This window comes from Xyrauchen texanus, chromosome 20 (assembly GCF_025860055.1).
Source record: "Xyrauchen texanus isolate HMW12.3.18 chromosome 20, RBS_HiC_50CHRs, whole genome shotgun sequence".
Classification (NCBI taxonomy): Eukaryota; Metazoa; Chordata; class Actinopteri; order Cypriniformes; family Catostomidae; genus Xyrauchen; species Xyrauchen texanus.
This window is the reverse complement of record NC_068295.1, coordinates 23,603,292-23,675,380: the sequence shown is the minus strand read 5'-3', so window position 1 is coordinate 23,675,380 and position 72,089 is coordinate 23,603,292. Positions and strand designations below refer to the sequence as shown.

The window sequence follows — 72,089 nt, the reverse complement described above, 5'->3', positions numbered from 1 at the left end:
ATGATGGTATTGTAATATCAATATAAATATGACTGGACAACTCATACTGAAGAATCAGGGGAGCCTTTCTTTAGAATGGCTTATATAAAATACTTTAAAACACGTTTTATGTTAGTTACATTTTCAGCACTTGTGTGAAGAATTTTAGACACTTATTGCTTCATCTGGTTAAAAACTGTCAGTAACCGACAATAAACTGTCAGTTATAGCGATGCCATAATGACAGTGGTTCCCAAATACTGTCTCCCCTTAGCCCTCTTCATTGCTGTTAAACTCTTTCAACAGCTTATATTTGTCAAGTTTATTAACACTCTGCATTTCAAACAAACTTAGGTACGTAGAGATTTTCAAGAGCAGCCGAAATGAAATGGGCATGTACTACGAAGTACCCAGGAGAATGATGGCACAGAGGCCTAGTCCATATGACAGACGTATTATGGGACGCGGGGGCTTCTTCGGGCCTGGAAGGGGAGATGCTGTCTTGGACCAGATGCGCAGTGGAGGCGGTTACGGTGGTGGTATGGTATTTTATTAGTGTTCTCACTTGGGTTTGTTCAAAAGATTGACAAGTGGGTTCAGGACAATGTTATAACCATGTTGTGTAAATAATGGATATATATTTTCTGGAACAGAATAGTATGTGGTAGGGCTGTCGATCTAAAACGCTAATTCAGTGTGATTAATAATATAAAAAACAAAGCGCTAAAAAATGTACACAATTACTCATGCCCCAGACCATAATAAGGAATTTTCCTACCATCAGAGCAATTCAAGCTTGAATTACCATGTTTTTACAAGTAGGTATAGCTGCTTGCCGAAGATCTCCAAATGGGGGCAGAATGTCCAAAAGAGGACAGAGTTACTCCAAAAGGGGGTAGTGCCGGACTAGTGACATATTAAAAGAATAAAGTCTGTAATCACTTGTTTCCTCCATGTGTTTATTACTTTGTCAAAATGTGTTGTTTTTTAGGCATGATTTTAATAGACTATAACAACTCTCACAAGGCTTCAGACTTTCACGAGCAAAGAGTGGGGAACTCTTGAGGTATAACACTACGATAAATGTCTTTCGTCTGCCACGTAGTACCAAGTTCTTGCCCACAAGTCGCCATCCGATGCATCCTCGATATTCGGCCTGATCAAAACCACATCCGGGTAATTTTATGCATTCTCAGAACTTGCGTTCTTGAGTATTGACATTGAACTTCGGCAGTGGATAATGACGTTGAACGAGTCCACGAAAATAAAAGAACATAAAATTGAGAAACATTCCCAGTCAGCAGGGGACAGTAAGCACAACTCCAGCTTTACAGGCAATGTGGAGCTGTAGAGGCAACAAACCACACTTGTGTTCAAGAATGCTGGAAGAAGGTTCCGAATACAGAGGTCTTGCAAGGCTCTCGATGTATTTTTTCTAGTGTCCTAAAAAAACTTATGATGCAATGCAACCAAAATGAGATTATCAAAAGGCATCCGACTGATGTGTACATAGATGCGTCCTTAGAAATGCCCTTATAATAAGTCTACCTCAGATAGATTGAGACACTCAGTTGCAAAATGGATTGATGTAGACTGTAGGCAATGATAAGCTTATTCAATTAAATGGAATAGACAATATACAGTATTTCCTTTTTTAAAAGACACTCAAAGATCTCTTTTGTATTGCCTAATCAATATTTTACTCGTTTGCCTCAATAATGTAATGTATTTTAATTTTCTGAATTTTATATACTGTATAACACATTTATAATTATTTAATCGTTATTTTGAAAAATGTTTATTTGGGGGCCTTTCTCTGCAAATATTGTATTCAATTAATTAATCGGCATTTGATGTAATTAATTTGGTTTAAAATTGTAATAACTTGAAAGCCTTAATATTTGACTTATTTATCAGCTATTTGTAGCTAAGACCCCATTCAAAAGTATATTGATAAATTTTTCCTTCAAAAGGATATGGTGGGTTTGACAGTTACAATGGCTTCAAGGACCGCTTTGGTAATGGAATGTTTGAGGAGCGCATGCGGGGTGATAGAAGAAGAGGAACGGGGGGTCAAGGTTACAGCGGCGATTCAAATTCTGGCTTTCACAGCGGCCATTTTGTTCACATGAGAGGCCTTCCCTTTCGTGCTACAGACGCAGATGTTGCAAATGTAAGAGATACATTTTTTGGTGAATCTTTTTTTTTTTTTTTTTATGTTTATGTTTAATTTAAAGATATTTTTACCCTTTTTCAGTTCTTTGCTCCTTTAATTCCTGTGAGAGTGCACATTGATGTAGGGCCCAATGGAAAGTCTACAGGAGAGGCAGACGTTGAGTTTGGATCTCATGAAGATGCTATGTCTGCCATGTCAAAAGACAAGAATCATATGCGTATGTTGTCCTTTTTATTATCAGTACTATTAACCTACATCATCATGTCTACTGTAAATCAAAATGCACTATTGTCATTCTGATTCTTTTTTTAAGTTATTTTTCCCTGCATTGTCATTCTCCTTGCAGAGCATCGTTACATAGAGCTTTTCTTGAATTCAGCTTCAAGTGAGCCATTTGAAATGGGTCAGTATTACTGCATGGATATTCTGTTATTATACATTACATTTTCATTTAATTTAATTGCATGAATTTAAAAAGGTGTGAAGCCAAAGTTCAAATTTGTCTCCTGTTTTGGGGGGATAAAACACTGCAGGTCGCACAGGAGGTTTCTATGGCAACTCTGGAGGCATGGGTTCTCGAGGAAGTGGATTAAGAAGAATGCTCTGAGGATGATTACAATTAATGCATAAACTTTTGAACCCAATGTTGGAGCTTCCAACTTGGAAGGTCGTTTTGTACAAATGATTTCACATGTTCATATAAAATATGCCCAAAATATTTTCTAAGCTCAAAGACATTTTTGAGTAAATCTGTATCTATCTATTCATATATATCTATCTATCTATATATATATAGATAGATAGATATATATATTTAAACTGCTGCATAGCTTGACCAGCTACTGAACATTTTGCTCGTCAAATTTTATATTAAATATATCTGTTTAAGATGTTAGTAAAAAGATATGTGCTTTGTATGTGTTTTGACTCAAAATTGAGTATGAATAGCTCGATCAATAAATTGTGTGTGAAATTGAACTTAAAGAGACACTTTTCTTTTCTTTCCAAAAGCAATAACATCAATAAAATCATTTTGAATCTTCTCCAGTTTTTGCTGCTCCATAAAATTTCTAAATCGAAACCTGGGAAATGTACACATCTATGGAATAAACCCCTTTATTTATATACAGTATTTTACTTTTGACCAAAGAATGTTGGAAGGTTTCTTTGTTCATTGAAGGTAACTGTAATGTAACTAAAGTGTGATCTCTTGTCTGTCGATGGAACACGTTTCCATTTATTCTTCATTATCATGTGTTATATTTTCTAAATATCTCCAGATGCATTTCACAGACAACGTAGCTTTTTTGTCATAAATTGCTTGAAAGAACAAACGTATCACCTTTTTGGGGATGTACTAAATGTTAATATTCCAAAACATCCATCACACAATAAGTGGAATTATAATCAACTTTAGTGGTTTAAGGCATATGTACAGTTTCATACATACATAATCTTCACATTTGAAACTTCTAGTTGCTTTCACAAGTTAAAAGCGGGATTTTGAATAGTTCAAACTATTCAAGAAAAATGTCAGCATATTCAAGGTAAGTCAGTGAAGTACTCCAAAGTGAGTAGCATTCCAGTTCTGTACCAAGGTAATCCTACAAGTGTGTAATAACACCTAGATATTCTGTGCTATTTGATGTAAATCCAATTCAATCATACTTGAGCAGCACTGACAACAATTGTATTTCTTCTACTTATATACAGATTTTTCTACTTGTATTGAACCAGGGAAACAATTTTTTGAAATCCCTGTTTGTCAGTTTGTCTTGTTAAACAGGCACAAATGAATGTCTTTCAACTGAATTTGAAATGTCTTTTTAGGAAATAATAAATGTAGTAACCATGTTTGCTTTTGAAGAATGAATCCTATTCACCCTTTTATATATCAAAAGTATAATTCCAACTTGTGTAGGAAATTGTGTGCTAAAATAATCTAAACTGAAATAAGGCTACTTGCAGCCCAGAGTGAAGCATTCAGAGTCAATTTATAACCAATTTGTAAACTACAATTCATTTTTCTTTGGACACACTCGGTGTCAAACACTGAATTGGCCAACTGCACAAACATTGTAAAGCTGCCGTTAAATCTGCTCTGAGGCAATAGGCTTATTCGTGTGTGAAATGTAAACTTCAAACACAAAAAACAGGTGCACCCGATTTGGTCACTTTGTTATAGCTTGACACAATGTAGGACAGTGCAGTGTCGAAATTAAAGCTGATATTGGCTATTGTGATGGTGCACTGCTATTTCTGTCTTATGTGGCATTGGAGGAGCAGCGCTGCAGAAGCAGAGCGTGGCAGGTGTCGCAGACCCTCACAGGTTTGGGTGAAGCAGGGAGCGGCAGCTCGTTATCTGAGCAAGTGTTGCAGAAGATCTCCCCACAGTTCCTACAGTGATGCTGTTCAAACAAAGACAAGCAAGAGATCCTTTCAATTAAAGGGCCAGTTCTCTCTTTTTTTTGGTTTTGATTGGATTTTAAGTGAGTCAGTGGAATCTTTGCAACTCATCTAAACAGTTCTGGAGAATTATCATTTAGTTATTTTCTTAGGAGATAAGCAAATAATCCAGAGGTTTTATAGCAAGGTCTCTTTTATGGATACAGACCATCTCATGCCAAATGAGTCTTTAATTCAAGCATCATCTAATTCTCATCTGTTTTCCAGTGCAAAATCCAGTACTAGAACCATATTTTTGTCACTCAAAAATAGCTTTATTCAGAAATATGGGAGAATGGAGGGCAAGCTGTGATAAAGACAACATTGTATATTACAGAATGGCATTTTTGATTCTGACCTTTCTTCTTGAAATTGAAAATTCCTTCTCGCAAAGCTTGCAATGTGTAGCATCTTTGTCCTTTAGCCAAACCTGTCCACCCTAAAATATACTGTTTATTAATAATATATCCAATGTAAAAATGAACATGATAAAAGAGTCAACACACACATGGATTGATTTAACTTCGATAATTCCCTTATAAAAAAGCACTGAGGCGGTACCATGGTAAAGTGACAGAAACTAATGGTAATACCATGGTACATGTGAAAAAGACCAACCATGGAATTACCATTGTACAGAGTCCCTTAGAAGACAGGGCAAGCTTTCAGAATGAAATAATGTCAAATAATGTGGAATTGTTTTTCTCTCTGAATGTTTCCACGGACCCCCTATCACCCCCTTGCGGACCCCAGTTTGAAACCCATGGGGCTACATACTATCAATGGGGCTACATACTATCTATGGGGCTACATACTATCGTACCACGTAAAAAACCAACAACAACAAAAACATGGTAATACCTCTGTACTTTATGTTGGTGTTATCGTGAACAATTTTAAATGCAAACCTGAAGTGCCTTATTAGCTTCTTTTATATCTTCTATTTTCAACTTTGACCTGAAAAAGAAATGTTTTTATCAGTACAATAATAACATGAAGTATGGGGGGTACATTTAAACATTTCATACATACTCGCTGAGTTTGTAGCCCAGCTCTTCCAGTGCCTGCTCCTGCTCCTCACAAACTCCCTTCAGCTGCGTGTTCTCATCCTGCAACCTGTGAAACTCCTGAGAGGACATAAACACACGTAAGAGCCAATTGTAGGACTGTATTTTTCTTTTATTATAAGGGCTCATGCTAGCATTCTGACAAACAAAATTACATTTCATATTAAATGAACATTTTAGAATTATTTACTCACCCTCATGTTGTTATGGATTTGTTAACATGACCCTGCAAATTCTGTCTTCCGTGAAACATAAAATGTGAAATGTTAACAAATATCATGGCCACTCTTTTTCATATAATAATAAGTCAAGGATCAAGCTCCAAAATGAAAAAAAAAAGATGGTAATTTAACATAAAAAATTTTACAGACTCATTATTATCATAAAATTTATAGAAGTCATTATTCACTGAAATTCCTGCCCTCTGCTGTAGTCATGTTGGGAGTTTGACATCAACTGTTCTCATTCACTCATAATTAAAAAAAGAGCAGCCAGGATATTCTTCAAAAATACACCTTTTGTGTTCCACAGAAGAAAGAAAAGGGTTTGGAATGACTTATAAATGATGACATTTTTAGGTGAACCTTTCCTTTAAATGATATCAGTACCTAAGTCCCCAGACTTGCTGTGGACATTGTCATGTTTTCATCTTACTTTTTTAAGTCCGTTGATTTGTTGGGCCTCAGTGGTGAGCTGGGCAATGGTCTCTCGTTCTCTTTCTAATTCATTCTGTAAGGTCTGCCGCCATTCCCTCTCTATTTTTAAGTCTGTTTCCAGCTGCATCCTAAACAGATAAAAGTGTCACATAAATGTCCTTCCTTTTTTCACACCAGCATCTACATAAAATACATTTGTTGTGGTACAAATAAAAGAATGAAGTATAATTTACACCAGTGGCTCTCAACTTGATTTAAAAATATTTCAAATGAGTTAATAAACTATAATACAATAATCTAATTTGCAATTATAAATCTAAATATGCTAAAGAAACACTATTATGCTAACAATCAAGATGTACAACATGTAAACTGACATCATATTTCTTTTTTAATTAAAACATTTGGAGTCAAAAAGATTGAAAACCACTGGTAAACACTTCCCTAATTAGCATCATGCTCTATCCAAAATTAACCATATAAACATACATTCCATGTTGCAAAACCTACATTTGCTTCTCCCTCTGGGCTATCTGCTTTTGGAGACTGTCCGCTTTGTTAGTGAAGTCCTGCTTGAATTTGCGCACTCCGTCTTCGGCACTGGAACGTTCCCTCTCTGCGTCCTGCAATCTGGTGTAATTCAAACCAACTGGGTAAAACTACGGCTCTGAATGTGATGGAATGGGCGATAATGTATTGGAACATATGGGATACAAAATAAAGAGATGGCCATAATTCAACAGGCACAATAGAGTGGGAACAAATACAGAGCCAGATGACAGAAAAGATTTGCGCTGCAGAAAAAGCCAGAAAATTATAATGATTTGGATTTAAGCACCGGAACGTAGTCAGGGTAAACCATATTTACTTGACCACAAATGATAACGAGGCTGTGGGGATATAGCATGCGTTCAAAAGGTTGTATACTTTGGCATCAATCATTCCTCTGACGCAACATTGTATTATTTGGCAAACAATTGGGAAAATGATTTGATGCAACAGTACAACCTATTAAACAAACTGTGTCTACTCACAGACTTATTATCCTTTTCGCTAAAATGTTTACGCATACCAAGCTCTATATTGGGGTCAAGGTCACTTCGTTTTTTTTATTTGTTTCTGACAAATGACTCACTAAATAAACAGTTAAGAGTAGTTCAAAACATCAAATTTATTGAAGATTGTGATAAAAGACATAATATTAATGATTTTCTATTATTGTTAAATGTTACAGGTAAATTTTTATACTACAATACTACAAGAAAGAGATTTGTTGGGATCACTAAATATAGTATGTTTTAAAACAGTTACCATCATCAAATAAAACTCAAAAGAGCACTAATTAAGAGCGATTAAATTGTCACTCAAGATACCGCATTTCGCCACACAACTTGTGTTAAGCGACGAATAGCTAATTTATCTTTACATCAGAAGGAAATATCCTTGACAAGTTTGTACTGGTGCTCGGTATCTGTGCTAGCGCATTTGACAAATGACATAGCAAGAGTTCTTGTCTGGCTGAGTAAGTCTTTGTCGCTATTTGTTGATTGAGAAAAGCATGGAATTCGAGGAAGGGAGAATATGTGAAAAAAAGAAATGAAAAGGGGAACAAAAAGGGAAAGAGGATGTAAATATCAGTGAATTTCAATTTCAACCAAAAGCTTTAAGAATTTGTTAAGCAGTGCAGTCATAAAAACATCAGAAATACGATGGCAATAAATCAATGGAGAAGAAAGGGAAGGATGACTCATGTGGATATGACAGCTCTGAGAGCACCACATCACAACAAGAAATAACACAAATGGTAAAGGATGAGTGGTTAGATGAGAGCAAACCATACATTACATTCTTTCACTGCATCCTAACCAAATAATACATACTGTATATAATAAACTCAGCAAAAAAATAAATGTCCCTTTTTCAGGACACTGTATTTTAAAGATAATTTTGTAAAAATCCATATCAATTTACATATCATTATTGTAAAGGGTTTAAACAAAGATTTCCATGATTGTTCACTGAAGACATAAACAATCAATGAACAAGCACCTGTGGAACAGTCGTCAAGACACTAACAGCTTACAGATGATAGGCAATTAAGGTCACAGTTATAAAAACGTTTAGACACTAAAGAGACCTTTCTACTGACTCTGACGTGAATGTCATCTATGCTCATCTACGTGAATGTGCCTTAGGCATGCTGTATGGAGGCATGAGGACAGCAGATGTGGCCAGAGCAATATATTGTAAGGTCCATACTGTGAGACGCCTAAGACAGTTCTACAGGGAGACAGAAAGGACAGCTGATCAACCTCGCAGTGGCAGACCACGTGTAACAACACCTGCACAGGATCTGTACATCCGAATATCACACTTGCAGGACAGGTACAGGATGGCAACAACAACTGCCCGAGTTACACCAGGAGTGCACAATCCCTCCATCAGTGCTCTGACTGTGAGAGAGGCAGGATTGAGTGCTTGCAGACCTGTTGTAAGGCAGGTCCGTACCAGACATCACCGGCAACAATGTTGCTTATGGGCACAAACCCACCTTCGCTGGACTAGACAGGACTGGCAAAAAGTGCACTTCACTGACGAGTCGCGGTTTTGTCTCACCAGGGGTGATGGTCAGACTCGCATTTATCGACGAAGAAATGAGCGTTACACTGAGGCCTGTACTCTGGAGCGGGATCAATTTGGAGGTGGAGGGTTCATCATGGTCTGGGACAGTGTGTCACAGCATCATCGGACTGAGCTTGTTGTCATTGCTGGCAATCTCAATGCTGTGCGTTACAGGAAAGACATCCTCCCTCATGTGGTACCCTTCCTGCAGGCTCATCCTGACATGACCCTCTAGCATGACAATGCCACCAGCCATACTGCTCGCTCTGTGCGTGATTTCCTGCAAGACAGCAATGTCAGTGTTCTGCTATGGCCAGCAAAGAGCCAGGATCTCAATCCCATTGAGCATGCCTGGGACCTGTTGTATCGGAGGGTGAGGGCTAGTGCCATTCCCTCCAGAAATGTCCAGCAACGTGCAAGTGCCTTGGTGAAAAAGTGGGGTAACATCTCACAGCAAGAACAGGCAAATCTGGTGCAGTCCATGAGGAGGAGATGCACTGCAGTACTTAATGCAGCTGGTGGCCACACCAGATACTGACTGTTACTTTTGATTTTGACCCCCCCTTGTTCAGGGACACAACATTTATTTTAGTCACATGTCTGTGAAACTTGTTCAGTTTATGTTTTAGTTGTTGAATCTTTTTATGTTCATACAAATATTTACACGTTAAGTTTGCTGAAAATAAAAGCAGTTGAAAGTGAGAGGACATTTCTTTTTTGCTAAGTTTATTACAGTGGCAAGCAATTTGTCTGTTCATAATGAACGCAACACTGCGGCACAATGCAGCAACAGCCAATCAGACCATATTTGATGTTTAATGTACTGTTATGAGAAGATGGATTTGGACCAATTAAAGTTCACTGTGGGCGTGACTGCCCAGCAAAACACTTCAAAATTGCAAACTGTCCTGTTGCGGTTGGTTAGGACAAAAACATGAAATATAGCTTGTCACTCGTTGCTTTATTGTGATACATCTGGTTAGGACACGGTGTTAAAATGTATTCATGCAAAGTTCTTTTGCATGCTATCAAGTAGCTAGGCACTTCCTGACTCTCAGAAAACTGCTTCCATTCATAAAACAAAACCACTGGAAATTCTGATACATCAATGAACACTAAGTTGAATTTGTCTGCAAAAACAAACATCACATCCTAAGGTGCAATATACGGTATTTTGGAATAATCTACATTTTGCAATTAACCGTCTAAATTTAACAAACAAAACTTTCCTTTAACTTTGTATTGATCACAAATATTTCTGATATAAGGATATTAAAACACTTAAAAATACTATGCTACTGAATATAAGCTTGATATGCACTTCGGGAGTAGGAGTCGACTGAAGCTCAATGTATACATTGTTTTTTATGTCTATGCTAGCATATGTGTACAGGGCAAGTGACAAGATTTTGTGATATGCTGGGTATGCGAGCACTGTACGTGTGCAACTCGATTTAGCTAAACCATGTGCACTCTGTACACATAGTCTGCGTACGTGCCTAGTGCACACTACATGACTCAAGCTCGTGTCCTTTAATGTTTTGAGTTACAGACTGGCCTGCGATCGTGAGTCTCAGATCTCACAACCAATTGTCTTGTAGGGTGCGCACACCTGCGACATAAGCTATGACAAATTTCAAACCAGCTTGATATCTAGACTTCTTGTCGTAAGGTGTGCAAACTGTCCTGATGAGCGAGACACAGACAATGAGCCACAGCCAAATTAATATAGAGAGAGTGCAAGAGGAGAGCAAGGTTTAGTTGATATACATAGTCTGCAATCAGTCAAGTAGTGTGCACACCATAATGACAGAAAACAAAAGACGAAGGGCGCCGACTGTAAGTCATGTAGTGTGCGCTTGGCTTTAGTGGGTCCATAAGGTGGCAACACTCAGTGGATGTGCACGTCAAGAGCGTGTGTGAGGAGGTCAGGAGAAACCTGCAGCTGTTTAACTCGAGTCTAACAGACCTTTATTGGTTTAAACTACTGATGGGAAATAGACCATCATCTCATTGCAGTCGTAGTGTGCACGTGTCGACCGCCATGGTATGCGCGGATGGTCTAATGGAGTTTACTTACAGCGTTTGACTTTACGCATATGCTAGTGTACATGCAAAAAACTTTGGGCTTAAACATTTTACTTAATATGGTAAAAATAAAAATGATTAGTAATTGCTTCTCACCTTTGCTCTAGCTGTTTCATAGTTGCCGTTATTTGATTCGTCTTCTCCTCCAATCGTAAAATCATGTCATTTTTGTGTTTCATGCTGTCATCTGAAGACTGTTGATAATTACAGATTGTTTAATTAAAACATATTTTAATTTCACAATATGTAAATAGAATAAAAATATTTCTACCTGCATTTTTTGGTACATTTCCACATTAATGGCTTTAACCTCATCTAACTGGTGCCGAAGTCCAATCAAAGTGTCTTGTTTTTCATGGATGTCCTTTTCTAACAGTTTCATGGCCATCTCCATCTCCTGCTTCATGCTCACCTGTACAACCAGCTCATTCTCCACATCCTAGAACACACAGAGAGTTTCAAGAAATGGTTAAATACTAAAAACAGGTTTGACCTCTTAATTGTGCCAAGCATCTGAAAAGCAGGTACTTTTATGTGGGTGAGCACACACCTGCCTAAGCTGACACTCATCTTTAAGTTGCTGTCTTGCCTCGTTGTACATTTCATCAAGGCCCTGCCTTGACTGCTTGTACGTGTCCAGTTCACAGTTCAAATCTCCCTCTGCAAGCTGTTCAGAATGGAAAACATAATGCGTTAATATGTACTAGTGGTTTGACATTTTTATCACTACTGATCACAATTGTTACTAACTAAACAATCCTAGACAAAGCCTTATGAAATCTATTAGACAAGGGTGCATCTAGTAACTATATAATTAGACAATAGTAAATAAACTATACATAGTTACTGAGTGCAACATTGCTTTAAAGGAATAGTTCACCAAAAAATGTAAATTCTCATCATTTATTCACCCTCATGCCATCCTGGATGTGCGACTGTCAGTTGATGCACATATCAAATTCAAGGCTCTGATGCGGGCATACAAAACAGTCACTGGGTCTGCTCCAGCATACCTAAAATAATTTCTGCAGAGCTACACTCCTGCCAGAAGTCTGCGGTCGGCTAAGGAACGTCGCCTTGTTGTACCAACACAAAGAGGCACCAAAACACTTTCCCGGACTTTCAGTTTCCTCATACCATTGGTGGAATGCCCTTCCCAGCTCCATCCGTAAAGCTGACTCACTCTCTGCCTTCAAAAAACGACTTAAAACACATCTTTTCCATGAGCATTTAACCAGTCAAAAAAAAAAAAAAAAAAAAAAAGATTATTTTTGCACTTTAATCTATTTTGAATACTATTCTGTTGCTAGTGAAACTTTGTTGTATGGCACTTTTCGTACCACTGTCTCCTTAAGATTATTCACTTATGTTTTCCTCTATTGTAAGTCGCTTTGGATAAAAGCGTCTGCCAAATGAATAAATGTAAATGTGTATGACTTTCTTTCTTCAGCAAAACACAAATGAAGATTTTAAGTAGAATATCTCAGGTCTGTAGGTCCATGCAATGCAAGTGAAGAGATGCCAGAATTTAGAAGCTCCAAATATCACAGAAGTCAGCATACAAGTAATCCATAAGACTCCAGTCTTTTAATCCATGTCTTCAGAAGTGATATATTTTAGGTGTGGGTGAGAAACGGATCAATATTTAAGTAAATTTTTGCTATAAATTCTTCTCCCTGCTCAGTCAGTCTCCACTTTAACTTTCACATTCTTCTTGTGTTTTTGGTGATTCACCTTCTTCATGCATACGTCCCCTACTGGGCAGGAAGGAGAATTTTGACTTAAATGTTGATTTAACCCACACCTATCATATCACTTCTGAAGATATGGATTTAATCACTGGAGTCTTATGGATTGCTTTTATGTGCTTTTTGGAGCGTCAATATTTTGGCAGCCATTCACTTGCATTGTAAGGACCTACAGAGCTGAAATATTCTTGTAAATATGTTAACGTGTTCTGCAGAAGACAGAAAGTCATACAAATCTGGGATGGCATAAAGGTGAGTAAATGATGAGAGAATTTTCATTTTTGGGCAAACTATTCCTTTATTATAAAAGTTTTAATAAAAGGTGTGGATAAGGAACAAATCAATATTTAAGTCCTTTTTTACTATAAAGAGGAGAATTTATAGTAAAAAAGGACTTAAATATTGATCTGTTTCTCACCCACACCTATCATATTGCTTGTGAAGATATGGATTTAACCACTGGAGTCATATGAATTACTTTTATGCAGCCTTAATTTGCTTTTTGGCCTTCAAAGTTCTGGCCAGCATTCACTTGCATTGTATGGGCCTACAGAGCTGAGATATCTTCCTAAAATTGTTTGTGTTCTGCGGAAGAAAGAAAGTCATACACATCTGGGGTGGCATGAGGGTGAGGGAATGAGCGATTTTTCATTTTTGGCTGAACTATTCCCAACACATAATTTGTAAACACAAGTAGAACAGCATGGCTTGCATATTGATTATTAAATGCTACAATTATCAGAACATTACTATGGGGACACATATTATAGAGTTCAATTTAAATCTTAAAAAATGTTGTTTAAGTGCATGGAGGACTGTCTGATTTCATGATTAGACCTTATACACGGTAGTGCTTTCATTAATTATAAACAGGAATGACAATGAGGCTGTCAGGCATAGACTTGATCTTTTCAATAGGTTGTACTGTTGTTTAATATGTTTAGGATCGTTCCGCTGACAAAATATTGAAAAAATAGCTTTCCAAATTTCTGTTGACAAAAAACTCCAGAAAACATGAGTTGTAGAAAATACTTTATACAGAGTTAAACCGTGGATGCTCCTGAAGAGACGGTAAGTCTTTCCCTTATAGCCTTGTTTTCAATTCACATCAAAAAGCATACAGTAACTGGCGTTGGCAGCAATATGTTTAGAAACATAAAAAATACAATACCTCAAGACGCTGTTGTGCTTTCATTAGTATTACAGAATTTTCTGTCCTGAGTTGGTGGTTCTCTTCCTGTAGTTTAATTATATTGTTTTTTGCTATTGCCAGCTGTAATAAAAAAAGTCAACAAAAAGTTAGTGTAAGATATCTTTGTTCACTGGGTAATACTTATTCTTCTGAATTCTGAAAACAAACAGAACCTCTTCGATGAGTTTGGAGTTAGATTTTTCTAATGACTCCACACGTCCCTGTAAGCCTTGAACTGTGGAACTTTGACCAAAACAAAGGTTTAAGTTAACATCATAAACACTGTTTGCAACCCATTTTACTTCCATGATCTGACATATTTCTAATTCCACCAGGATATTCAAATGGAAAAAATTTATGATGGGACTTGTTTTTTTCCATTGGGAATTGATTGAATCATGAAAAATGGGCATTACATACTAGAATGGAGTCAGGTGGTTGGAGAGGAGGAGTACAAAAAGTAAGAGTAATTTGTGATGTCAGCCAAAAAGGAAAGTTGTTTCAGAGGCAGATCAAGTTAATACATTTGATTATTTAATTTTATTAATACTGTGCAGAAATAAAACCATGAACATGCATTTAGAAAGTAAATAGTGTTGAGTTTATTTTTTGAAAAACAGATTAATCCATATTATAGCCAATATTTTGCACTGGTTCACTCATTCTACAAACACCACAAATGCTTTAGAAAGAGCATGAACTTACTTCAGCTGCCTATTTAATTCTTCAACATAGTTCTTCTGATCCAAAATGGCTGCAATTTGTCCATTCCTATTCAAGACAAATGTATAATATATGCCATTAATAAAGAATTATAGATAATGGTGATTAGAATGATTTAATGCAATGTATTTTCCCACTTTACTGGTAAGGGATGAGCAGCCATTAAAATGTTCAATGTTCCAGCAAATGAAGTATGCTTTCTACCTTTCTTCACTTCTGTAGTCATCAATGTCATTCTTCAAGTGCATAGAGAAGTCTATTACACCGACCTGTGAATTCCAATACAAGGCATTAATAATATTCAAACAGAAATTACAAGCCAATTTCTTAAAAATGGGCAATACATCATTCATACTTGTGTATCAAGGTCTTCGCCCTTCACACATAAGTTGGCATCTATGACGTTAAGTCCCACCAGGAGACCAACGATAACCGCTCCCTCCTCCTCCAGCATCACTGCTGAACTCTCATAGAACTCGCTGCACATGCACATAAAAAAATAAAAATAATTAAAAAAAAAAATAAAAAAAAGAGTATGGGCGTTTATCATTGTTTAGATGCATCATAACAAATAAAAAACACACAATTGCCATGTTTCAGAAAGAGGGAAAACTTCTCAATCAGTTCAGTATGTCCCACAGCAATGTGGCACATATGGGTTACAAGATATCCCAAGGGAAACTACCACCACGTACGTTATGCTCTTTTGATAACAGCTACAGACAGGTGAATACTGCATCTGGCTGACTTAAAATGCTGAAGAGAACATTTTTCAACCTAACCTTCCCAAACATTTCCCTCAATCAAAATTATCGATTTGTGACTGCGTATTTGGATACTGCAACTCATGCTTTGATGCATGTAAGCCTGATCATGCACCACATGTGGACAAATTCACACCTCTCTCAATCACGCACCTTAATGGCAATATGAACGCTTCTTCATTGTTTTAACTGCCAAGCACTGGCTATATTATTTAATAGTCTAAAAACAAACCTCTTATGAATCTGCATGGTCTAAAACATCAATATTTTTGTAATATTGATCTGTCATTGTTTCACATTGAAATGGAATGTGTTGACTTCCTTTTGTAACAAAACTGAATTATGTTGCATTTGTTGTTTTTCTTAAGCACTAAAATGCCAACACTGATTTTAGAATGATATTACACCGAGTACGTTGTATTTCATTACTTTCAATGTTAAGTTAATATAAATATAAGTAAATGTTATTTATTTGAGCCTTTAAATTTGAGGCAGCAGCCAAAGAAGGACTTTTATTATAAGGCTGTATGTACATGATGCACAGCCTCTAGCAAGCACTACTCAGTGCACTCTGATCCTCTGATCCCCTTTGTTTTTTTAGCACTTCTCTAATCACTAATTGTCTGGCATAACTGTGGTGACAACGAACAAAATAATTCCAGAAGTTGAATGTAAAAAAAAAAACGAACCTAAGTATGTCTTTCCTGGTGATAAGGAGACGTAGGTAATCTGCCAGTTTCTTCTGCATTAGTGCCAGTCTCAGCCATGCTCTGGCTCTGCCCAGAGGCGTCCTACCAAACACATATATTTTCGTGGAAAAGTTTATTGTTACAGTTGGCAAAAATTACAATCAGACACACAGTACAACAGCAAAATTATGTATTCAAACGATCTACATAAACAAACATTTTTATATTGACCCACAGCTGTACAGACAGACAAGACAGTTACTGTAGATAGATAGATAGATAGATAGATAGATAGATAGATAGATAGATAGATAGACAGATAGATAGATAGATAGACAGACAGATAGATAGACAAGACAGGTACTACAGACAGACAGATATCAAGATAGACAGACAGGAACTGTAGATAGATAGACAGAGAGAAAGTGCGGGATATTAAATGAATTTTATTTTCCTTAAAAACTGTCAAAGAGGCAGAAAAAGACTATGATGCTAAAGTGTGTTTATCCAAACTGTGATTTGCATGTAGGGTTGCCACGGTGTTACTCGGTACAAGGGACAACACCGGTGAGAAATTTTATACCGGTGGAAATATTATGAATGGAACTTCCAATATCAATACAATAGCCTAATGAATAGAATATCCTTAAATAAAGAATAGTTTCCTAATGAAGAGTTTTTGACCCATGATAAATTATCCTAAATAACACATTGAAATACAAATGTTCATCACCAATTTATCAAATTACACAGGCAGAAAAGTACGCGCACTGACAGAAGATGTTTTTTGCAAGAATAGTATCGTCTATAAGAATGCTATAAATGATGTCAGAGAGGTGCTTTGAGTTCAGACCGCTTAATTTATTTCCAGAACAATGCTGCAGGGTCACTTTATATATAGCCTATAAATCTGTGATTAAATCATAAAATAATACAAAAACACATTCACCTCAAACCACGATTTATATTTAAGTGATTATCATCATTTTAATTATATTTACATTTATAATTGTTTTTAGTCTTCATTTATAGTAGTAATTTTATGCCTGTTGCCATAGACTGATTCTTGCGTGATGGTAAATGGAAAGGTGGTTATATGTTTTTTATATAACAAATTATATATAAATTATATATTAAATTAGGAAATATCTAGTTTAAATTTTATGTTTTTTAAATAAATGAATTAAATGATCAATGCAAAATCACTAAAGCAAAAATATACACTGATTACTCACACGGGGGTTGACAATGTAATTGTATATATATATATATATATATATATATATATATATATATATTTTTTTTTTATAAAAATATTATGCAAATATTTCTTGCATATCATCCAGCCCTAGGAGGAAACAAAACAAATAATATTTCACACAAATTCAAATTAATTAATGTTCCGAAGCAGCTAAACTGGGTCCTGGGATGAAAGGTAATAAAACACTAACCTTAAACCCGTAACAACCCACAACAAGAGACATATTTGCCCGGACAATTAAATACTCGACCCGTAGCCCATGATGGAGAGAATGCACAGATGAAATTGGTTTGTTTCCAAAGAGATGTTGCCCTTCACAACTGTTGAAAAGTCATCTTTCAAAAAGTTTAACAACACACATTTTAATTGCACTTAATGTTTTTCAGTTTCACTTGAATTTTTTTGTTAAAATAAATAAAAAAATATGTGTATTACCCCATAGTCCCACCTAGCGTCTAACCAGCGTTAATATCGGTTTGAACGTGATATCGTGGCAAGTCTATTTGCATGATTCTGGTATTTGGTTTTACACACAGTTGCAAGTTTCAGTTTTGTCAAGGAAATAAACCTGACATTTGCACTTCCCTATTCTGAAAAGCACATCTCTTAATGTATTGAGGCATAAATATGAGAAAGGTTTAAATGACAAGACTGCATTTATATTTGAAACTGGGGCTTCAGTGGACATAGAGATTGATCTGAAAATTAATAAGACAACAACTCTGAGAGGTGTTTTAATTCGTCAACAAAGTAAACAAATGGCAATGTCTTCGGCCCTGCACATACTTAAGGCCGGGAAGGTCTCGTACACTGGCTGCGATATCGCCTGCTTCTGGGCACAGCTTCTCAACCATCTCCAGAGGCCCCCACAAGGACTTGTTGTATCCAAGAAACGATTTCTTCACTGGGAGATGGAGACAAAAATGTTTGTTAAACAAATCAGGGCTGAGTTCAGACACACATGACATGCACATTTTGATGAAACACCAAGCATCCAAGAGACTATTCATATTTTGTGTCAAACCTGGACAAGAAATATGAATTATCTAATATACTTCACTTCTGAGAATGAGTTGCAAAACAAACATTTCCTCCTTTGTTTCCTATTATAGAGTCACATGGGATAATAGTTACTGCTATCTGTCTATCTATTGTGCCTATGAATAACACTCACATAGGCTTAAAGGAGATATTGTACATAAATGTATAGATGAGATTATTTAATAATAATAAAAAACAAAAAAATACTAAATCAGCTATTCTACCAAAAAGCAAGGAAAAACAAAAGAGCAGAAACTCTTGTGTAAATAATTGGTCAGCTGGTGGTTCTCTGTGGCTCTCTTTGGTGATGTGTGAGCATACCTTTGAGACCATGCTTCAGGCAGTGTTCCATGACAACAAAGAACTGTTGCAGAGGTGGATAATCAGAGTCCAGGGTTCGTCCAAAACTGAGAGCAGACTCAATTAGACCTTTGATGCTAAGTTTAGCCATATTTAGCAGGTTTGCTCGTTCCATAGCCATGGGATCTCGAAAAGCTAGAAGACAAAGAATTCATCCAAAACTTTGAATATATAGCATTAATGCCAAAATCAAGTCTGCACTTCAACCTCTGGTTGTTTTCTTAGGGCTATCATGTGACCAAATTGTGCATGGCTGACTTAACTAAAAAGCAATGTCATTTTTAACAAGCCCTTAAAGCACTCTTTACAACAACTGGCTTTAACCATATTGTCATTCATCAGTCCATAACAGAACCATTTCACGTTTCAATTTTGTGTTTCAACAACACCACTGAGGAATTACAGAAATGGTTACTTATGAGTTTTAGCTTCTCAGTGACATGTTGGACCCAGTTTCCCTCATCAGGCTTATCAAGAAATCCTATGCAAACATATTCACACATGCTGTCTAAACAAGCATACTCAGCTAATCTACTTCCCACCAACATTGGGAACTAACATCTCAGTGCCACTTCACTTGGTCTGGGTAAATGAATAATACTTCTGAATGATTAATGCAAAAAAAAGAAAAAAAAAATCTACAAACTTCAAAAGTTTGTACATATTGATAATTAAATCACCTATCTCCTTTCCCTTCAATAACCACCAATTTTGTATTACATAAATTTACTATAGATAATTTAAAGGTGAACTCAGTAACTTTTGTCTTTATGTTATCTTGAACTTGACACTGACATCTAGCGGCTTGGATGCAGCATCATTTCAAATCAACAGTTTTCAGTTTCAGATGCCATTGTAGAAATGTAGTTTTCAAAGTCAGCCATGATTACTTTTATCAATGAGTGAAAGTGTCAAATAACAGGACGGTTACTGAGATTAAGTGAGTAGTATTCGGCTGGTCATGTGATTTTAAAATGGCTGACCCAATGTGTGGACCCTCTCCATGTAGAACAGCTTTTATATGACTGGAGTCTTCATTTTAATGTGAGAGGTCATGATATAAACACTGCCTGGCCAAAAAAAAAAAGTTGCCGTTTGGATTTAAATAAGCAGATACTTAAGAGCCCATAATTGGATCATTGTTGCAGTGATTAATATGTTTCAGCCGGCAACATTTAACCTCAACTGATGCAGTGTGTAGCTTCTCATTTCTAAAACAATAATGTCGGAAGACGTATCCCGTGGTTGTGGAAAAGATGTTACTGTCTTTCAGAAGGGGCACATGTTTGGCCTGCATCAAGCAAAGGAGATTGCTGAAATCACTGGAATTGGGTTAAGAACTGTCCAACGCATTATTAAAACCTGGAAGGATAGTGGTGAACCACTTGTTAGTGATGCTAATCAGAAAAAAAAAACTTCAATTTGCTAGGCAGCATAAAGATTGGACTATGGAGCAATGGAAAAAGGTAATGTGGTCTGATGAGTCCAGATTACCCTATTCCAAAGTGATGGGCACATCAAGGTAAGAAAGGAAGCGCATGAAGTGATGCACCCATCATGCATAGTTGCTCACTGTATAAGACTCTGGAGGCAGTGTTATGATCTGAGTTGCTTCAAATGGTCAGGTCTAGGCTCAGCAGCATTATGCAGCAATAAATGCTGAATGACTACTTGAATGTACTAAACGAACAGGTTGTTCCATCAATGGATTTTTTCTTTCCTGATGGCACAGGCATATTCCAGGACAACAATATGAAGGTTCATTGGGCTCAAATTGTGAATGTGCTTCAGGGAGCATGAGAAATCATTTTCACACATGAATTGGCCACCACAGAGTCTTGACCTTAACCCCACTGAAAGTACTTGGGACATACTGGAGATTTTACGAAATGGTTTGGCTATCCCATTATCTATAAAAGATCTCTGCCAAAACTTAATGCAACTCTGGATGGAAATAAATGTTGTGACGTTGCATTAGGTTGTCGAAACAATGCCACAATGAATGTGAGCTGTAATCAAAGCTAAAGGCAGTCCAACGAAATATAAGTCTATGCAATATACTCTGTGACTACGCATGCCCAGCCCCCAATCAGATGAGGAGAGGGATAAATGTGGCAGAATGCGGCAGTTCGGGAGAAAAAGAGCAACTTGCAGCTGCAGAGTGCGTGTTTGTTTCTACTGAATAGCCCGGCCCCGCCCTCCTCGTCTGTATATAGTGTGTATATAGCAAAATTACAATTAATGTCTTTAAGACTGTTACGGTTAAAGGATGCAAGGAATAGGCGGGAACCGGCAGAACATTCAACATAACTTTAATGACGCAACTGAACTTAAAACAACATAAAACAAACATTAACACACACAACGCAGCCGCATGTCTCTCTCTCTCTCTCTCTCAAACTGGCACCTCCGGCTCCCCTTTATCTCCCTCTCCCGCTGATTAGTTGACTCAGCGCCAGCCTAGTCACGCCCTCCTCCTTGTCACAAAGAGTTACATTTTTTAAATATGGGTAAATTCTTTCCCTGCCACAGAGTCTTGCCGCCACCACCATAGGCAGCTCTCACTCAACCTGCCACAACCACAGGCAGCTCTCACTTCACCTGCCACCGCCACAGGCAGCTCTCACTTGAACTGTCACCATCACAGGCAGCTCTCACTTGAACTGTCACCATCACAGGCAGCTCTCACTTGAACTGTCACCATCACAGGCAGCTCTCACTTGACCTGTCACCGTTACAAGGAGCTCTCACTCAACCCTTCACCTTAACAGGCAGCTCTCACTCGACCTGTCACGGTTAAAGGCAGCTCTCACTTGACCGGTCACCACCTGTCACATGCGCAGTCACAGTCATAAATGTCTCCCTCGTGATCCATCACCGTTTTTTGAGTCTCTCTCACAATCTTTCACCGTTAATATATATATATATATATATATATACACACACACACACACACAATTTGTTTATGTACATACATACAATTATACAACTTGCTACAACCTCACAATGTAAAGCTAGCATCACTGCTTCAAGCTTTTCAGCTGCAAACATTGCCGTTACAATATATCCAAATGCACAGCTGCAATTGTATCATCTCTATAGTAACAGTAAGTGTCTCTGCCTCGTCTCCTCCACGCTTTGCGTTCACTATCAAATTCCTTATCTAAACTTTCCGCTCACTGCCTTACGTGCTGCGAACACCATCTGTGACGCATCGACAGCGAGACACAACTAACTGTGACGCATAGAGAGGGAGATGCAAATGACTGTGACGCATAGAGAGGGAGACGCAAATGACTGTGACGCATAGAGAGGGAGACGCAAATGACTGTGATGCATAAGAACAATGCCTTACTTTTGTTTATTTTTATTTATTTATTTTTTCATTGTCAATCTGCATTGTGTTGATGCCTTGCCTGTTGTTGTTGTTGTTGTCTCCACGAGAGTTTGTAATAAACATTTAAAAAAAAAAAAATAAATAAAATAAAATAAAATAGAGTGGGAGACGGAAATAACTGTGAGGCATCAAGAGGGAGACGCAAAAGAAGGACATGCAACTAACTGTGACATCGAGAGGGAGACGCAAAGAACAGCGTTGAGTCGTGTGAGAACTACCAGTGGCAGAAAATGTTTACCCCCTCTCAATTTTTTAATGAGGAAAAAATTCATGAGTGCACCTTTAAAGGCCGTTTACACCGAACGCGTTTTTCAATTGTTTGCCATATAAACATGCGCTAGACAGATGTTATTGACCGTGTGAAGTTATAAAGAACGTTAACTGTTGAACTGTTGTGTCTAGAGACACCTGCGTTGCGTTTTACTCCATTTGTGACGCTGTCTAACTTTTTTTTAACACAATATGCGCTCGATGTGAACGGCCCCTTAAGCTACTTGTCAATGGCATCAGTTAGGCCAGTTGTTAAAGGGAGAGGAAACAAGTGTCACGTGTTATCATGACAACCTGGAGGGATACTGATTTGACTGACAAGCCTACCTCATAATTAAAATACATAGCATTGCAACTGTGTAAAAAATAGGTATGATGTTGTGCTAGCTAAGTGCTGTTAACGTTCCAACAATGGATATACATTACAATGCATTCTATATGACATCATGCTGTTATGACATCATTCAGAACACGTACATCTGAACAACTGATCCCTATAGCCATCAATGACTTTATAATAGTATCATTATCAGTAACCTACCCTTAGCACCCCATTCCTCGGAAAAGGGTGACGTTTTCGGCTCTATCATTTTGGGCAGAACGTGAATGCCGCCCGAGAATGTTTCTGACGCTTTTCTAGCTAAAGCGAATATGGGCGCCTGCCATCTCCCGTCTCCAGATTTCATGGCACTGCTGCTCGCTTTCTCGCTTGCCGCTTTATCCTCCTGCAGTCTGAGAATACCGAACACTTGCGCTCTCTCTTTGTTGCTCTCAGCTGCTTCTGCCAACACAAGGTCCTGCTCTGCAGAAGTCGCCATCATAGTGAAAATCATGCAGTTTAGGATTCACCTATCAACCGCGGTGGCAGTGTGTATGTAGAACGGCATTGATAATGAATCACCGACGCGATTGAAGCGCTTCTCTCTAAGATAACAGAGTTAAGTTGAGGCTTGCCCCTGAGGCGACGTGTGTATTCCATTCATATGAGCATCCAATCTTTGCAGAATGCAAGGCCGGATTCTAGTTTTGTTTACACCCGAGCACTCCTGCACGATTTCGTCTGCAGCAAAGGGGTGGTGTCAAAACGCTATAAAGACGTAATTTAGTGGAAGAGTATGGATATACTACCCTCTACTGCTTATGTGGAAGATTGTATAAACCTTGATATAATTTTGACAAAATACAAGAACCAGTGATTGGAACCGTTTAACATAATTAATTTTTCATATATATATATATATATATATATATATATATATATATATATATATATATACACACACAGTGCATTCAGAAATATTCACAGCGCTTCACTTTTTCCAAAATGTATTAAATTAATTATTTTCCTCAAAATTCTACAAATAATACCCCATAATGACAACATGAAAGAATTTTTTTTGAAATCTTTGAAAATGTATTAAAAATTAAAAAAATCACATGTACATAAGTATTCACAGCCTTTGCCATGACACTCAAAATGTTTCTACAACTTGATTGGAGTCCACCTGTGGTAAATTCAGTTGATTGGACATGATTTGGAAAGGCACACACCTGTCTATAAGGTCCCACAGTTAACAGTGCATGTTAACAGAGCACAAACCAAGCCATGACGTCCAAGGAATTGTCTGTAGACCGCTGAGACAGGATTGTATTGAGGCACAGATCTGGCGAAGGGTACATAAACATTTCTACATCATTGAAGGTCCCAATGAGCACAGTGGCCTCCATCATCCATAAATGGACTCTTCATAGAGCTGGCTGCCTGCCCAAACTGAGTGATCGGAGGAGAAGGGCCTTAGTCAGGGAGGTGACCAAGAACCCGATGGTCACTCTGACAGAGCTCTAGCGTTTCTCTGTGGAGGAGAACCTTCCAGAAGAACAACCATCTCTGTAGCACTCCACCAATCAGGCCTGTATGGTAGAGTGGCGAGACGGAAGACACTCCTCAGTAAAAGGGACATGACAGCCCGCCTGGAGTTTGCCAAAAGGCACCTGAAGGACTCTCAGGCCATGAGAAACAAAATTTTCTGGTCTGATGAAACAATGATTGAACTCTTTGGCCTGAATAGCAAGCGTCATGTCTGGAGGAAACCTGGCACCGCTCATCACCTGCCCAATACCATCCCTCCATTGAAGCATGGTGGTGGCAGCATCATGCTGTGGAGATGTTTTTCAGCAGCAGGAACTGGGAGACTAGTCTGGATCAAGGGAATGATGAATGCAGAAATGTACAGAGACATGATGAAAACCTGCTCCAGAGCACTCTGGACCTCCGACTGTAATGAAGGTTCATCTTCCAACAGGACAACGACCCTAAGCACACAGCCAAGATAACAAAGGAGTGGCCTCGGGACAACTCCGTGAATGTCCTTGAGAGGCCCAGCCAGAGCCCAGACTTGAACCCGATAGAACATCTCTGGAGAGATCTGAAAATGGCTGTGCACCGAAGCTCCCCATCCAACCTGATGGAGCTTGAGAGGTCCTGAAAGAAGAATGTGAGAAACTGCCCAAAAATAGGTGTGCCAAACTTGTAGCATCATACACAAAGACTTGAGGCTGTAATTGGTGCCAAATTTGCTTCAAAGTATTGAGCAAAGGCTGTGAATGTGTATGTACATGTGAATTAACAAAAAAGAAATTTATTAAAATAAATTTACAAAGATTTCAAACAAACGTCTTTCATGTTGTCATTATGGGGTATTGCTTGTAGAATTTTGAGGGAAATAATGAATTTGATCCATTTGGGAATGAGGCTGTAACATAACAAAAAGTGAAGTGCTGTGAATACTTTCCGGATGCACTGTATATGTATAATTGTTATTGTATATGTTGAAACAAACATTTAACCAAAATAAATAAGTGCCTTGAACTTATTGTTCATTGCTAGTTCATGTTACCTAATATAGTTAACTAATGTTATCCAAGAGTGCTGATATGCCGTCCAACAGCACTGGTAACTTGACTACGTGTATCACTCCGCTTCTCCGGACACTGCTTCCAAATAGTGCTGGGGATTTTGATTCATTGCTCATTTTGACTTCATTTACTGATTCCAAATGTATCTCTTGTGTCCTAAAATGACAAAGAACACAGACTATACCACACATCCAGTAATGCCTGCACTGGATCACAAAGTGATTCTTTTGGCTTAGAGAAATTACAATTCTACGCAATTGCTGTATAATTCATGTTGTCTTAACTATGTAAATAAGACAAAGAATAACTTTTTAAATAGTCACATTTCATATTATTAAACCGAAGATCTAAATGGTAAAATTAAAAATGTATCTGTTCTGTTTTCTTCAGTTAGCTCACAAGCTAACCGGTTGGCCTGTTAGATTAAGGCCTGGGTATACTTTGTTTTTCCACATTCTGGATCAGATCTCACCTGGTCGACCGCGTTGCCTTTCGAAGTATACTCTTCTGACTGCAAATTAATATGAACGTGCTCGACGCATGCCCACTACAACTGCTTTGTGATACTCCGTTAGTATAGTAAATGGCTGGCGCATGCGGCGACTATGCTCACAGACGAGGACCGCGCCCTGTGTCGAGAAAATTTGGGCCTGTGCGGACTGTGCTGATGACGAAATTGGTGTCACGGATGCGGCGTTCAGAGCGACCAGTAACACAGACAACCGAAGTATACTTTGGCCTTTAGCATACCGTTAGCCGATTAGCGTCTTTTATGTTATGAGTGAGTCTTTCAATCATTGACTGACTCGAAAAATTTGTCATTTACCACTGGAACAATGGAAGTGAATTGTTCAGTAAAAAAATCCTAAAAACACTGATTCGTTCGAAACAGAGGATTAAGGTCAGTGCAGAGAGCAAAGTTGAGCTTGATGCTATGGCTTCTTTTGGAACAATTTTTGCAGCGGTGAGGAGTGTGACAAGGAGGAGGGTGTGGCCGAGCCGTGAGGGTGCACTTCCAGCACTGATTCAGCTAATCAGCGGGAGAGATTGATAAAGGGTAGCCGGAGATGCTAGATCAGGAGAGAGGGAGACACACGTAATTTATGATGTTTTAATTTAATTTCTGTCATTAAAGTTTACGTCGACTTTTCTGCTGGTTCCCTCCTCCTCCTTGCCCATCCTGAACACTTTATAGTTAGTAAACAATTTTATCACACTAAAATTATGTTAACATGCATATTGTTTATTTCTTGTTTACGGATTGGCCACAATTCACTTTTATTGTAAGTGCCTCACTATAACCCAGTTTTTTTTTTAAAAAGAGGGACAAATCAAAATATTATTTTGTGGTAATCAACATTACGCCTCAAATGCCATCAATTGAGCTTAACTTGTATTGAACCCGAAACATTCATTTAATTAATGAACACAAGCTAACCCTAACCCTAACCGAGGCATTTAAGATTTCTCTAACACCACATGCACTTCAGGAACATGAACCCTAAAAACTGATGAAAACCACAGAACTGGTGCTGAGTCAGAATTAAACTCCTAGTCTATGAGTGTCATCAGACTGTGCTAGTTTAGCCAAGTGTAGGTTTCCAGTCTCAAACAGGTATGACTTACAAGGATAGTAAGTTCTGAAGTCTTACCTTGACTGTAGGCCAGACGCTCCATACTTTCGCTGTGGGTGATGCCCCATCGATGAAGGCTCTGAGGGGAATACATGACTACAGCTCACCACAACCCCTTTCACTGGTATGATTATCTTTGTGTTCCTCAGTGAGCTCTTACTTCCTGGTTCCTCTACACACAAACAGACAACCATACTTTGTTATCATCACATGATTAATATACAGTACAAGCATAACTTAATTATTTTAAAGGAACTAATAACCTACCTTCATTTATTATGAATGAAGGTAGGTGCTGAATTTTGCTGCAGAAAAACTTGATAATATTTAAAATGACCAAAATCCAGCACTTAATTTTAATCACAAACTCAACATCATGTTTCTGCTGTTTTCTGGTGATCTGTACTCAGGATCTGACTCTGATTTCCTGCCTGTTGGACAATCACTCACATGGAAGGAGATTTACACACATTCAGGCTGAACAGGAAAAAAACACCTTAGGATTTTAGTGCGATAAACTATGCAGTAAACATTCAGAAATAATCACAATTAAAAGAGCGTATTCCTTTTCATTTTGGTTAACACTGTTCTTCTCTAAAATCTAATTGAATCTCACAGTGATGCTGAGCAAAATAGTACACTTACCCCTGTGCCGGTGTGCTGCTGGTACTATTGGGCTGGGCCAGTGACCAAAGCTGATTAGTCGAGGGAGAACCATTTGCTGCATTAGCAGCTAGTGGGGAGGAGATGTCTCGTGCTGGAACAGCAGGGTGCATTGGGTGCGGGGCAGCAGAGGCGGTCAAACTAAAGGGGTGGGACATGTGGGCAGACTGGTCAGCCAATAAATGTGGAGCTGCTGGCAACTCAGGAAGTGGGATTCTAAATGATACTGCACTGCCAGGATATGAATGGTCAGGCTAAGAGGTGAAAGAGTGCTGACCACATGAACATTCGTGTGACATGCATAGAATTGAGGATTATGCATAATCCATTATAGCATATTGCAACAATGTTTCTTTGTATGGTGTATGCATATTGTATAATGCATTAGCATTACATAGGAAATAATATGAATAAAAGAAACCTTTTATTTGCAAATAATGTATATTACAATGTATCAAGTATATTTAAATGATCTAAAAACCCATATAGGGAGGTATTTCCACTAGGACTATACAATGTGTATTCAGCACTGTTTCTTTTGGTTCTGACCGATTGGTTTAGTCAAGATGATCCTGCAGGCCAACTGGTTGGTCTTATACACATTGATCAGATATTATACCAGTACACTATGGCCACCAAACTCAAACTTATTTGCATTCATACAGTACTTATTGATTTTTAACTACTTGAATCTTTCTCTCTCTATGATCATGCTTTAACCAGAGGATGGCAGTGTCCTCCTGAAAAAGTTGAACTAGTTAGCACTGATCTTTTATATTAGATAACCTTTATCTAAAACATTTGTTTGATCTTGAAATAATAATAAAGTGGAGTAGTCTTTCCTTAATCCCATAATTAAACTGAGTTAGTCTCCAAGAGGTACCTTAAGTTTTGGTAATTATATCTTGAAGCAGAAAAGCACACCTTATATTTATGAAGGATAAATCATTGTCAGTCTGCGATGGACTGGCGACCTGTCCAGGGTGTCCCCCGCCTTTCGCCCAATGTTAGCTGGGATAGGCTCCAGCCCCCCGCGACCCTGTACACAGGATAAGCAGTTGACGATGGATGGATGGATGAAATCATTGTCAGTTTTATTGAAGACTATAGATAGCACAAACATGTTGGACAGCACAACACAACTAATTATTATTCATTATCTCTTGCTATCTCATGAAGACAGCACATAGAGTGCCTCTTAATATGCAAAATCATTATTCATTAATTTTCATCACGTCATTACAGTACCATCAAGGTTTACAAATAAACTTTTACAAGGTTAATTCAGACTTTATTGAAGTCTGCAGGGGTGGTTTTAACAACTATCATCTTCCTTGTAACATAACGCAAGAAAAGAAAAGAGCTTGATGTCACCAATAGAGATCTTTAATCAAGTGCTATTAAACACTGTTCAACTGACTCATAAGTGCTGTGCATTACACTCTTATAACATAGTATTTGGAAGTGGAACTTGTTGGGCACTAAGGGTTTCTTTGGATGCAAACAAATCTCCAGCTGAATCATACAAAAACAGATGACAACGATAACCCCATCATTCATGCATGAATGTTCATGTATATTCTAGCTATACTTTATACTAGTTTAATTATTACAGGTCACCATTTCATCCATATCTGTTTTTCATACTTGTTGCATTGCACATGTGCCAACTAAATATTCTCTAGATTGCTGTGATCTAAATAGTATAAATGAAAAGTACATTATTTTAATACACTGAGCTTTTGACTAATACATTGTTCAGTGGTTTTTGCCCTCATCACTGTTCTCCATATAACACTCCTGCTTTTTCACTTTTGTTTTCATTTGAATTGGCTGAGTGACCAAAGACTTCCAGCATCTACAAACTATACATAATTGTTTTTTTATTTTATTTATATTTATCCACTTTTCTCCCCAATTTGGAATGCCCAATTCCCACTACTTAGTAGGTCCTAGTGATGGTGTAGTTACTCACCTTAATCCGGGTGGCAGATGACAAGCCTCAGTTTCTGAGACAGTCAATCTGTGCATCTTATCATGTGGCTCATTGTGCATGACATCACAGAGACTCCCAGGATGTGGAGGCTCATGCTGCTCTCCGCAATCCATGCACAATTTACCACATGCCCATCGAGAGCGAAAACCACTAATCGAAACCACAGGGAGGTTACCCCATGTGACTCTACCCTCCCTAGCAACCGGATCAATTTGGTTGCTTAGGAGACCTGGCTGGATTCAGTGTCAGTACTTCCTGAGCTACCATTGCTGGGCAGGAGTGATAAGGTAAAGTAGGCAATGATGTGTTGTTGTGGAGGCGGTCAGATGCAAATGTCTACCACAGTGTGACCTCACAATGTGAAGGAAGTAGAGAATGAGTCATTTTGGCCGCTTGGTTTCAATAAATGCTCTTGCAGTGGGTAGGAAGTTATGAGTTCTGAAATGCACAGTACGTTTTATTGTACAATAACCTCTTATATGTCAAAAGATCAAAGAAAAATGTATTCCTCATGTCATGACCCCTTTAAACATTTGATTCAAATTGATGCATTCTTTACTTTTCATGTTTTTTTAAGAAACCGTTTGTCTGTGAGATATAAGAACCAACCGTTTTACATTGCATAACAGTAACAGGGCCGGCCTGTGGCATAGGCAACATAGGTGGTTGCCTAGGGCGCAAAATGACAGAGGCACCACACAAGAGTTTTTTTTTTTTTTCTCGGAAGTGCGCCCTCTCGTGACGACTGTGTCCCCTCTATCCATATATTGAGCACTAGCGCTATGCGATTATATTATAATCGGATCCTTATCATATGTGGACAAAATGAATGAAAAAAGAACCAAAATATCAGGTGCACAAGGCAGGGAGTTGCACAAATAAGAGGAGCAGCAAAAAAAGAGCAATATAAAGGTAAGAATCCTTAAAAAGTTAACAAATGTTCATGTCAGCCATTGATGTTTATTTACTACTTTGAAATAGCTTATTTAGAACCTCTTAACTGGCTCAGAGGATGTGCAGACCAGCTGGTGGATGTTCTACCTGACATCTACATCATCTCCCTGAGCAGTGCATTTCTGCATTCAACACAATCATTCCTCAGCACCTGACTGGAAATCTGAACCTGCTGGGCCTGAACACCTCCCTCTGCAACTGGATCCTGGACTTAATGATTGGGAGACCTCAGTCAGTCCTGATCAGGAGCAGCATCTCCACCACCACACTGAGCACTGGGGCCCCCCAGGACTGTGTGCTCAGTCCACTGCTGTTCACTCTGCTGACTCACGACTGTGCAGCGATGCACAGCTCGAATCACATCATCAAGTTCGCAGATGACATGACTGTGGGTCACACCAGCAAGATCGACGAGTCAGCATACAGAGAGGAGGTGCAGTGGTTAACGGACCGGTGCATAGCCAACAACCTGTCTCTGAACATGGACAAAACAAAAGAGATGGTTGTTGACTTCATGAGAGCACGGAGAGACCATTCTCCACTGAACATCGACGGCTCCTCTGTGGAGATATTCAAGAGCACCAAATTCCATGGTGTTCACCTGGCGGAGAACCTCACCTGGTCCCTCAACACCAGCTCCATAACAAGAAAGCCCAGCAGCGTCTCTACTTTCTGTGAAGGCTAAGAAAACTCCCCCGCCCCTGCGTATTCTGTTTAGTGGTAAGTCTGCAAGCAAACCTTTTCAGCGATACAATTTAGTAAAATCCCAATAGATCTTCGCATCATTTGCACACGGATGGGACACGCGAGCAAAACCAAGTGAGAGAGACAATGTTTGTTCTTTGTGTTATTTGAGAAATGCTGAAGTTCCTCACACCTGAATGCGAATGTTACTCTGACAGTAGCCTACTCATCAGTGTTATGCAGTCTGTTTTATTCAGTTGTGTGCTGAATGGGATGCCAAACACGAGACCCAAATCATGACCCGCCATGAGTGTGTAAATATTAAGTGTTTTTAAGCATTAAAGGTGCTGTAAGTGATTTTTTTTTTCATGGAAAGGAATGCAAAAAAATTTTCCTACTGCCTGAAAGATATTAATAAAAAAATTAGATCTCACTGGTCTCTGTGACAGCTCTAGAATCAGTAAACAAAAATGTGTCTGTGACGCTTTCTACCTGTCAATAATGTTTTGCATTCTCATAGTATAATGTATAATGTAGATGCAGCGAATTACTTGTAAATGAATGCCATTTCATATCATGTTGCTCATAAAAGTTGTCAATTGAGGGCGCTATTTTGCTGCTGTTGTTTTTGACAACCGCTCCATCTCAATAGAGTGCCGAAGTTATGACGTCACTTTGTAGGCCAAAACGCGGAAGTGAGTTAGCATTTTAGCACTTCCGGTTCCCTCGCCCTAAAGTCTATGGGTTTTTTGAATGGGTTTTTGCTAAATCGCCTGAAATAAGGTCTGTGGTTAACAAAGCCTCTAAATATTTTCACGTTTTGATCTATGAAATAAAACACACCAGTTATAACCTGCTTGTGCTTTTTTAAACTTTATTGTGTCTTAAAAACGGTGATTGCTAACAAGTTGCTAAAAGGGACTACATCCTTTGGCGGGGACCTTAGACGTCATCATGACAAATAGGAAATCTCTCACTAGCCCGCCGCGTTTCAGCCTCGCGTTCTTAGAAGTTTACCTTTTCATCTCTCCCTAGTTTTACTTACCGAGACTTGATAAACCTTGTCCCTCATGCTGGCCCTTACAATACCGGCAAGTAAACCAGCATCTAATCTGCACTGTTCTACATGTCCAGATTTATAGTTGTTCTCTCCTCGATCTATGGTATAGCTAACGTTAGTGCTAATGAGATGGTAAAATCACAGGTTTTTTTCTGGCGAATTAGCAAATGGTATGCAAACATACAATCAAACATAATACTGTGAAAGATAATCTTTAAAGTTTATTTGGGGCACAATGATCAGGCATAATAATCTTAATCACAAAGAAAATGATATTAAGGTTTATACACGTGAAACTCGAAAAATTAGAATATCATGCAAAAGTTCATTAATTTCAGTAATTCAACTTAAAATGTGAAACTAATATATTATATAGACTCATTACAAGCAAAGATATTTCAAGCCTTTATTTGATATAATTTTGATGATTATGGCTTACAGCTTATGAAAACCCCAAATTCAGAATCTCAGAAAATTAGAATATTGTGAAAAGGTTCAGTATTGTAGGCTCAAAGTGTCACACTCTAATCAGCTAAACACCTGCAAAGGGTTCCTGAGCCTTTAAATGGTCTCTCAGTCTGGTTCAGTTGAATTCACAATCATGGGGAAGACTGCTGACCTGACAGTTGTGCAGAAAACCATCATTGACACCCTCCACAAGGAGGGAAAGCCTCAAAAGGTAATTGCAAAAGAAGTTGGATGTTCTCAAAGTGCTGTATCAAAGCACATTAATAGAAAGTTAAGTGGAAGGGAAAAGTGTGGAAGAAAAAGGTGCACAAGCAGCAGGGATGACCGTAGCCTGGAGAGGATTGTCAGGAAAAGGCCATTCAAATGTGTGGGGAGCTTCACAAGGAGTGGACTGAGGCTGGAGTTACTGCATCAAGAGCCACCACACACAGACGGGTCCTGGACATGGGCTTCAAATGTCAAACGTCTTACCTGGGCTAAAGAAAAAAGAACTGGTCTGTTGCTCAGTGGTCCAAAGTCCTCTTTTCTGATGAGAGCAAATTTTGCATCTCATTTGGAAACCAAGGTCCCAGAGTCTGGAGGAAGAATGGAGAGGCACACAATCCAAGATGCTTGAAGTCCAGTGTGAAGTTTCCACAGTCTGTGTTGGTTTGGGGAGCCATGTCATCGGCTGGTGTTGGTCCACTGTGCTTTATTAAGTCCAGAGTCAACGCAGCCGTCTACCGGGACATTTTAGAGCACTTCATGCTTCCTTCAGCAGACAAGCTTTATGGAGATGCTGACTTCATTTTCCAGCAGGACTTGGCACCTTCCCACACTGCCAAAAGTACCAAAACCTGGTTCAATGACCATGGTATTACTGTGCTTGATTGGCCAGCAAACTCGCCTGACCTGAACCCCATAGAGAATCTATGGGGCATTACTAAGAGAAAGATGAGAGACATGAGACCAAACAATGCAGAAGAGCTGAAGGCCGCTATTGAAGCATCTTGGTCTTCCATAACACCTCAGCAGTGCCACAGGCTGATAGCATCCATGCCACGCCGCATTGAGGCAGTAATTAATGCAAAAGGGGCCCAAACCAAGTACTGAGTACATATGCATGATTATACTTTTCAGAGGGCCAACATTTCTGTATTTAAAATCCTTTTTTTTTATTGATTTCATGTAATATTCTAATTTTCTGAGATTCTGAATTTGGGGTTTTCATAAGCTGTAAGCCATAATCATCAAAATTATATCAAATAAAGGCTTGAAATATCTTACTTTGCTTGTAATGAGTCTATGACTCATGACATGAGACAAACACCAGGATCCACCACATTGCAAGATGGCTGCCGCAGCATGTGGAGTTGCTACAGGCAGGAGCAAAATTCAAACAAAACCTGAAATCTATCGCACAGATACAGGGCAAGTGATTGTGGAAGATGAGTTTTTGAACTTTTTGTATGTCAAGCTCAAAACTGTGAAGCAGGATGAGATTGTTTTGATGGCTGTGGACCATTTTGGATCAGAATGGATCGTAAACTCCACTAAACTGCTGTACAAACTGTGTCCAGGCTCTACTCGCAAGCTTGTGGCTCACACTGGGCCTCAAAAAGACTTAAAGAACATCAGGAGTTGCCTTAAGCTTCTTAATGAAGCTGGTGAAAATGTTCCTCGTTTTGTTTCTCACCATCTTGATGAACTTCCACCTGTGACTTTCAACAGCCTTGATGTTTCTTGTCTGCTTGGTAAGATCGAACAACTAAGTGTGGATATTACAACTATGAAACAGGCAGTTTCTTTGCAGGCAAGCACCTGTAACGATCTGCGGATTATCAATACGGACATAAACCAACGCTTGAGTGCTATTGAGTAGCCTGGAACGAGGCTGGGAAGGGGGCCTGTTCTCCAGACTAATAAACATGCGGTGGCTCGGGGAGTGTCCACTTCTCAAGCCTGGGGGGGGGACCCAGGATGGCATGGAGGGTCGGACCAGCGAGGAGATTCGAGCCGGGTGGAGAGTTCTGCCTTGGGCCTGGGCGGGCTAGCCGGTGCTGCAGTGGAGGACTCTCATGTGAAGTGGAGTGATGTGGTGGCTGCTCCGCCCTGGGGCTTGGTCCGGGGCAAGAGGAGCAACAACCGCAGGAAACAGGTCCTTGAAAATGCTTCAGTACAGCCCAAACTTGGCCTGAATCCTTATAAAGGGAAGAAAATTGATGGCATTGTTGGAACTGGAACGGGTGGAGACATCCGAGTCATAAAATCCAAAATGGTGAGTGTATTTGCAACAAAATTCTCACCTGATTTGGACTCTGAGACTTTGACTAACTATATGAAAGATAAACTTGGGCGTAATGTAACCTGTCAAAAGATAGAAGCTGTGCAAAGTCGGTTCAGCTCTTTTAAAATAATCGCTGAGTGTGAAGAAGTAGATGAAATGTATAATCCAGAGCTGTGGCCGGAAGGCACTTTCGTGCGGCGATTCTATGAGGCACGCAAACTTAAATCTATAGCTGTGCCAATATCAGTGTTGAACGTGCCTGGAATGGGATCTGGGGGACCTGATGTCTAGTACTGGAAACAGTGATGGTGCTCAGAGTGGTGTCTTACAATTCACGAGGCTTGCGCCTAGGACAGAGTGCCGGAGATAGAGCACATCGGATTGTGGTTGATCAGTTACTGGAGACCACAGACATTATCTGCCTGCAAGAGACATTTTTAGCCAAACAGGATCTTGATAAACTCAATTCTGTCCATAGTGATTTTCATGGAGCAGGAGAATCCACAACAGATTTAAGCACCAAATTGGTGCGTGGTAGAATACCTGGAGGTGTGGCCATTTTGTGGCGTAAGAAATATGATCCAATGATCAGTATTATCAGATTAGAGGTGGATTGGTGCATTGCAATTAAAGTTGTGCATTCTATGAATGTTTTTATTATTTTAAATGTTTATACCCCATATGACTGCTATAAAAATGAAGATGAATATATGAATAGATTGGCCTTTTGAACTCTTATATTAAGGAGTGTACATATGCAAATATATTTGTGATGGGTGATTTGAATGCAGACATTTCTGATGATAAATCTCTCTTTGGTCAGCACTTGTTACAGTTTTGTCAGGATAGTAAACTGGTTCTTTCCAGTATGAATTTCCTACCTGCCGGTAGTTATACTTACGTTAGTGAAGCATGGAACACAACATCTTGGCTGGATCATGTAATCTGTACAGCCGATGCTCATGAAAGTCTGGAAAAAGTTGAAATTCTGTATGACTTGACTACAACTGATCACTTACCTGTCTCTATGATTATAAATGTGGATAACTTACCTGACTGCAGTAGTTTGACAGAAGATGGTGCTAATATGGTCAAAGTGGATTGGGATGAACTAAATAGAGAGGATGTATTGTACTATTGTGGGAGGTCGGATGTTCTTCTAAGGGAAGTACAGCTACCCATGGGTGCTATTTTATGTTCAAATATTAATTGTGATGATGACACTCACTGTAATGACCTATATGAAATGTACAATGGTATAGTGAGGGCTATAGATGATGCTAGTCGTCTTCTATGCACACACCCCAGAAAGGTTAAGAATATCAAACCTGGCTGGAATAAGTATGTAGTTGACCACCATGAAGCTGCTAAGACAGCTCATAGGTCTTGGGTTATAGCTGGTAAACCCAGACAGGGGCCAGAGTTAGAACATAAAAAACTAACCAGGGCTAGATATAAATCTGCAGTGCGCTTTGTTGGAAAGCATGAGGAAGCCTTAAGAGCTCACTCTATGGCTGGAAACTTGATTGGCAACAATGTCACTGAGTTTTGGAAGGAGGTGAAAGTTACAAATAGGGCCAAGACAATATTGCCTTGCCATATTGAAGGGATATCTGGTGCAGAAAATATAGCAGAGCTGTGGAGGCAGCACTATGCAACTCTGTTTAATTGCATTAAAAGTAAGCCCTATTGTGTGGGGGAGTTAAAGGAGGATGTAATCCACTTTACTCCCAATGAGGTTTATAATGCTATAGAGCAATTAGCTGATAACAAAGCTAGTGGCAAAGATAACATCACTGCGGAGCATCTCAAGTTAGCCAGCCCCAGAGTGTCAGCCATTCTATCTATTTGCCTGACAGGGCTGATGACTCATGGTGTATTGCCAGACACCATGATGACCTTCACATTAGTGCCCGTCATTAAGGACAAGGCGGGGAAAATAGGGAGTATGGATAACTATAGACCCATCGCTCTATCTAGCATTCTTTCAAAGGTGTTAGAAAAGATGCTACTAGATAGACTCAGTGGGCTCATTTACACCACGGAAAATCAATTTGGCTTTAAGTCTCAACACAGTACTGATCTATGCATCTATGCATTGAAAGAAGCTGTTGAATCCTATAGGAGGCAGGGCTCTACAATGTTTATTGGGTTTATTGATGTGTCCAAGGCATTTGATAGAGTAAATCATCAGAAGCTTTTTACTAAACTTATGCTTAGGGGTGTGCCGGGATGCATCATACATATACTGGCTTACTGGTATGCAAAACAAAGCATGCAGGTTAAATGGGGAAATCAGCTTATCGTCACCATTTAGTGTAAGGAATGGAGTACGGCAGGGGGGCTTTTGTCTCCGGCACTGTTTAACTTATATATGGATAATCTCTCAAAGCAGTTGGGGATATGTAAGACGGGATGTGTAATAGGGAACACTCTGTTAAACCACCTGATGTACGCAGATGATTTAGTTGTTATGTCCCCCAGTACTGTTGGGTTCCAGCAGTTGTTGGATATATGCTCCAAGTATGGGGGTGAGTTTGATGTACAGTACAATGCAAGGAAGAGTGTTGTGTTGGTTTGTAGGACTAGAGAAGATCAGAAGCTGCACTTTCCTATGTTTTACCTGTCAGGGCAATGTATCTGTGTATCTAACTGTACAAAATATCTTGGGCATATCATTACTGACAAGATGGAAGATGATGCTGACATGTATAGGCAAAGACGAATGTTGAATGTACAAGCGAACATGTTAGTCAGGAAATTTCATTACTGCTCTGATGATATGAAAGTGCACTTGTTTCGTGCTTACTGTACCCCTATGTATGCCGCCCCATTATGGGTCAACTACAGAAAGGAGACCATGCGTAAACTGCAGGTAGCATATAATGATTGTCTGAGGATACTGCTGAAGAAGCCCAGGAGCAGCAGTGCAAGTAAGGTTTTTTGTGACTTGAGGCTAAGCTGTTTACAGGCCCTCTTGAGGAACCTAATGTTTAAGTTTATGGGTCGACTTGATGAGTCAAGAAACTATATTATAGTAAGGCTCACAAGTTCCAGGTGTAGCTCGGTCCGATATCAATCACACCTATGGAAGCATTGGTATGAGTGCCTTTTAAGATTTTTGTGAAAAAGGGTGTAATGTATATGTTTATGTAATTGTTTTTTTTTTCTCTCTCTCTCTCTTTTTTTTGTGATGTATGTCCTGTTGTTGGGCCTAGAGCCTGTAATAAAGTTTAAAGTCTATATAATATATTAGTTTCACCTTTTAAGTTGAATTACTGAAATTAATGAACTTTTGCACGATATTCTAATTTTTCGAGTTTCACCTGTATAAACTAACAAAATAATAAACGAATAAATAAAACATTAACAAAAGATTTTAAAAAAAATCTCAGAGAGGCACGCATAAACAAAATTAGTTTCTAACATTTTTGGAAAAAACGAATGGGCAATATTTCTCATGAAAAAGTGGATAAGTGTTCATACACAGCGCAGATCATAATGAGCGAGCGTGTTTTTTTAAAAAAGTTTGAGGAAGCTTGATGATGACGTTGATCCGCGACCATGGTGTGCTGTAGTCCGTTTATAGCCTACCGTTAGCATTTTATATCTGACGGCTTTATTTAGGCTTCAAAATGTATACATTTTGGATTAACTTGTAAATATTATCTTGATAGACAAATCGTGTAAGGGTCACAACTCTTTGTTGAACACAGATCTTATTTTTTGCGATTTTCCACAAGTCTATGGGGAAAATGCATAGCTTTTCGATCGAGGGAACCCATGCGCCGCTAACTTCAGAATTGTCCTACAAAGTGACGTCATACACTCATGGCTAATTTGCACACTCATGGCTAATTTGCATGATATCGTGAGATTTTCACTACAGCCAATGATGTCGCTAGACATCGTTTACATGAAATACTCTTCAGTTACTTGTTTCTGGCACAAATCTTCATCATGTCTACACACTCCACTGAGTATTTAAGTTTAGATAAGGTCATAATATGAATAAGCATGTCCTTAAAACCTGGTGGGAGAAATTTGCACTTACGCGCTTTTCTGACGGCACTGCTCAGCACTCATCACACAGCAGTGCTGATGTAGGGACATAGCACTCTTGCTCGTGTGATATTACTTAAATATAAGCCCGTGTGACTCTACCCTCCGCTAGCAACTGGGCCAGTTTGGTTGCTTAGGAGACCTGGCTGGAGTCACTCAGCACACCCTGGATTCAAACTTGTGACTCCTGGGGAGGTAGTCAGCATCAATACTTGCTGAGCTACACAGGCCCCCCAAACAGGCTGGTTTGAGTATTTCTGTAACTTCTGATCTGCTGGGATTTTCACACACAACAGTCTCTAAATTTACTACAAATGGTGTCAAAAACAAAAAACATCCAGTGAGCAGCTGATCAGTGGACAGAAATGTCTTGTTGATGAGAGAATGGCCAGACTGGGACTGGTTAGAACTGAAAAAGTCTACGTAACTCAGATAACCGCTCTGTACAATTGTAGTGAGAAAAATAGTATATCAGAATGCCATTCTGAAAGCAACATTTTCCAGCTTTTGGATGAATCCATTGATTCTCAATGTGATAATGCAAAATGAGCCTATAGTCCACATACATGGTCATTGTGTTCAACAATGTACCGTTTTGTGATAAATCGATTACATTTTTAAAATGGCATATCAGATGAAACTAAAGACAACTCTTTTGAATCAAACAGATTATAATGTAAAATATTAATGAGGTTTCTTACTAAATGTAGTTTCATTGCCATTTCTCCCAAAGACAAACTCTGCAGAGATCGGCACCATGTTGTTTTGTCACACAACTAGTGCATAGAAAGTTTAACATTTAGACATTTATGAAAAACAAAGACTCTGGTTCAGTTCATTTATTTACAAAATAACGGTTCACAACGAGCTTTTATCATCACATTGATTTCGATAAATAAATAACATTCTGCGTGTGCCATTTGGACTGCTAACATAAATACAATTTTAGACAGACTAGATTCAGTCACAAAATGTTAAGTCAAATGTTCTGTACAAAAGGTTTATGGTTTTGCAAAGGATTTTCAAATACTTCCAATTGACAAATTTCTCATGTATAGCATATTACAGCACAAAGGAAATAAATGATAAACGTCTGAAATTTCATTACATACACATTCTAGTACAGACAGTAGACAGACTCTGGTCATAATTGAGTACTAAAAAACTTGTATGTGCCTTGATGTGTGAAATACACATTTATAAGCCCATAACTTTTTCTCCTTTGAACATTTGTCATATCTTCTTTCTAATCTTAACCTTTAGTTAGTAATTGAGTTGTAAAGGCTTCACTGTAAAAAGATGGTGCAAATGGCAAAAAAAAAAAAAAAAAAAAGATGGAAAAACCAGACCATTGCAGTAACATATTTATTGTATCTCCCCATCCCCGAGTGAAATATTCAGAGTGGGGCAGCCCCCATGCACAGCCAAACCAGCATGATGGAGAATAAATAAGAAAATCCACTAAAGAGGCAGCATGCACAGTTCTGTAAACATCATTTATTCATTCATTCATTTAGCAAAACACTCACTGTGTTGATCATACTTTATCAGTGAGGTCAGTACTAACACATAGAAACCATAAGGCATCAGAAAAGTCCAAAAAACAAGAAAAAATAATTTTACAACATTAACTTCAACCTGTTTGTTTACAGCTATCTTTGATTGCATAACAACACTGAAACTAATGCATTATTTAGTGCACTTTGCATAATCTTAAAGTAATATGCCAACATTTTCAGTAGCAAACTTGAAATAAATATGCAATCTCATGGCTCTGCTGTCAAGTAATGGCAAAAGGCTCATATACATTTAAAATAAATACAGGTCAGATGTTAAGTGTACTATTTACCTGGATTCTATGTTCATAGAAAAAAGAAACAACAACAAAAAATATACAGTAGACAATAAGGGAAATACAATATAAAGCCATCACCATTTTACAATACAAAATAAGTTATTAAGAAACTAAAAGAGTAAGATAAAAAGGTACACATGCTCTGATTTGCCATATGTTACGACCAATAAAGACTTGGATAAAACCTAAATATTACATATTTAAGATGCTCAAAATATAAACAATAATAATGCAGCCCATAATGAGCAGTATCATTATGAAAATTAATAAACCAAACCCCTTTCAATAGTTGTGGACAATTTGAGGCAATAATGGTTATGATATTATGAACAGAAAAAAGACTATAATTAAAAAAATATTAAAAGCACATACTTTAGAAAACTAAAATGTTTTTACAGTAGAAAATGACTAAAGGATTGGATTTACAAAGCTTTTCAGTGTACTCTACAAGTGTTTTGTGGTACGCATTTATTCAATTTAATGTTCAAATGTACTACAAATAAAAAAAGATAGCCCTCTTATTGAGATCATTGTGGCTGCAGTTCTCAAGGCCTTACAGGTTCTCCCACACAAAGAGCAATATTTGAGTTGGAAAAAGGCCTGCACTGTTCACTCGAGAATGACAGGGTGCCAATTTTCAAATCAGTTTCAAAAGGTACCGAGACTGCAATTACAGTCAACATAAGTTAAAAAAAACCTGGTGTCAAGAAAATATATGGCATATTTAGTGTACTTAAGGCCTTAAATACAGTAGTAGAATGATCCTGAGAGAATGAGACAAGAGGTCACTCCTAACATTGAATTCTGACGAGTTCACTTTTTTTGGACTACCCATTTTAGGCTTGTTGTAATAATGAATCCTGAGTGTAATGTACAAAAAGTTTGTATTGGCAGAAGAAATAGGACTATCTTGGCCAGTGTATCTGTAGCAGATATTATGAAAGTAACATTACTGTTGTGTTTTGTAGAACTACAAACAATCAAATTCAACCACTGCAAATGTGTTCCATCCAATGTAAAACTTTCTTGTAAAGGATTGCACTCAATCAATCAAAGGCATGCATTTGCAGCATTTTGCCAGCTTGCCTTGGCTCTTGGTCCCCTGGGGTCCACTGTCCAGCAGACCATCCATATAGTTACCGTAATCCTCGATGGCATCTTCCACACGAGTGATGTACAGCCAGGTAAAGAGCACGCCAAAAAACTAAAAAAAACAAATTATAAAAAAGGCTTTGTTACTATTGTTTAATTCATAACTAATTTATCCCCCTGAGAATTCATACTCAATACAATTAAACGCATATTTTTAATTATGTAATTACAGTAAAACTGCTACTGTACACAATAATTTGCTATTTACTTTCTTACTAAATATAAAAATAAATCTGAACATGAACATAAAATTTAACATTAACATGTATAATTATGTTTATATTATATATAAGAGGATCAGAGGCGAGAAGCCTGGAGGAAGAGCCCTTGAAACTGTCAGACTGAATTATCTGTAATACCTGATAAATGTAAATTGGTTTGACGAGGAGGAGGGCGTGGCCAGGCGTCCATAGTTTCAGCCACACCCTCCTCCTCATCACACTAAGCTTGGTAACAACCCTGTGACTCCTAAAATAAATGGCTAAAAATAAAGCACAATAGAATATATATATTATTTATTGTTGGCAGGCATTTTTAGTTAGAGACTTAAAAGATGTATTTATGTAAAAAAGGGTGCTTATTGTTTATTACTAAAAATTACTTTGATCTACAGTATGATGGCCATTTGTTACAACCCTTTTTTGAGAAGCACAAATCTTACCTGAGGAAGCAATATACCCAGAAGAAGTCCAGCCATGATTTTGTAGTTGTCCATGAACCAAATGAAGACTGCATCAGTGCAACCCCGTATGTAAATGGTCTCTACATTGTCTAACCTCTGCAGACAAAGGGCAGGGCATAGAAACACAGGTCATACTCAGGGGTCATTTTTTTATTATCATACGACTTAAACAATAACTTGCCATCAATGTATGGCTCCTTATTAGTCAATGTTGCAGTCATGGATTGCAAATTTATTGAGAGATAATTGGATGCTGTTCCCTTCTAAGGCAGACCATCATTTTTTACATTTACATAATGCATTTGGCAGACGCTTTTATCCAAAGCGACTTACAGAGCCCTTATTACAGGGACAATCCCCCCGGAGCAACCTGGAGTTAAGTGCCTTGCTCAAGGACACAATGGTGGTGGCTGTGGGGCTTGAACCAGAGTCCTTCTGATTACTAGATTACCAGTTATGTGCTTAACCACTACACCACCACCTCTCCATCATTCACTGCATGCTGTATATCCTCACAGCCCATTAAAATTCAGAGGTAGCACTCATCTTCCCAGATGAAACTATCACTGTTCAAACCTTTGATCCCCAAAAATCAACATTCTGAGATCTGATGGATCAACTCAGCAAACAAGAGCACTTCTGACATTTCAGAATGCACATACACAAGGCACTCTATCTTTCTTTTCTTTAATGAGAACAGATGTGTCTCTCATATCGCATAAAAAGAGCAGCGAGCAGGGAAACATACCTCTTTCTCCAGGGCCTTGAATCCACACATGGTATTAATAACTTCAGAAGGCTGTAAAACAGAAAGAAAATGCAGTCTTAACTTCCTCATTAAGGTACAAAAACATCTATCTAGTTAACCTTATAAAAGTGTATTTCTCAATTATATCAGATCAACTCTTAGATTGTGTTGAAGGACTAATTTGAGGTCAGGACTTAAATCTGGCTAGATCCAAACCCTCCAATCAAATAGTTCTGAGCCAGCTTACCATTTCACATTCTTAACCGGTTAGAACACATATATAAAATTACACTTTGAACTGTTTAATATACAAGCAAGCAATGTTTAGACTTCTAAACATAAAAGCTTTCCATCATGCTAATTTTGATCCCATTTATGTCATTATAACTCAGAGGTTTTAGTCTGTTTGCCTGATACCCATACAGAACGGATGCCGACGACAGGAGCAACAGTAATAGTACATTTATATTGACAAGTACATCAGGAGACTACCAAAGAGACAACCTGAAAAGTAGATAGAAAAGTGAAAATAAGGCAACAACCCAACACCATTAGGCAAACTGCCTTTTGGAAATATCAAGGTGAATCATATACCTGCCAAAAATGTATTAGTATTATCTTCAGAGAGAATGCAGTTCTGCAAAGTTTTGCTTGTATTATTTACTTGTATTGTAATTTAACCAATCTACAGGTCTGTAAACCACTTAAGAATATAATGAAAATTGAAATGCCAAGGTGTTTGAAGACAACTGTGCCTAAAACTATAACTGTTGAAGTCGAAAAAGCACATATAAAAAGTCCCATTAAATGAAATCAAAATTTAATAACCAACATTTTAAGCTCAGCAAACTCAGCTCAAGGGACCACATGGCTTAATTAAACAAAGCATTCCTTTATTAATCTGTAATCTTTATTTAATGTAATGTTCACAAACAAAAAGGTGGATAATATGGTTGGGCAATAAAATGATATATCGTGAAAGAAAACCCATGATAAGCTTTTGAGGAATTTTCTATATTTACTGAGCAGTTTGGCTTTCTCAGGCTGCGTTTCCACTGGGGCGGATGAAATCCGCTCAAAAAGGCGCTCCGAGCTTGCTCTGTGCCGCTGCCAATCCTACGATGCACCTTGCGAGCATGATGCTCGACTTTCATAGAAATTAATTGAAAACGCTCTCAGCTTCGCTCACAATGCGCCAGTGGTAACGTAGGGTCGGACTGGATGAACTTGCTAATGCTAGCTGCCTTGCTATTAATTAGGCAACGTCGGACACCAGATTGATTCTATCCGCAACGCAAGACTTCATGACAAAAGTTGCGCCCTCTCATCGTCTCTAGTGAAGAGCGCGACAGAACAACAGTGATGTGGACAACAGCTCTGATCTTTCTGCGCTGTAATCTTGAATATTGTTCTCTAGCACCAAACATGCATCATTTCTGCCCTGTCCCTTTTCCCTGCATGTGTGTAGACATGAAGCGCCGCATGATTTAAAGTGGTTTCAAAGCACCTATTAGACCAAAACGTTTTTCCCTACTAAAAGTATCTTTATTTATCAGCATGTTACAAGCCTTTAATAATAACCAAATCGATTTCTGTTCTAATTTTGAGAAAATTAATTAGATGTCTGGAATGGATAAGGAAAGACTAAAATTACTAGTTTGTAGACTAGTCTCTCAATTTAATGAAAATATACAAATGTTTTTTATACATTTTTAAAAAACGTTCTCTAAATTATATTCTCGAGACACCCCTGAACCCCCATTCAGCATCATTCCACAGTCACAAGGGCTTCTATGCCCCATACTTGGGTATCTGAATCTAAAGAAATATAAAAAATATTTCATTTTAATGTAAAAATATTCCAAAAAATACTGGAATGTGGTCACTATGCTTCAGAACAAACAGATGATCTTTTAACATTAATTTTCAATTGATAAACGGTAAAACTGGTAAAAGATCCCGCAGACCCCACTGCTTTGGCCGGCTCTGGACCCCCTGTTCAGTTTTGTAGAGACTATTTTGACTGTTTAGAATAAATTTTTTCTTGTTTTCTTCTGTCAGCTTTGAAATGAAAAAAAGAAAGTGCAATGTGTAAATGTATATCGTGATAAATATTGATATAGAACAAAATGAAAAAGATTATCGTGATAACAATTTTGGCCATATCGCCCAGCCCTAGTGGATAAGTTATCAACATTTTAACTAACTACATAAACACACATTGTTGCAGTTAGTGCACCTTGAGGAAAATTGGTCAAATGGCCTGTCTGTGTTAAAGTCAAACACCACACTGTGAACAGCACGCCAAAATTAAAAATTCAGTCATCATTTACTTACTCTTGTACTGTCTATAACTTGCATGACTTACAGAACACAAACAAAGATATTTTGATGAAGATGTAATGTGAATATTCTGTATATCCATATAATGCAATTCAATGGGGTCCAACACTTCCAAGCTCCAAAAAGGACATAAAGAGAGCATAAAAGTAATCCAAACGATTTATGTGGTTTAATCCAAGTCTTCTGAAATGATACAATCGGTTTTGAGTGAGAACAGACCAAAATGCAACTCCTTTTCACTATAAACAGACTAGTTAAAGCTGGAGCTTGGAAGTGTTGGACCCAATTGACTATGAATATTATTCACATCATATACCATCAAAGTATTGATTCTCTTGAGTGTGTTACACAAAATCCCAGTCTGTTTCAGCATTGTTCTTCAAGGGTCCCATTTTCAACTGTTCTTCAGAACTTTAAAAGTGAGCTCTTACAATACTCAGGTTAGTCCAATATCAAGCTGCTTGTGTTGAGCATGACCGGGGTTGTGTTAAGAATGCTTAAGAAATTAAATGGGAAGCACAAACAAAAGCAGTTGGTGTCTTTGAAAGAGTCACATCTGCCTGGCTAGAAATCCTGCATATAAAGCAGTGACATTATTAACTTAAATATTTAATAAATTAAAGCACTGACAATTATAAAAGCTGGAAAGCCAGAGCAGATAATAATTCATGTTCAACAACATTTCAAAAATAGAACATGAGACTGTATTATGACAAAGTACCAGCCAAACTCACAGCTTTGTACAATATGAGCAATTCAGCATGTGCTGATAAATTCAGTGAATCTGAAACCAGCAGGGTTTAAAACAGCAAAGAACTAGACTATGGAATGCTTAAACACACAAAAACAAATGTCATTCCTTTTATCAGCCCACAATTTACCATTTACAACTCCTGTCTCCCTTCAGGTGAGCAAACAGTAACACAATGAAACACTCAACCATAAAAGCAGTGAATGCTTCTTGTTTCGCTCAAGTGTGCACATACTATCTGTAATGTTCAAGCTAAAAATGGCACATAATAAACACAGCTAAATATGGCATGGTACAATTGTCCATTTTATCTCAGGATTATATTTCTTAGTTCAGAGCAGACTTGTATATTTAGATTTAGGTTTTTCGGAAAACTGGTGCCCACAAAGTCCACAGACATAGGGAATTAAATGTTTAAAGAAATTACACTTGCAATAAGATCTTGGACATAAGATTGTGGGAAACTTATTTTATTAGTCCTATGATCTAACATGTTGTGAATTATTAATAAAAATGTAAAATGAACACATCATGGAAAAACATAATAAAATTATCCAGGGGGCAATATTTATTTAAACATTTAAGGCACACACAACAATTTGTGAATGTTTTTGCATTATATAACAAAATATCAAACCAAGAGGCATTTAATTTATTGAAAAATAGCACAAACACATTTACAAGCAAAACATTTAAGTAAGTTTGTTAGGTTTTAAATTATTAAACAATATAAATATTCAAAATTAAGTATTTGACAATTGTTAAAAGGTGGATCTTACCCATAGTTAATGTGATGAACAACACCTGTGTTTACTCTGCTAGGAGGGGAACTGACTTCCTTGATACCAGTTGATTACAAGTAATTGCAAAAATGGATCAGAAAAATAAAGTTGTTTTAATAGAATTGTTCAAGTTATATCAAATTGCGGGCTGAGCGGGGATCGACTGCTCTCTTCAAGTCCATACACAGGTTTTCTATTGGATTTAGATCAGGGCTCTGACTTGGCCACTCAAGGACTTTGACCTTCCTATCCTAAAGCCACTGGCTTGTTTTTTTGGTGGTGTGCTTAGGGTCATGGTCGTGCTAGAAGGGGAACCATTTGCGCATCTTCAGTTGTCGAGCAGAGAGCCACAGATTTTCCTCAAGAACTTGACAGCATCCATTTTCCCTTCAAATCCTGACCAATGGCCCAGTCACTGCTGACGAGAAACACCCCCACAACATAATTTTGCCGCCGCCATGCTACACAGTAGGTTTGGCATGTTCTGGGTGGTGTGCTGTGTTCAATTGTTCTTGATATTGGCATCAGAATCCTCCATGTGTTTTTTTTTCACAAAGTGCAAACAAGACTGCTTCTTTCTAGGCACCCTGCCATTCAGGCCAGCTTTGTGTAAAGCTTGGGAGATTGTTGTCACATGCACAGATTGATCAACTTCAATAAGGCCTTGTAATATCCTTCAAAGTTGCCTTTGGCCTCTTGATTGCTTCCTTGATAAATATCCTCCTGACACAGTCATCCAGTTTGGAGGGACGGCCCGATCTAGGTAGGGATGCCACGATATGGAATTTCTGGGTCGATACCAATAACTGATAATTTACAGCTCATTGTGGCCAATATTGATAATTATTATAATTTTTTTAAATATACATATATATATATAAGGGCCATTGATTTAACGTGTTAATTCTGTGCGATCGCAATATATATATATATATTCAGATAAATACAATGCATTACATTCCTGTATACATGTTGAAAAATGTATTCTCTAACTGACAGACTGCGAGAGCAGTGGTGGTTTGTTTGTGTATGCGTGCATTAATAGGTAACATCATACAGATCAAATAGTCATGAGTCCTAACGTTAGAAAAGTCTCCCAACTCATAAAATACAACAAGCACATTAATTTCACTCTCATACTAATGTTTTTAGCCCTCTCGAGTCACTGTGTGAGAATTATTTCAAGATAAATATACTGTGTTAGGTTGTGTTTGGACATATACATGCATGTTTTCGTTGTGTTTTTGTTTATTGCCTCATGAAACAAACAGAATATTGTAAATGGCATATCCCTGCCTGAATAAAAGCAGCAGGCAGTCAGAAATTCTCAGCCGCAATTAAATACATCGTAAGAAATTATTGGCGAACATATCCGCTGTAATTTCATTATTGGCACGATAATAATATTTTGATATTCCCAGTAATCGGCCAATAATATATCGGCCGCCGATATATCGTGTATTCCTAGATCTAGGCAAGGTTTTGGTGGTGCCATATGATTTCCACTTCTTAATAATGCTTTGAACGGAACTCAGAAGAATAGAAATCTTAAAAATCTTTTAGTACCCTTCTCCTAACCTGTGCCTTTCCACAATTTTATCGCAAAGCCCTTTTGAAAGCACCTTTCCAACCATGGTGAATTCATTACCATGCACTACTGGTCATGGAATTCTCATGGACCAGCCAGTTTTATTCTTAAGTAATCAAAACCACTACAATTGATGTCAGGTGGGGGCCAATTAGCCAGGTATGTGATCTGAAAGGGGATTGGTTGCACCTGAGCAAGTTTGTGATGATTACTCTTAAAGGGCTGATCACTTGAACCAGGTATTTCACCAATTTTCACTGGGGGCTGTTCAATGTTATTTTCACTTTTATGTTAAAGGTTATAATGTGTAAATACAGCTGGTAAAAAGGATACATTGAAGTTATTTAAATTTCCAGGGTTGTAATGTGAAAAATAATAAGGATTTTGACACGGTGTGATGACTTTCTATTGGCACTATATGTGTGGGTGTAAGTGCATGTTCCCATTGCAATAGATAATTAAAAATATTCAGACAAACCTTGTTGTTCACACAACAGGAGTAAGGCACTCCACAGGATAGAGGGCCAGGAGCAGAGCAGTTATGATACATGTTCACCTCCCAGCCTTTGTACTCATCTCCCCCACAACATTTGAACTGGAAAAACAAGAATCAAAAGCAGTTAAACAACTTCTCAAATGGAAATATCAGCATTGTTTCATGCCATTGTTTATTGTAAAGCTGGTTGTTTTCTTGTCTAGCCCTTTTAAAAAGGTGCTATATGCTGTAGTCCTATATCTTTTAAGACAACATTTTTGTGTAATGGGCAAATGTTTGGATCAGGGTTGATTACAGAAAAGCAGACATTTTTATTTGCAGAAAGCAAATAAAAAATTAAGCAGCATGGGATGTCTGTCAAAATCAAATAAAAGAGAAGCCAGCATCCCAAACCATCTGAAAGAAAACAAGTTCCTGTACTAGGGCATGGTGCTAGGAAAGTCAAGGTTGTCGGAATTCACTGTACATCTTTTTAGACTTTGTAGGGCATATAGTTTGACAGCAGCACTCACAAAAATTTAGAAGATTATTCAAGAATTGAAATGTACTGAAAAAAAGAAGTGTACAAACCACAGTGAAAAACTGGTGTGGGTGGTATTGAAAGTGATGCAAACATGAACTAATCCCCTTTTCTTAGAAATGGACTGAAGCGAATGTGCTAAGCTTAAATATTTGCATTTTGGTCATAACAGTGTGAGGAATTATTAGCTGAAACTGACTGGCCCTAGTGGGTCAATTCTAGTGTGTTTCTTAGAAGTCAAAAAAGCCAAGAGCTTGGGGGCCTGGGTAGCACAGTGTGTAAAGACGCCGACTACCACCCCTGGAGTCACGAAGTTCGAATCTAGGGTGTGCTGAGTGACTCAAGCCAGGTCTCCCAAGCAACCAAATTGGCCCAGTTGCTAGGAAGGGTATAGTCCCATGGGGTAACCTCCTCGTGGTCACTATATTGTGGTTCTCGCTCTAGGTGGGGCGTGTATTGTGTTGTGCGTGGATACCGCAGGGAATAGTGTGAAGCCTCCACACGTGTCATGTTTCTACGGTAACGCACTCAACAAGCCACATGATACGTTGCGTGGATTGATGGTCTCAGATGCGGAAGCAACTGAGATTCGTCCTCCGCCACCCGGATTGAGGTTAGTCACAACGCCACCACGAGGACTTAAGAGCACATTGGGCATTCCAAATTGGGGAGGGAGAAAAAAAAATGTATAAAAAAAAGCCAAGAGCTACACAATGCTGTTCTGTTTTTGTATACAATTGAACCCTTCCCACAGAGTCTACATATTCATCAATGTTTGGGCATTTTTAAAGGTTACAATTCCTTCATATGTGGAGGAAAATGTATTCACTGTAGGTCTTTATAGCATTTCCCCCACATTTTAAAATAAATTACATAAGATTTACAGTATATAAAGCAAATGTCAAAAAGTTGGTTTAAATGTGGCATTGCAGAGTTAGTAAAACCTGATTTATGTTAATAAATTCCCCAAATAACACCTCTTATAGTATACAGTATGTACACCCACCCTTCCTGGTCTTAAAAAGCAATCTGAAATGTCATAAAATCAGAGTGGGATTACCAGTATCTTTTTATCTTTTACTCTTTAGCAAAAATCAAATGTTTAAAGTCTCATTTTGACACGTTTTGAAAACTTGAAAATAAGCAATTAATATTTGTGTGAAGAGAGGTCTGGACTTGCATAGCTTCAGAGGGTGATATAATGAAATCTCTTTATTTTTAACGGTAGCAATTTAAATTTATATAATATTATGCTTTTGATTTACAGTATTCTTGCAGTTTAAACTTTGTTTAATAGTGGCATTGTATCTGCAGTAACCATCTGAACATTATTAATTAATAATAAGAGCCATTAAAGTAAAATCTTTATCAATCTTTCAAGTCAGCACTCACACACACACACCAGATCTGCATGTACAAAAAAAAAAATAAAGAACTGTGCATTTTTAACTGTTTTATGATGTTAACCTCTTACCGTTTTCTGAACAAAGTCCATGATGTTTTTAAAATCAAGGTCATCATAGTAATTTACCATGCCTTTACGGATGTTTTTGTTGAGAAGATCCACTGTCTATGAGACAAATGAGGGTCAGTGTTATAACAGGAATGTCTAATGCAATGTACTTTGTTATTGCATAAAAATGTCATATGTATAATTTCTTTTCACATAGGATTTCAAACCTTTGTTGTTGCACTCATTTGGTTTCAAGAAGAGAATTGAGACCTAAACTTGTCCATAAGAGCAGTAATATCGGGACTGGTACAATTAGGTTCTTAAATAAATATTCCAGGTTTAATGCAAGCTAAGCGCAATCAACAGCATTTGTGGCATAATGATGATTACAAAAAAAAAAAAAAACAATTTCAACACATCCGTCTTTCGGATGAGACATTAAACCGAGGTCCTGACTTTCTGTGGTCATTAAAAATCCTAGGGCACTTCTCGTAAAGAGTAGGGGTGTAACCCCAGTGTCCTAGCCAAATTCCCCCCCATTGGCCCCTATATATCATGGCCTCCTAATAATCTCCATCCCTGAATTGGCTACATCAATCTACCATCTCCTCTCCGCCAATAGCTAGCAGGTCATGTTTGTAAATGAGAAGTGGTTCTCAAACAGTTTACCTGGATAAATAAAGGTTAAATAAAAAATAAAAAAATAAACCTCTGTCCTTTTCTTAAAAAAGAAAAAACAAAATCGAGGTTACAATGAAGTACTTACAATGGAAGTGAAAGGGGACAATTTTTAAAAAAGGCAGAAATGTGAAGCTTATAATTTTATAAAAGCACTTACGTACATTTATTCTTATGTTAAAACTCATGTATTATTTGAGATGTAAAGTTGTTTAAATCATATATTTTACAGTAATTTTAGGGTTTGATGACATTACATCATCGTCAATGAATTATAACTTTACACAGAAAAGGTTAGCAAGGGATTGTATCACACTGATATCATGTTAACACACATATTTTTATATCATGTGGCTGTATTGTTTAAACAGTGAGTATTGTAGTTTATTTTTTTATTATTATTAATTATTTATTACCATGTATTTAAACACATTTGTCAAGAAAATTTACTAATGTAAATCTAATTTTTAAGGGAAGTGAAAAACATATGCCACTAGAGGAAAACCATTTGTGATAAAAAAAATAAATAAATAATTGAACACTGTACCTGGGACCTAAAGGCGAGAGCAACAATCCCACCAACAAGCTCCAAAATGAGACAAATAGACAGCATGTATAGAAACTGTAAGGCAATAGTAAACAGTGGATTTCAATTGAAATACATGTGCAGAAACAAATGTAAAGTAATAGTCATGCATCTCAATGTCTGTTTAACATGGGCAGCGAGTCACTGTGTGTACAGCACCCAGTGAGATTTTCACAAGTCAGATGGACTACTGAATACAAATAGCTCATAGCATGATACGATTCCCATCAGCTTGTTGTCATGTGATTGGGGAGCTGTATCAAGATATTGGAAAATAAGAGGTACATGAGATGCACTTTTCCTCTCCTGCTCTGAAACAGGATGTGCTCTTAGTATTGTCTCTAAGACCTGTCAAAAATAAACAGGTACTTGTATCTTAAGAATTGAATATGCTCCGAGTACTGTTCTTGCTTTGACCATGTGATGCCTAGGTAAAGAGAGTGTGGCTATTTTCATATTGGGTTTGACTGGTATTGCAGTAAATGTGTGCAAAGTTCATGTTGGTTCATGTAAATTCTAATCAGGTGATCTGGTGTTTGACACATGGCAAATGTTTAGTCCCTTAAGTATTACTTAATTTATTGAGATGATTAATTTATTCTGGTTAACTGTACTTGAATCACTGATTCATTTGTCTTTTTGTAGCAAAATATTTAGCTAGGTAAATGCTTCTTTACCTCCCCATAAATGAGAATATTTATAGTTTTATTTTCTGTTTATTTAATGCAGTTACCCTAACTGAGATCCTCATTGGTTTCGGGCCAGATAAATGCTCTGATTGAAAAATTGACTCTTAATGTCACTGTTATACAGTTTAAAAGATAGTATTGTCCCCTTAAAGGGATAGTTCACCTAAAAATGAACATTTTCTCATCAGTTACTCACCCTCATGCCATCCAAGATGTGTATAACATTCTTCTGCAGTGCACAAACAAAGAGGTCCATACCTCTCTGTTGGTCCAGACAATGCAAGTGAATGGTGGCCAGAACTTTGAAAAAGCACACAAAGGCAACATTAAAGTAATCCACACTCCAGTGGCTAAATCGATATCTTCAGTAGCAATATGATAGGAGTGGGCAATGTACCCCCCAATCCTGCCCAGTAGGTGGAGATTTACAGTAAAAAAAGGACTTCCATATTTATCTGTTTCTCACCCACACCTATCATATTGCTTCTGAAGATATGGATTTAACCACTGGAGGCTTATGGATTACTTTTATGCTTGCTTTGTGCTTTTTAAAAATTCTGGCCACCATTCACTTGCATTGTATGGACATACATAGCTGAGATATTCTTATAAAAATCTTTGTTTGTGTTCAGCAGAAGAAATAATGTCATACACATCTGGGATGTCATGAGGGTGAGTAAATGATGAGATAATTTTCATTTTTGGGTGAACTAGGGATAGTTCACCCAAACCAGCATCATTCAAACACAACAGTTTTAATTTACCAGTGTCATTGTAGAAATTCACTATTCACAGTTTGAAATGATTAAATTAATCCATGAGTGAATGTGTTCAATAACAGGGTGGTTACTGAGATTAAGCAAGTAGTATCTGGCCGGTCATGCGATCCTCACATGGTAGCCCCCAATAGGAGACCCTCTCCATGTAGAATAAAAAGATTGTTAATATGACTGGACTCTTTATCTTTTGTGAGTGGTCATGATTTTATACACGTTTAAAAATTACCATATTAATTTCTTTAGCAGTAAAACCTTTTAATACATCACATTCAAAATAGCTTCTTTAAAAACTCTTCGCCAAAATAATCAGTGATTGAAAATAAGTATGCTTTCCACTTTCTACTGCTTTTAAAATTGTGTCTTTTACAAACCCCCAATCATTATTATTTTCAATTTTTCCAAAAGCATCACTATAAAGAATGGAACATTAAGTATTTTATGCTGAAAATCAATTATACATAATAAGCAAAATGCTAAAGTAAAGCATTTGTGTGTGCACAGGACACCACTATAGGCAAAGAAAATATGATGGAAAGATGAAAACTTACCACTTTGAGAAGGCCCAAGTTGTCTCTGAGTGATGCCAGGACCCCAATGAAGGAGACGATGAACATGATCACACCCAGAACAATAAGAATAAGGGCAGGAGCCAGAAACACTCCCTCTAGGGTTTTGTAACGTTGCCGCTCCACTTCTGCATAAATGCCAATAGCCAAAATGAAGCCACCTACCAACTGTGACAAATCAAACAATTTGCCATTAAGTAAAAACTAGTTCAAAGTTGGGGTGATGATCAACAATATCTCACTGATATGAGAATCTTTAAAAGCCACATGGGTCAACCCCCCAAAACAACACGTATTCTTTAGTATTCTTTTCCACACTTAAAGGTATTCATGGGTAAAATATTAGCAAAGTAGAGCTAAGAGAAATGTTGACCTCTTGAGCTTATGCATTCTAACCTTGAATATTAATAGCTCCCCTGGTGGGGTGAGTGTGATTTCCATTTGGAAAAATTCTGCATGATTATCATACTCTAATGATCTTGAGCAGTTGTTCACCAATTAAAGAAATAAAGCATGTGGCGTGACCCTCAAAGCATTACTGCATCACAATTAAGGAGATGAAATGTGTAATATGAAAGTAGATGTGGGAGAAAACAATGTCACTGAAGATGTGCTTGACACAGAACAGCAAATGCACTTCTGTAACCCAGAGGAATTAACGCAGCTCCACTGACATAGCTTAATGGCATAATCAAATAATACCCAACATAATGGGGCCCTCGTTATTGCTGTGAAATCATTTATGCCTGTTAACACACTGCATATAGGCTTTTTGCAAAAGATTTGTTTTGCCAATGCATTCCTTCTTGTACCGAGCTGTTCTTGAACTACCTATTTTACTGCAGATTTCCGCATATTTAGAATGTCGCTCATTCAGAAAATGTTACTCACCCCCTGACTCTTGGTGTTTATGAAACATTCATTTGATTAGTATTGCCTAGTACGCTCAGCTCAGTTTAACTCAATATAAATAGTCAAATGAGTACATGCATTATAGAATCAATATGAACTACTAGTGTAATTAACATTTACTGGTATGATATAACTGGTGTACATTGTCATATTTATTAACCTTTGCACATATATTAAGATTCAATCCCAAATTGATAATGCATTGATAATGCAGATAATAAAGAGAAACTTAAAAATCACCTTAATTGCTTTCATGTTGCTTACAAAGAAATACACTGATAGCAAACCTTTGGAATAATGTACAGATTTTGCTGTTTCAGGAGGAAATTGGTGCGTCATTTCACCAAAGTGGCATTCAACTGATCACAAAGTATAGTCAGGACATTACTGATGTAAAAAGCAGCATCACTATTTGAAAAAAGTCATATTTTATCAAATCTAGACAGGCCCCATTCCCAGCAGCCATCACTCAAACACCTTATACTTGTGTAATCATGCTAAATTGGTACTAGAAAATCACCTGCCATTAAATCAAACAGAGTTGAAAGCTATTTGGTTCATTAAATAAAGCTTAACATTGCCTCCGTGTTTGTTTTTGAGTTGCCACAGTATGCAATAGACTGACATGTCTTAAGGTCAAAAATGGCTCTCTCTTGAAACTCGTCAGTCAATCATTGTTTTGATGAATGAAGGCTATATAATGCTTGAAATTGCCAAAAGAAACTGAAGATTTCATACAAAAGGTGTACACTCAGTCAAAGACAAAGGACAACTGGCTCTAACAATGACAGAAAGAGATGTGGAAGCCCCAGATGTACAACTAAATGAGGATAAGTACATCAGAGATTCTAGTTTGAGAAAAATATGCCTCACATGTCCTCAGCTGACAGCTTCATTGAATTCTACCCACTCAACACCAGTTTCATGTACAACAGTAAAGATGGGAAGCATTGCAAAGAAAAAGCCACTTTCGAAACAGAAAAGGTTAGAGAGGGCAAAGAAACACAGACATTGGACAAGAGTGTAATGGATCCCCACTGAGATTTAGTGGGATCAACTAGATTGTAAGGTGCGTGAGAGGTGCCCGACAAGACAGCCACATCTATGGGAAGTGCTACAGGAAGCGTTGGGTGAAATGTCACCTGAGTATCTGGACAAACTGACGGTTAGAATGCCAAGAATCTGCAAAGCTGTCATTACTGCATGTGGAGGATTTTTTTTTGATGAGAACTCTTTGAAGTAGATTAAGAAGTTCTGACATTTTTCCCCCAAATTGTAATAGTAGTTTTTCACATTATTAACGTCCTGACTATACATTGTGATCAGTTGAAAGCCACTTTGGTGAATTAAAGTACCAATTTCTTTCCATAAGAACAAAATCTGTACATTATTCCGAACTTTTAGCCGCCAGTGTATGTCAGCAAAAAAGTCCAAAAACGAGAGCAATGTACAGCATGTAAGGGGGGGGGAGGGGGGGGGGCTCACTAAAGGGTAGCTGCGCCCCTGGGGAAACCCCAAATCAAAGTGCCACAAAGTGTGTTCTGGGTCAGCTAGCTCTGTAATGCTGGTGCCAATGGGCCACCAGAAACCTCAGTTGGTGGCACAATGGGCTGAAACAGTGTCCTGTGGGCCACTTGTTTATACTGTCAGCATGATGAGTTCAACATGTGCAGACCTGCTCTTGACAGAAAAAAAACAGTATAGAAAAGCACAATGGTGCAGCCTAGACATTCAAACCTCTGGTGCAATGTAGCGTGGCTTTGACACCAGCCTTATCCTTACTATACCCATCTCAAATGTCAATGATGGACGAGAATAAAGATAACCAGAAACTGTCACAGCCCCTATGACATGACAATGGCTAAAACTTCAATAACACTTCTATATAAAACATATTTGAATATAAAAAGCTATTTTCATAGCATACATTAATAAAAAAAAAAAAATTAAATAATAATAATTATATACTCTACCATAGATGAGCTTAGAAGCATACGGTGCAAACACACACGCACACACATAAACACACAAGAAAAACCCCATGTAATGTGAAAATTGCACATACTGTAAACAGGGCCATGAAAGAAAACTAAGAAATTACTCAGAAATTAACACTGCAAAGTAACTATAAATTGGACTTATGTTTATAACTGTAATCAGATCTGACTCTTCCTAAGATAATTTGAGATCGATGAAAAACAATTCATATAAAATAGGAGCTCCATATTCACTCTTTTAAGAAGATAGGCAACATTTACTGGCCAGATGGAAAACTACTCTTTTGTGTCTGAACTACTGAATACAATTAAAGTAGTAAATAATGTATGGGAGCTTATACCCCCAAATCACCCACTAGTTTGCAAGACTATTGGTAGAAAACTATATTGACCATACAAACATGACAAGACCTTTTCCATTAAAAGCATTGTTTGTGGAACAGATAAGCCTTCCTTAATTAGAGATATTATATATAGTGCAATTATATAGTGTGTAGAAAATAAATGCAGGATCCAGCGTTCTACATAAATCTGAAATAATTTAAAATCGTTCAAACCCTAGATTGTTTATGTAACCACACCCCCCTAAAATGCATATGTGGATCAAAAAAGACCCAGATAAAATCTAAAAATCTCAGAAATATGGGCAATTTCCATGTGTGATGGTAAAATATAAAATATCTCAGCAACTCTACCCACAAAACACATCCATACAAGTACAATGGACTAGGATACTATGTATAAACTTGTAAAAGACAACCTTACACTATAGAGCTGTTTAGGTTGTAGTCCAAAACCCAGAAGAGAATTTGCCATGGGTTCTCTCTGGATTCTCCTTTGGGTTTTTATAAAGTTATTTTTTTTATTATTTGAGTAAAATTAGGTCTGTGGTAAACATTACTTGACGATACATGGATGTTTTGTTCTACAACATAAAATTACACACAGTCATACCTCAAACGTGAATTTTGAAACCGTATTGCATTATATGCTTTTATTTTTAAACACATGGCGGCTTCAAAAATCACGGTAGCTAAAATGTGGTTCTCGCTCTCGGTGGGGTTCGTGGTAAGTTGTGCGTGGATGCCGCGGAGAATAGCGTGAAGCCTCCACAGGCGCTATGTCTCCGCAGTAACACGCTCAACAAGCCACGAGATAAGATGGGTTTGCATTCTAGGGTTAAAATACTGTTTAGCAATCCGAGGTAAATATGAATGAAACTGCAGTATATTTTCATGATTTATGATGGTCTCTCTAATTGGGCTTTGATGCTAGATTAGGGACAGAGATCATATCCTATCCTTTCTTCAAAGGTCACTGCTTCATCACTGTTTCACACATAGACAATGCAACAATTGTGTGCATTATTTTTAGGTTTTGATTGCCTTTATTATTTTGATAATAATTGTTTTGATCATTTAATTTGGTTAATACAAAAACATAAATAAATAAATACAATACAATGGCGTAGAAAGCAGCTGCTGTTTTCACCACCAATGTACTTAAAAGATCAAAGATTAAAACGAGTAACACAAACTCTTAAACCCACAGTATCCAACTGTAGGAGAATTAGCCTGCTATTGAGGAGGGTGTGGTCAAGGACGCTGGAACAGATTAATTTAATACAATTAAATAAACCCTATACAGACCTACAAGTGCTACGGTTAGCAAACGTCTAATATTCTACAACTGTATAATCCTTCCTTTCCGAAAACATAAACACAAATTGCGCACTTGCTGACGTAGCAGCAACATGGCCCTACCTCACTGATTTATTGCATAGGCGAGAATAAAAAATAAGCGCTCAAACTCACCCAGAAAAGAGTTGCATATAAGATTAACGAGAACTTGAGAAAGATGTAGGAGCACTTCTCGCAATATCGGACCTCGTTTGCCATGTTTAAAGCCTGTAAATGGCGCTGAACGTGTTCTTGTAAACACTTCCTGGTTTATTTGTATCGTCTACCTGAACGAGCAGAGCACGCGCTCCATTATCATTCGACATGAAGAATATTTTGATTGATGGGCGGTTCGTCCAATGGAGGGCGCGGCTTTTCACCCGGTTTATCCATTGCTGAGAAAGCAGTCTACCGTTTTAAGATGTTAGAATACGTTTTTAACGGGTATGCACGACGCTTTATGATTAAACACTACGAATAACATTGCTCTATAAAATCTGTAGTCTATTTTGTATAATTTAATAAACCTATTTACATTCTAACCATATTGTCCGGTTTATTTGTATTTAAACCCAATTTTGTGTCATAATTTAACAAAATCAGGTTATCTTAACGAAACATCAGTTGAAATGTCAATTAATTATTTAATTCTGTTTCCTTTGCCAAATAGAAGTCTTGGAGGCATTCAAATAGTTGTTCTTAAAAAATCATGGAGGTTTTAGCACTTTTGTGGTAGGCTATTCATTGTTTTGTTTTGTTTTTCAAACAGTTGTTTCATGTGATGTCACCATTCGAATGATCTGTGCCCCCTTTGGTCAAGTTGGACCCTGTTAACACTATCTCAGTTCTCCTTGTGCAAGCAACTAAACTGCAGGTGTCTATGCATTTCTGTTGAGAATTAATGTTATTTATTGATTCACTTAAAATCAGTTATTATCTGCTTTATTTGAGTCCATTCAATTTAAATTACTGAATAGAATTTAGAACATTTAAATAGTAAATCTGAGTTTAGACTTTAGACTTGCATCTAATTAACGTAAAGCGATAGTTTACCCAAAAATAAACATTCACTCATCATTTACTCTACCAGAGGTGTATGACTTGCTTTCTTCTGCTGAACACAAATAAATATTAGAAGAATATTTCAGTTCTGTAGTTCCAATGCAAGCGACCAGACAGCACATGAAGGCAGCAGAAATGTAATCCATAAGACTTCAGTGATTTAATATTTGTCTTCTAAAGTGATGCAATCACTTTGGGTGAGAAACAGATCAACATTTCAACATTTTTTTTTTTGTACTTTAGATCTTCACTTTTAGAATGTGAAAGTGGAGATTTATTATAAAAAAAAAGGACTTCAATATTGATCTGTTTCTCACCCTAACCTATTATCGCTTAAGAAGACATGGATTTAACCACTGGAGTCAAATTGATTTATTTTATGCTGCTTTTGTGTGATTTTTGGAGCTTGAAAGGTCTGGTCACCATCAGATCTACAGAATTGAGATATTCTTCTAAAAATCTTTGTTTGTGTTCAGCAGAAGAAAGAAAGTCATGGGATAGCATGAGAGAATTTTCTTTTTTGGGTGAACTAACCCTTTAATAGAAATAAGGTGAACTTAATTACAATGAAAGTTTTTGAGAAGTCACCTTTTTAGGGGTTTCAGTGCAATAAACCAAACATCTCAGACATTTCTCTATGAAGCAGTAAATTCACAAATAGAAAAAATGGTAATCTACGTTATGACTTAAAAAACAAATAAGTATGTTAAATAATATTGATGGGACAAATTGCGAAAAAACAATTGAATGCGTAAAAGTATAATTTGCGCAACAAAAAGACAGATTTACCTTAGTCTGAAACAGCCTATGTATGGTAAGTCAAAGTTTCCGAATAAGAGTAATGTGTACTAATTCTACATACAACACAATGACACCTGGGACGGATAGGTGCGACCTTGGTGTGCGCACATGTTAAGTTTGTACATTTGTGTGTACATTGATTTCACCTCTAAATAACTAAATTCTGCCAAAAAATGACCAACAAATGACTAAAACAGCAACTGCGAGTGGGGTGGCCAATGGGGTGGCCAGGCTTCAGTCCATGGTGGCGACGGCCACCCCATTGGCCACCCCTAGCTCCGCCACTATGCCACTTAATTCTCTTGAGTTTGCAGGTTTCAATAGAATTTTGGAGCGCAGGATGCTGTGCTTCATGTATTCAAGCAGAAAGTGTGTTTCATTTAAAACAACGCCATTGAACATTGAACCGGACACACCTCCCACACTTGCCACACATTCCTTCAGTTTCTCAGTGATCACTGCAGACACAATTACGCACTTCAGCAGAAAGTTTGGAAATTAGGCGTCTTGACGCGCACTGATAAAAATCCCATTGATTGTTTGGAAAACGAACTGTTGCACATATTAATGTTAAAATGGAAAACACTGTGCACAACGAATTGCTGGATGCCCTGTGACTGCAGACAGCTCCGATGGAGACTACTTTGGAACCTCTTTCAACATCTTTTCTTTACAACGAGGAGGATGGAAACGAGACCTCCACCAATCTTTTCGAGCAACCGGACTGGCAGGTGGCACTTTGGGCGATTGCATACTCCTTAATCGTAATTGTGTCCATCGTTGGCAATGTCACTGTTATTTGGATCATTTTGGCTCATAAACGAATGAGGACAGTGACCAACTTCTTTATTGTAAACCTCGCCTTTTCTGATGCGTCAATGGCAACTTTTAACACGGTCTTCAATTTCGTGTATGCTTTGCACAATGACTGGTATTTTGGTTTAGGATACTGTAAATTTCAAAACTTATTTCCAATAACAGCTATGTTTTCAAGCATTTATTCAATGGCAGCTATTGCTGTTGACAGGTAAGCAAAAGGACAAAGCATTTATATAAATAAATTACTTCAAGGTATATTGCTATTTCCATCATCATCCTACATAAGCACCAATTTGCCCTCTGCTTAGGATAAATACAATAGGCTAATATGGGTACATTGCCTATAGTAGGATAATATAGTATAGTCCTCATGGTTACATGAAAATGTTACGAAAAAGCCGTTAAAATACGCTCATGCAAAGTGTAAAATGATTTGTACAATGACTGTCACTTTTCAACTATCATTGTTCTGACTTGTAAATTGAGAACATGTGCGCGCGGAACATCTCCAAACGCGTCAATTATTTAATTTCCTGCACGTACCGATTCATTTTCTCAGCGACTTCAAGTGCATTTACTGCTTGCATGTCATGAATTTGTGATGACCTGGGTAACTAATTCTGATTCCAGCTGAAGGACGTGTAGCGTATGCCATGTGTTCATAAATGAATAAGCAAGACTTCTTAACTCGCATAGGCTACCAATTAATAGTAATCAGAGCCATCCTGTATAAAATGGCAAATGCTTCAGACATATATCCTGCAACATTAACATTCCATACTGCTTCAGTTTGTTAGGCTACTACATTAAATAGGGGGGACCGGGGCTAGTTGTCACACTTTTCTCCAGTGAATATTCTCAGCGAAGGCTTATTTTTTCAAGTATGTACAGACACACAAATCAAAATCCTTGCCCAGGAAAAGAGATACAGCCGTAGCTGGCTGTTAACAATCATGTAATCACTGCACTATGGGGCAAGTTGTCACAATGGAAACTCTTGGGAGTTTTTATGTTTGGTTATTGTTTAAATAAATAATATGTATTTTTACTCTGCGTTTGGGTCCTCATCTCTGCTACACACTGACATTTGGAATTGGACCCAGCAGAGATTTTTTTTACTTTTTTCAACTGGTTGCGGAGCGCACTCAGGGGTGTAAAGTAACGAATTACAAATACTCACATTACTGTAATTGAGTATATTTTAAGTGCTATAACTGTACTTTAACTGCACTATTTTCCCACCGTCTGTGTTCGTTACTTCCCCATCCTGATTTAATTTTTAACTATCCTGCCATGATGAGGATTTAATGTAAACTCAGTCAGTTTGGTCGAAAGTGAAAGTGTGTTGTTGGACATATCAAAAGTCAGACTTGATGTGCACATGTAACCGAACTGAGCACTGTCTAGGCTATATATCATATAAAGGCTATTAATCAATCAACAATAACAAGGAAACGAGAAAACCACTCACTACTTTGGCTGAATAACTTAAGTAACTTTAAAAGTATTGATGTAATAGAATAAATGTAATAATTGTATAAATGTAATACAATTTTGTATATATAATACTGACCCCTGATGTGGAGATTGTGTTAATTTGTATGATAAATTACCAGGAAAGTAAAGATGATAAAATCATTCATAATTATGATTTGACTTTATCATGTTTTTTTTTTTAAATGCCAGAAACATATCAACATTTGTAGAGCAATACTTCAAACAGAATATTCCACCAGACACAAACCTCAGAAAATTGTGCATCATGCATGAGAATGAGAACACAATTATTTCTTGGCTTAAAAGATACAAGAACTAAATCAATGTTGAAAATTGTATCTCAATAGGAGGACAATGTGGCTCCCCATGTTCTATTAAAGAAATAATTCACACAAAAATTAAAATTATCTCATCATTTACTCACTCTTATGCCATCCCAGATTTGTATGACTTTCTTTCTTCACATATCTATGATACTGTAAACATCATATATATGATTCTTCATGCATATCGCCATCTACTGGACAGGGACATAAATATTGATCTGTTTCTCACCCACACCTATCATATCACTTCAGAAGTCATGGATTTAACCACTGGATTCACATGGATTAGGCTACTTTTATGTTGCATTTATGTACTTTTTGGAGTGTCAAAATTATGGCACCCGTTGAGTTGTATTGTATGTACCTATAGTGCTAAAATATTCTTCTGGAAATCTTAATTTGTGTTCTGAAGAAAGAAACAATATATGATTTATTGCCAGACAATTGGGGAAGTAACGAACACAGACGGTGGGAAAATAGTGCCGTTAAAGTACAGTTATAGCACTTAAAATATACTCAATTACAGTAATGTGAGTATTTGTAATTCGTTACTTTACACCCCTGAGTGCGCTCCGCAACCAGTTGAAGTAAAAAAAAAAAATAAATCTCTGCTGGGTCCAATAGGGCCAGTTCCTAATGTCAGTGTGTAGCAGAGATGAGGACCCAAACGCAGAGTAAAAATACCTATTATTTATTTAAACAATAACCAAACATAAAAACTCCCATGAGGGGGAAAACAACAAAAACTACTCTGTAGGGTAAAACAGGAATCCAGGCTGGGACAGAGGGGAAACAGGGAGTCAGGACCGACTGGACCAGGTTACGGGATCAGAGATTCAGGAACGACTGGAACACTGGAACACTGGAACACTGGAACACATACAGGACCAACCGGAGAACAAGACGAACTGGCACTGGACAGCACACACAAGGAGAATAAAATAGGGAGTGAAATCAACCGGGTTAATATTGGGCAGGTGTGACGAATTAAAACAATAATGAGCAAACAAGGAGGTGACATAAGACAGAGAAGAAGGAGGCGAAACAGAAATAATAACAAAGCTGTGTGTTCTCACAAGAAGGCAAAAGATCCGATAGGCATGAGTGCACATTGCCAAGACAAGAAGGCAATATACACTCGTGCCAGTCGAGAAACAAGATGAGAGAAGACCCTTTTGTGAGAGTTCGGCCACACATACACACTCGACACCTCACCAAGTGAACAAACCTCAGCACAAACATAAATATAGCTCGCGACGTAAAACTCGGGCAACACTCGGATGCGAGAGACAGACACAAAGGCCCACTTACTGTAGATTATCGATGTGAGGGCATGCAGCTAAGATGACACAAGCATGATGCTCATCAATAAAAGTTAGACAAGGTGTACGAATGTCCAGGTCCTGAACCGAACTAGACAGGAAGTCAGAAGCCAGACAAGAAACACAACACACTGAAGAGCTCACGGCCGGGAATAAAACAGAGACTGCACGCTCACACAAAGACTGACAGAGAGACAGGACTATGACAAGTATGAATAGTGAATTTCTATAATGGAAATGCATTTGAATTATATTGCACCTAAGTGTTAGCGTAAGTCCAATATGACATTCATAAAAAATACTAATGAAATGTAGTTTGTGTGGTAACATCTAAATGAACTTGTTTTCTTCAAGTCAAAATATTATTAAACAACCTGAGTACATTATGTTAAACCAACAAAACACATTTTAAAAGTTAGATCAAGTAGAAAAAGCTAATTGAGGCAACAATTGCAGGTAACCACTTTGATAATTTTAACCTAATACAACCAGAGGTGTGTTGAGTAGCCAAAAACTGTACAAGTAACAGTATAATTAAATTATAAGTACAATTACTTCAGAAAAATAATTACTCAAGTAGAAGTAAAAGTACTGACATAAATAATTACTTGAGTAAGAGTAAGAAAGTATCCAATTACTCAAGTAGTGAGTAACTCATTACTTTCACAAATGACATAATAGACATTTACTCCCCTATATTCCATTACATAATACACATTGAACATGTATTATAGAACTATTATTAATGGAAATTCTGTCATCATTCACCATCATGTTGTTCCAAACCTGTATGACTTTCTTTTTTCCATTTAACACAATAAGGAGATATTAGACAAAATGTTTGCCTGAGTCACTATTTACTTTCAGTTAATGTTTTTTTCTCCATATTTTGAAAGTGAATGGTGACTGAGACTGTCAGTCCCTAACATTCTGTCTAACATATTTTGTGTTCCACATAATACAAACCATCACACTGGTTTGGAACAACATGAGGGTAGAGAAATGATGACAGAATATACAATTATGGATGAGCTAACACTTTAAAGAGATAGTTCACCCAAAAATGAAAATTCTCTCATCATTTACTCATCCTCATGCCATCCCAGATGTGTATCACTTTCTTCTGCAGAACACAAATTCAGATTTTTCAGAAAATAATGTTTGAGCTCTGTAGGCCAAAATTTGAATGCACCAAAAAGCACATAAAGGCTCCATAAAAATAATCCATAAGACTCCAGTGCTTAAATCCATGTCTTCAGAAGTGATATAATAGGTGTGGGTGGGATCAATATTTGTCATTTTTTGCTAGAAAGCAGGGGGTGATATGCAGAGAAGAATGTGAATCACCAAAAACACAAGAAGAAGAATGTGAAAGTGATCTGTTTCTCATCCACACCTATTACATCACTTCTGAAGATATTGATTTAAACACTGGAGTCTTATGGATTACTTTTATGCTGACTTATGTTTGTATGTTTAGCTTTAAAATGTTGCCACCCATTCACTTGCATTGTATGGACCTTTCTTCTAAAAATCTTAATTTGAGTTCCGCAGATGAAAGAAAGTCATACACATCTGGGGTGGCAAGATGGTGAGTAAATTAAGAGAATTGCAATATTTGGGTGAACTATCCCTTTAAGGGCTCTTGTCAGATCTGGATGAATTTGTCAATTAGAAGAGAGGTTTGGAAATATTTCTAGTAATTATTACAGTGAAAACGTGAAAATGTCGCTCAAGGACATTATATATAATGCTGAAATAGAAACCAAAGCAAGATCATGCTTTATTAATGCCTTCTTTTGCTATTTCATAGCTTTTAAAGTCCTGTGTGGATTCTAATTTCAGTGTAGTTACAGTTTTCAGTGTCATAAGTATTTAGATATTTAGTTCTGTACAGCAGTACAGCCGCTCTCTATATGCAGAGAACGTAGCCTACGTAGGGCACCAACTCCAGTTGCGGAACACTCGTTGTGCCTGAATCTGCCACCTATCCACTATATAGTGCACTATTTCGAGTGTCCGCTATTTTGATATTTGAGTGCCCTCTCACACATCTGCCTGTCATCACCTGTGTCTTACCTTAATGCCTTTCCGGTGATAATGCCCTTACTTCAATCATACTTCTATCTCCTATTATGTGAGATCACATTGTATGGTCACTTATTCCTAATATCAACTGTTTCACATGAAACCTCAAATGCAATACATTGATTGCATGAGATTAAGTTTGTCTGTATGAGTTTGTAAATGGCGGCCTGTGCCCTTTTGTAGTGTGTACATACTATTTCTCATCAAACTGTGATAAACGTGATTAAATTAAGTATATATAAGTCTGCCATATGTTGCCACCCCTCAAAAATTCCTGCCCCCCTCTCGCCACCCCATAAATATTTTTCTAGATCCGCCCCTGCATGCGGGACAAAGCTCACTGATATATTGCTGTACTGATTTCAAAATGTACCCTTAAAAACTGATGTCTTAAGAGCCCAGTTACAGAATCACCCTGAAGATGACCATCTCATTACACAGAAAAGCCCGCATTAGAATTAGAGCCAAAATTTACCTCGACATGTTGCTTTGAATTGAAGCTGTGATTTTAATCTTGAAATATCAGCTTGTCTTGGTGTTGAATGAAGGCATTGCATTACAAAACTATTCTGTTTTTTCACTGTGCGGAGCGAAGAAAATGTTTCACTTTGTTTGAAGAGTTTGATGCTGCTGCAGTGATTGAGTGACAGTCTGTGACACCGGCACAGCGTGCGCAGCTGTGTGAACTTCCTCTTGTAAAGTCCCACTCAATAATCTCTCAATAAATTACACATTCATTAAAATTAAACCCAGTAATGTAACGACAGTAACACCACCCATTGTAAAGAAGTAAAAGTAAAAAAAATTCATTAGAAATGTGCTTGAGTGAGAGTAAAAAGTACCCACTTTTAAACCTACTCTAAAAGTAAATTTTCCCCCAAAAACGTACTCAAGTAAATGTAACGGAGTAAATGTAGTGTGTTACTACCCATCTCTGAATACAATTTTAACTTAATACAATACTTACAGGGTGAATTCAGCCAATATATGATAGTTCTTCATAACAGTAATAGTCATGTTGTGTCACTGTCATAGATAATCTACAAATGTAGTCTTTGTCCAGAGGAAGCAAGCCTGCATTTAAAGCCATGTCACTTCAATACCATCTGTTTTGAGTAACTAAAGATGGTATTAATCTACAGGTCCAATCATTTATATTTGCAAATGGTTAGTTATGGTCTTGTGGCACACTTACAAAACTGCTTTGCTCTGACTTTTGTTTTAGCTTACTGTTGTCTGTACTAATGATGACATCAATATCTGCTTGCACAAAATTAGAGACTAGTCATATAGTGTACTAGATGACAATAGGGGAGAGAACAAGATGAACACTGTTGTTGTAATGACAGCCTTCCCAATTTTGTTATCCTCTTATAAATCACCATGTTTTGTTGACTATCACAGATATATGGCGATAAACCACCCCCTGAAGCCAAGGCTCTCCTCCACTAATACAAAAGTTTTGATCGGGGTAATCTGGGCTGTGGCATTTTCTCTGGCTTTCCCCCAATGTTATTACGCCAGTACCAAATTCTTTTTCCCTCGGAATATCTGTATGGTGGAATGGCCTGACGATTATGGAGGAAAACATCATCTCTCGTAAGAAATTTGTCCAAAAATATTTATTCACATAAATAGTTTCACAGTTTTAAGTGTATTTGCATTTTATGGTAGCTCCATTCCCTTATAATATATATATATATATATATATATATATATTGTTAGTGAAGTGTTTTTCAAACAAAGATTTGACTTAAGAATTATGATTAATTTGATTAGGTACCAGATTGCTGTGATTATCCTAATCTACTTGCTCCCTCTGCTGGTGATGTTGGTGACCTACAGTCTGGTGGGCCAGAGGCTGTGGGGCAGTGAGATCCCTGGAGAAGCATCAGACCACTACCAGAACCAGATCCAGGCAAAACGCAAGGTCAACAATGCTTGTATTTATCATGAAACTTTGTAAATCTTGGTTATTTTCTTATCTATTCATTATTTATTTATTACTTTAAATCTTATTTATTATCTCTGCATCTACAGTCATTAATACACCCAATAAACACAACTTGATGGCAGTGACAATTTTCTTCTATAAGTATCTTGTAACTGTAGAGAGAATACAACTTTTATATACATATAATTTGGTGTAAAAAATATGTAACTTACATGATTATAGATAAAGTTCAAAAAAAGGCTCAAAATATCAACGGTGAGACCTGGGAACGGACAGAAAAATTGCTTTGTCTGGCCAGGAAATTAGTTATTAGCTCATTTTAATTATTTTGTCCTTAATGACAAGCCTATTAACTGGCCCATTTCATCAGTGGTTCCAGCCAATGCATTGTTATTGGATTTTAGCTCTTTGTGAATAGAAACCAAGAAAGACTCATGCCATTTTAACAATTTGTTAAAGGTTGTGAAGATGATGATAGTGGTGGTGATGACCTTTGCAATATGTTGGCTCCCCTACCACATCTACTTCATCCTGGGGAGCTTCAACAGGGACGTATACAATCAACACTACATCCAGCAGGTCTATTTGGCCATCTTCTGGCTGGCCATGAGTTCCACTATGTATAACCCTATCATCTACTGCTGTCTAAACCAAAGGTAATAACAGACTACAGTACCACTTATGCATGAATGAGATGTTGGTCTTATAATCACATGGATATTTAGTGAAGCTTTAAACTTAATGTCATCATGAACTCATTTTTACATACCGGTACATTATTGTATAATCAGCTTTTCTTTTTATCTTTTTTTAATTGGATGAATTTGGGGTAAATGTAAGACAAGTTTTCATTTAAATTCAGTGATTTTGTATACATCTTATTTACCATTTTAAATTGGCCTTAAATTGCCTTAAATTGCAGTATGTTAGAATCCATTATTTTGGTCACACATTATACACACAGTTTTTTTTTGCATATATACAGTGAAATTTATTAGTTTTCAAATATTTCAGCTAAGCTGGGGTCAGAGTGCAGGGTCAGCCATGATACAGCGCCCCTGGAGCAGATAGGGTTAAGGGCCTTTCTCAAGGGCCCAACAGCAAGGTGGTGAGAGGCTTGAACCCCCAAGCTTCTGGTCAGTAAACCTGAGCCTCAACCACTGAGCCACCACTGCCTCACCGCCCCCCATGTTTATACCCTTAGGGGACTGCATTGGGGTGCTTGGGGTCTGTGAAAAATATCAGTGGAAAAAAAGTATATAAAATGTAATAAGTAATAATAATCTAAAAATTTAAAGAGTAAAATAGTTAACATTTACAGACGTTATTACAGTTTTATTCTGTTGCTGGGAAGATTGTACGATTTATTGTGATTAATCTATTGACAACACTAATTTTAAACAGTAAGAAATGAAAACAAATCTGCATGTAGTTCTGAGAAAAATATATTTCTTATTGATTTTGAAGTGTTCATCTTTCTTCCCCACTTGCAGCGTTAAAAGCTGCCCTGAAACAATATTAATGTGAAAGCACTATATAAGTGAACTGAAAATTATTCTCTTTAGATTTATACTTCTAAAAATACTCTAATAAAGACTTTTATGCAAAGTAAATATTTTCCAGCTGATATTTAAATTATTTATTTTGGTTTTAGTACAACGTCAACATAAAAGTCAATTATTTACATTAATTTAGCATTTTGGTAATTGTTAAACAAAACTTTTTCTTTATAAAATTTGTACTATTTGTCTTAAACGTTATAAATGGGCAGTTATACATGAAAATATATAGCTGCCTTTATCTTTCATGAAGGGGATCCCTCATAAGGAAATCGTAATATTTGGGTGACCTTATAAACAAAATTTTGAAAACTCTTGCTCTAGATAAACCCATATCAGTCGACCACTAATTATCCGTGTTTTCTTTTTACAATTTCTCTTTTAATGCACATGAAATTTGCATCTAGTATCTGCTGTCCTTCTGTAGATTCCGCTCAGGTTTCCGCAAAGCATTCCAGTGGTGCCCCTTCATCAAGATTTCTGAGGAAGACAACATGGAGCTGCAGCACATGAGTACCTTTCATATGAGATACCGTTATCGCACAGTGTCCACCAGTGTGGTGGTCCGTAACATTTAAACGAGCCAGAAGATACCACTTCTAAGCTAATCAAAGCCTGAATATATTTCAGAGAAGGGAAAGAGAGGGAGGAAATACACCTGTTGGCCACACTTTGTATTCAGTACCTCACATACCCTTTGAATTTGTATTTTCCTCCTATTGTGTTCTATGATGGGCTTTACAGTTGGAGTATTAATGTACAGTACATCCATCATGGCATAAGCATCAAGCCTTATTAGTATCTGTGTTGCTGCTCAAAGTACTAGCATACGTATAGATCAATGTGTTCTGTATATATTGTATACCTTTGTTGTTTCATAAACCATCATATAGAGCAATGCATTTTTCAAACTGTTAATATTAGTTAAATGTTAAGTGACAGTTCGTAATGTAAAAATAGAACATTACATTTGTCTTTGCTCCTGTACCCTAGGTTAAGATTATGGATTGCTGAGAGATACTGTCAAGTGTAGTACTATAACTGTTGGTTTATATTGGCAGTGTTGGAGCAAGAAAGAAAATGAGAAGGGAAAAGATGTTGCATAATTATATATATAGTGTTTAACAAACTGAAAAATGATTTCTATAAAGGCAAGCAAACACACACTCACTGAGCACTTTATTAGGAACACTATGGTCCTAATAAAGTGCCCGATATGGTCTT

General features: G+C 37.6%; 4 protein-coding genes across 10 annotated transcripts in view; 2 read left to right on the top strand and 2 right to left on the bottom strand.

Moving 5' to 3' along the window:
• The window catches only part of hnrnph3 (heterogeneous nuclear ribonucleoprotein H3 (2H9)), a 7,652-nt gene extending 4,526 nt beyond the window's left edge, over positions 1–3,126 (top strand). For all 3 annotated transcript variants that reach the window (XM_052150710.1, XM_052150709.1, XM_052150711.1), the window contains exons 6-10: positions 334–518; positions 1,953–2,152; positions 2,237–2,372; positions 2,502–2,558; positions 2,689–3,126. In XM_052150710.1, coding sequence (XP_052006670.1) covers positions 334–518; positions 1,953–2,152; positions 2,237–2,372; positions 2,502–2,558; positions 2,689–2,762 — 652 coding nt within the window. In that variant the 3' untranslated portion in view covers positions 2,763–3,126. The remainder of the gene's footprint in view (positions 1–333; positions 519–1,952; positions 2,153–2,236; positions 2,373–2,501; positions 2,559–2,688) is intronic.
• A 145-nt stretch (positions 3,127–3,271) lies between these two features.
• On the bottom strand, positions 3,272–27,758 carry rufy2 (RUN and FYVE domain containing 2). Of its 5 annotated transcripts, XM_052150705.1 has the most exons (20): positions 27,674–27,758; positions 27,296–27,333; positions 27,047–27,200; positions 18,773–18,946; positions 18,197–18,314; positions 16,150–16,251; positions 15,052–15,175; positions 14,901–14,965; positions 14,679–14,744; positions 14,147–14,216; positions 13,953–14,054; positions 11,584–11,700; positions 11,305–11,472; positions 11,130–11,227; positions 6,834–6,953; positions 6,322–6,451; positions 5,633–5,727; positions 5,509–5,557; positions 4,959–5,039; positions 3,272–4,563 (listed from the first exon to the last, which is right to left on the bottom strand). In XM_052150705.1, the coding sequence occupies exons 3-20, from the start codon at positions 27,120–27,122 to the stop codon at positions 4,420–4,422; spliced, it is 1,899 nt and encodes a 632-aa protein (XP_052006665.1). In that variant the 5' UTR covers positions 27,123–27,200; positions 27,296–27,333; positions 27,674–27,758; the 3' UTR covers positions 3,272–4,419. The 5 variants fall into 5 exon arrangements, with proteins under 5 accessions (XP_052006665.1, XP_052006666.1, XP_052006667.1 ...); XM_052150706.1 differs by lacking the exons at positions 27,047–27,200; positions 27,296–27,333; positions 27,674–27,758 and adding exons at positions 25,376–25,550; positions 25,867–26,027; XM_052150707.1 differs by lacking the exons at positions 27,047–27,200; positions 27,296–27,333; positions 27,674–27,758 and adding an exon at positions 25,867–26,017.
• A 12,253-nt stretch (positions 27,759–40,011) lies between these two features.
• tspan15 (tetraspanin 15) lies at positions 40,012–59,743 on the bottom strand. The gene is made up of 8 exons (XM_052150712.1): positions 59,573–59,743; positions 54,832–55,017; positions 52,777–52,851; positions 51,573–51,668; positions 49,561–49,677; positions 43,619–43,669; positions 42,850–42,966; positions 40,012–42,240 (listed from the first exon to the last, which is right to left on the bottom strand). The coding sequence occupies exons 1-8, from the start codon at positions 59,654–59,656 to the stop codon at positions 42,079–42,081; spliced, it is 888 nt and encodes a 295-aa protein (XP_052006672.1). The 5' UTR covers positions 59,657–59,743; the 3' UTR covers positions 40,012–42,078.
• Positions 59,744–61,932: 2,189 nt separating this feature from the next.
• Positions 61,933–71,443, top strand: tacr2 (tachykinin receptor 2). Its single transcript, XM_052150610.1, has 5 exons — positions 61,933–62,327; positions 68,757–68,951; positions 69,132–69,282; positions 69,766–69,962; positions 71,293–71,443. Exons 1-5 carry the CDS (start codon positions 61,933–61,935, stop codon positions 71,441–71,443), a joined length of 1,089 nt encoding a protein of 362 aa, XP_052006570.1.
• Positions 71,444–72,089: the final 646 nt, after the last annotated feature.

Bases quoted from the DNA above. Each gene is read 5' to 3' on its own strand.
- rufy2 (XM_052150704.1), bottom strand. From the start codon at position 23,311: ATGATTTTCACTATGATGGCGACTTCTGCAGAGCAGGACCTTGTGTTG. The intron at 18,315-18,772 runs GTATGCTCACAC...TCCATCTCCCAG, and splicing joins CCTGAAGCATGGTCTCAAAG to TGAAGAAATCGTTTCTTGGA. The intron at 14,966-15,051 runs GTATGAATGATG...TGGAATTCACAG, and splicing joins GCGAAGACCTTGATACACAA to GTCGGTGTAATAGACTTCTC.
- tspan15 (XM_052150712.1), bottom strand. From the start codon at position 59,656: ATGGCAAACGAGGTCCGATATTGCGAGAAGTGCTCCTACATCTTTCTC. The intron at 55,018-59,572 runs GTGAGTTTGAGC...GATTTGTCACAG, and splicing joins TATATGCAACTCTTTTCTGG to TTGGTAGGTGGCTTCATTTT. The intron at 51,669-52,776 runs GTACAGTGTTCA...TTTGTCTCATAG, and splicing joins CTCTCGCCTTTAGGTCCCAG to ACAGTGGATCTTCTCAACAA.
- tacr2 (XM_052150610.1), top strand. From the start codon at position 61,933: ATGGAGACTACTTTGGAACCTCTTTCAACATCTTTTCTTTACAACGAG. The intron at 68,952-69,131 runs GTAAGAAATTTG...TAATTTGATTAG, and splicing joins GGAGGAAAACATCATCTCTC to GTACCAGATTGCTGTGATTA. The intron at 69,963-71,292 runs GTAATAACAGAC...GTCCTTCTGTAG, and splicing joins TACTGCTGTCTAAACCAAAG to ATTCCGCTCAGGTTTCCGCA.